The sequence below is a fragment of the Vitis riparia genome, chromosome 18, assembly GCF_004353265.1.
Source record: "Vitis riparia cultivar Riparia Gloire de Montpellier isolate 1030 chromosome 18, EGFV_Vit.rip_1.0, whole genome shotgun sequence".
Taxonomy (NCBI): Eukaryota; Viridiplantae; Streptophyta; class Magnoliopsida; order Vitales; family Vitaceae; genus Vitis; species Vitis riparia.
This window is the reverse complement of record NC_048448.1, coordinates 34,943,369-35,004,316: the sequence shown is the minus strand read 5'-3', so window position 1 is coordinate 35,004,316 and position 60,948 is coordinate 34,943,369. Positions and strand designations below refer to the sequence as shown.

The 60,948-nt window shown below is 35.7% G+C and overlaps 3 protein-coding genes across 5 annotated transcripts; 1 reads left to right on the top strand and 2 right to left on the bottom strand.

Annotated features, from left to right (window-relative positions):
- Positions 1–7,419: 7,419 nt before the first annotated feature.
- Positions 7,420–18,952, top strand: LOC117907539 (far upstream element-binding protein 1). Of its 2 annotated transcripts, none has more exons than XM_034821111.1 (7): positions 7,420–7,748; positions 9,102–9,457; positions 13,184–13,369; positions 13,543–13,644; positions 13,735–13,806; positions 13,927–14,043; positions 17,448–18,952. In XM_034821111.1, the coding sequence occupies exons 1-7, from the start codon at positions 7,541–7,543 to the stop codon at positions 18,729–18,731; spliced, it is 2,325 nt and encodes a 774-aa protein (XP_034677002.1). In that variant the 5' UTR covers positions 7,420–7,540; the 3' UTR covers positions 18,732–18,952. The 2 variants fall into 2 exon arrangements, with proteins under 2 accessions (XP_034677002.1, XP_034677001.1); XM_034821110.1 differs by having other exon boundaries at positions 13,735–13,809.
- A 4,412-nt stretch (positions 18,953–23,364) lies between these two features.
- Positions 23,365–36,789, bottom strand: LOC117907466 (tubulin-folding cofactor E). The gene is made up of 15 exons (XM_034821011.1): positions 36,406–36,789; positions 35,088–35,258; positions 33,618–33,664; positions 29,830–29,976; positions 29,648–29,722; positions 27,900–28,009; positions 27,667–27,809; positions 27,463–27,524; positions 26,949–27,056; positions 26,827–26,861; positions 25,908–25,973; positions 24,426–24,517; positions 24,264–24,340; positions 24,099–24,176; positions 23,365–23,795 (listed from the first exon to the last, which is right to left on the bottom strand). Exons 1-15 carry the CDS (start codon positions 36,719–36,721, stop codon positions 23,697–23,699), a joined length of 1,626 nt encoding a protein of 541 aa, XP_034676902.1. The 5' UTR covers positions 36,722–36,789; the 3' UTR covers positions 23,365–23,696.
- An 8,720-nt stretch (positions 36,790–45,509) lies between these two features.
- On the bottom strand, positions 45,510–58,012 carry LOC117907120 (non-lysosomal glucosylceramidase-like). 2 transcript variants are annotated; one of them, XM_034820510.1, is made up of 20 exons: positions 57,928–58,012; positions 55,817–55,905; positions 54,202–54,306; positions 53,647–53,703; positions 53,459–53,529; positions 52,737–52,836; positions 52,296–52,366; positions 52,044–52,144; positions 51,845–51,948; positions 51,697–51,750; positions 51,446–51,501; positions 51,220–51,258; positions 50,644–50,788; positions 50,039–50,220; positions 49,888–49,955; positions 49,326–49,398; positions 49,180–49,241; positions 48,185–49,112; positions 46,459–46,749; positions 45,510–46,088 (listed from the first exon to the last, which is right to left on the bottom strand). In XM_034820510.1, the coding sequence occupies exons 2-20, from the start codon at positions 55,877–55,879 to the stop codon at positions 45,797–45,799; spliced, it is 2,862 nt and encodes a 953-aa protein (XP_034676401.1). In that variant the 5' UTR covers positions 55,880–55,905; positions 57,928–58,012; the 3' UTR covers positions 45,510–45,796. The 2 variants fall into 2 exon arrangements, with proteins under 2 accessions (XP_034676401.1, XP_034676402.1); XM_034820511.1 differs by having other exon boundaries at positions 55,817–55,884; positions 57,928–58,000.
- Positions 58,013–60,948: the final 2,936 nt, after the last annotated feature.

The following is a 60,948-nucleotide window of genomic DNA, read 5'->3' as shown; positions in this document are numbered from 1 at the left end:
AGGAACAAATAATTAATTTTATGGTAGAGAAAATTATAAGATAAGAAATAGAGAGAAAAGAAGAAACAATGAAGAAAATATGGAAAACCTTAGAGTCTCACTAAGGCCTTCTAAGAGTCTCACATAGAAGAAAATCAATGGAGTCTCACCATTGAGGGTTGCAACCTTGAAATGAAATAAAATATAATATTATTCATCAATTCATCCATTTGATTTATATTGATTAACCTATTTATATGCTTCTCTAAGAAATTCAAAGTCTACTAGGACTCTAATAACCTATTATGATTCTAATTCTAATTATAACACCCAAAGTCTATTAGAACTCTAATAACCTATCATGACTCAAATTCTAATTATAGTATAACTCAACTAGCTAATCCTAATTAGACTCCAACAAATATTAATCCTAATTTAATTCCAAGTAATATTAATCCTACTTTAATTATAACTAATACTAATTCCCTTTCTTGATATATATCTTGGAGATTCATCCTCATCAGAATTCCTTGACATAGTCGCGTATTGAGCCTGTGTGTTTGAGACACCTCATGTTTTTCCTAGCTAGGTAAGCCACGTCCTTAGGGTAGAACTGCCTTTTGATCTCCCTCTTAAAGTCCTCCCACGTCTCTATGGTGCAAATGTCTTTCTCCATATTGACAAACTTTTGACGGCACCATAGAGTAGTTGTGTCAGTAAGGTAGAGTGTTTCAATTCTTACCTTAGCCGCCTCATTAGTCAATGCGATAGCCTCGAAGTATCATTCCATATGCCATAAGAAGTTATCCAACTCCTTGGCATCCTGCTTGCCACTAAACCCTTGTGGCTTTGACACATCCACCCTAAATGTCTCATGTGTGGCCATGACCCGTGCCGACACAACAACCTTGTAGATGGCCAACTCCTGCCTAACCTCTTGGTCTCGAGACTTTATTAAAGTGGTCAAGGCCTCTATCCTTGACTCCATGCTAGTAAGAATGCTCAAGACCTTTTCTTAGAAGGACACAAACTCCTCGTGTGACATTGGCTGAACCTGTGAGACTAGCACTCCCTCACGAAGGTCTTGGATCTACTCCCTTAGATCTTCTAAGTCCTTTTCCATGCCTTGCTCCATCAAGTCTAACCTCTCCCGAGCGTCCATCATGGCTAGCTCCATCTTAGCTAACCTTGTCTCCATGTTGGCAACGACATCACGAGATTTATTCTTCTTGCTCCTACCCTGTGCAGCAGCCTCGGTCTCCCTCCCATGGGTTTGCTCACTAGTCTCATCCACGTTGGAGCCCGACATGCTTCCTTTACTATGTCCGCTTCGCAGTTGCGCTCTGATACCACAGTCACTGACTTAGTCTTTTCCTAAGTTCGTGCAACACTTAGACAAGTCAAGACACTTGATTTTGCTAAGTCAACCTTACTCCCAATGCTTAGCTTGCTAGGCTAAGATGCTCACAACTTTCCACACTTAGAAGGTGTAGTAGGCAACTTTTAAAGAATGGAAGTTTTTATTGCTCAAATGAAGCTTTATAAGTTCTTTGGGAACTTACTTGCTTGGTTGGTTAGGTTATTGGGTGGTCTTTGGGGTGGTGTCTTGGCCAAATGAGGCCCTCACCTATTTATAGGCACCAATGGAACTCTCTGGAACCTTGGAGGGTTCTTTACAAATAAAAAATATTATAGAACACCCTACATAATTCTATGTACAAACCTATGTACAAGAATATACAAGAGTTCTCTAGAATTCTCTAAAAAGCCTTGGACTCCTCTCATGGTTTCCATAGTGTAGAGATGTGTGGATTTATCTAAATTTCTCTAGAACTTTCCACACTCTTCCCATTGATGGCTAAGTGTAGGAGTCTCCAGAAACTTCATGGGCTCTATATAAGCCCATGAAGAGGGTCATTTGAAGCATCCTGTGATAGTAAGCATAATAAAACTAATATCTAGAGGTTCTGTGTGCTTTTCCTTAGATCTAAGTGTTCCTAAATCGTTCCTTATCGATGAAGAATGAATACAGATCTTGTAGGCCAAAATATTTTCCACCTAATTGCTCTATTTCCTTTACTCTTCACACTTGAGGTGGTAGAAACTTCACATAGGTGTAGTGAAAACTTTATAGAAGAGTGGTGATCAAGGTTTTTTTTTTTTTTTTTTTTTTTTTTTTCTCTAGAGTGAATGAGAAGACTAAACTATCAAGATTGAAGTCCTAAACCCTTAAAGGGGTTTATATAGGCTTCTAATAGGCTTAAGTGACTTGAGCTCATCTTATCTTAGATTACTTAATTCAACTCACATAAGTCCAAATTGATTAATTAGTGCTACTAGGCTTCAATTAATGGATTATTTCAATTTAGAAATACTATTTACAAACTCTTACATTGTTAGGATAAAACTCTTAAAAGCATGACATGATGTAACATTTTTATAAATTTACTATTATTTAATAAATATTCCAATTTTTCATTTATTTTATCTGTTTCATTGTACATGACTTGAGTATATTAGGAGTTGTACAAAATATTCAAGTTATGAGTTCCTTACAAAGAGATGATTTGTTAACAACCAATCCATAGACTTAGGCAATCCATTTGAGGTTATAGTACATAACTTCCTAATTAGAAGGATGATTGGTCTTAGTCATCGGAATGAGTTTTCCATGATGAATGCACTAGTGTGTATAACTACTTTTATGCAACAATTGTGTTTTGAAAAATCGTAACATAAAAAATAATTCTAAATTTACGGTACTTTTTAATTTTGAGTAAAACTCGTCATTTCAAAAGACAAGTTTAATGTAAAAATGAACTTGTCTTTGTATAAAATGATTTAAGGTAAAAATAGAACTCATCTTTTTAAAAGACAAATTCAATACAAAAATTGAAATCGTCTTTATAAAAAATGAGTTTAGCATAAAAAATGAATTTGTCTTTTAAAAAGACGAATTCAGTATAAAAATAAGTGTTGAAAAGTATCATATTTTTTTATTTATTTTTTAAATAACTGTATTTTAATAACAATTTTATTAAAAAAAATTTAGAGAAGAATACTTAAATAGAGTGAAAACTTTCCACAACTTCCCATTGAAGCTCCAAAAATAATAAACAATGATGAGAGCAAAGATGAGAGCCCGTTTGCTCTCGCTGCCTAGGGTTTAGTGCTTTTAAATACATCCTCTCAAACCTTCTATTCTTCTACGAATCTCATCCACTATGTGGTCATGATTCATAAATATCCAAAGCTCAGTCAATAAGCAACTCAACCAATGATTAGTACCCAAGCAAAATAAAATAATGTATAGCCCATATAAAATAATAATGACAAAACCAAAAACTAAATAAGCCTAGGAACAAGTATTATCTGTATATAAATTTTTAATTTTGCAAGAAAATTGTGTTTCAAGCATAGTGGTTAATTGCACAAAAACATGGTTAACATCATATTTGTTCTTCATAGGATAAAACCAGCAATATTTTGTGAAATAATCAACAAAGATGACATAATAGCGAAAGTCATCAATAGAGGAAACAAGGAAATGACCCCAAATATCAACATAAACAAATTCTAATGGAGCATGGCATGTAAGGGAAATACACGTAAATGAAAATTTGTGATATTTATTGCATTGACATGAAATACAAGACATGGAAGACTTCGATAAAGAAACCGGTAACAAGTGACTTCGAAGCAATGAGAATAAAAGTTTGGAAGTAGGGTGTCCCAAACGATGATGTCATTGTTCAAAAGGAACTCAAGTTCCAACAAGGTTTATTGCATGGGCTTGATAAGGAGGAGGTTGTTTCGCCATCGAATAGACTCCATCTTCACACCTATCGTGCATGAACACTATTCCCGTCATTCGATCCTTTACAAGGAAAAAATAAGGGTGAAACTCAACAATAACATCATTATCATGAGTAAACTTATGGACAAAAATAATATATTTTTTTTAATGAGAGGAACATGAAAGGTTTCTTTAAGGGAAATAGAGCAAGAGGTAGAGGGAATGGAAGTGGAGCCAATGTGAGCGATTTGTAAACTTGTACCATTACCAAGGACAACTTCATCTTGACCATCATACTCCGAGTAAATCGACAAATTAGCCAAATCTGAGGTAATGTTGTGAAAAACAGCGAAATCTAGTAGCCATTTCCCATTTTTGGAGGTGGAAGTATAACAATTGGTAGCAAGGCGAGAAAGAATTTTGTCGCAAGTCTTCCTTAAGCTGCATAATACGAGCCCAAAATTTGCTTGAAAATAAGCGGGCGAAGTGTTGCCAAACATCATGGCTCGTAGAGGACATAGCAATAAGAGGCATGACCGTCTCCGAAACGAAAGAAAAAATTGTATTGAGGAGCAATTGATCCTGTCGAAGCCAATGAGCATAGTAGGTAATGGTAGGAGAAGAGAAAGTAGCAGCCGATGTAGGAGAACACTTGATAGTTCCATCCAAATACCCCATTAGATCATATCCAATGAGTATGGTAAGGAACGTAGCACGTCAAGAGGGATAATTTGAGTGTGTAAGTTTGTAAGGGAGTTGGTTGGAGGTGTTGATAGCAACCAAAGGAAGATTAGAGGAGTTTGATGAACCCCGAATGCACAGGCGGTGGGGTGGAATTGACACTAATTGACAACATGGTATTGGATGTATGTTGCATTTCTCGTAAGAGAAGAACCGCTCTGATATCAAATAAAGTTTACACGCAGATTGGTAATTTGCTCAACTTTATTATTCCTTAGCAATGTGTTCTAATATAGTACACATTTAACGCTATAATAGGAAATACAATTGTAATCAAACTTTTCCTATACATAGTGTCTGCTCATATACAAAGACTAATTGACAAACACAACGTAATTGACAGTTGGACACATATAACTGAATGTGAATCCTGCTGATTAACCAAATCATGCGGATTCCCTTATATTTCCTATACATAGTGTCTATTCTTATACAAAGACTAATTAACAGACACAACGTAATTGACAATTGGACACATATGGATGGATATAATTGAACATGAATCCTACCAATTGACCAAATCATGCAGATTCCCTATGTCACTTACCTCACCACAATTGATGGAGTATGAGAGTTTTGGTACTGGTTGGTGACTCATCAACGTGCAATTTGAGTGGACTAAGCATTGCTTCATTGTCCGATGATTATGACGACTGCGAACATTGGGGGAGAGTTTCTATTGTGGGTTTGCAGTTGGGTGGTTGTTGTGGCCGTGAAAACCATATTTGGTAAAGTAAAATTGTAATTTTATAATTTATAGGTAACATGAGATTTAATGGTAATAAGATAGATGCTATAAAATGCATTCTTAAGTTTATCAACTTCATAGGACATGTATCTATTTAATATAGAGATTATGTTTACGTTTGAATAAATTTTAATTTATTATATCATGCAATTTTATGTCTTATAATAATCTAAATTATATTAGAAAATTAATAATTATTTAAAACAAATATTTTTGAAAGAATCATAATTATAAAATTAATAATTTGACAACACATTTATATTAGGAACTCAATAATTATTTTTTATGTCATAAAGATTATATATCATATTTGAATTATTTTTAATTTATTATATCATGTAAATTTTTTACCTTATAATATTGTAAAATTAAATTACACTAGGAAATGAACAGATATTTTAATAACTATTTAAATAATGTTAATTGTACGATAATTTTGTTTTATTAATTTTTGAATATTTCTAATTATACTTTTTTTTTATAACTTATATAATATTATTATAATTTTTTGAATTATTTTATTTTGTGTATCGCTCGATAATGAAACGAGATGTCGAGACTGATGTACTTTGGAATGTTTAAGTCAATGATCGATACATGACTTTTAACTACGAGCGAGTGTAATGGCGATTGTGAGAGATAGGAGGAGAGGGACGGAGGCTGCCAAGGGCGAGATGGTGGAGGAAAGGATGTGATGCGGTATGGCGGTGAAGGCTAACTGGGTGGGTATGGTGCAAATGTGTGCTGGATGCAGGACAGGAGCTGCAATGGGCAGTGAAAGAGAGAGAGAGTGTGTGCATATTAGGAGAGGAAAGTGAGAAAGAAAGGCAAAGAAGAGATAGAGTCAAAAAACCAATGGCAATCCAAACCCTAAGAAATAAAATATAGTTTTCAAAAACAATTAATTTGTGTTGGGAAGTAACTCAATTGACCATTAACACATGAATAAGATATTAGATTGAGTCTTTTGTTACTCCACATTTATTTGATGGAAATTTGTAAGCATTTTCATAATTGTTTTTAGTGAATGATTTTCTAATTTTAAAAATAAAAAATTATTTTTTAGAATCGAAAACATAATTGATAATTTTTTTAATATAAATAGTTTTTTGAAAATTGTCATGGAAGTAAGGTTTTTAAAAAATATATATATTTTAATTATTTTTTTGATGTTGTTTTGAAAAATAATTATATAAATATAGATAATAATAAAACATAAATAATATGAAAAATTATTTTTAAGAAATATTTATAAATTATTTTCAAAAAATAATGTTATAAGTTTTTAAATAGACTATTCAATTATCTCCGAGTTTAAAGTAAAATTTTTTTATCTAGGAATTCAAATTTATTTTCGATAATGATACAATACACATATATGACATAATTTTTTTAAAGTATTTTTTGAACCCATCTATAATAATTTTAAAAAATACTTTTATCTTGAAAAGTAAACACTTAAAAAAATATTAAAAATTCACTTCTAATGTTTCGTGAAAAATAAATATTCGGTAGATAATTTTTGTAAAAATATTTTAAGAAAAAACACTTTTTGTTTGATAATTATTTTAAAAAATAGTTATGAAAAATAATTTTTTATATTTTGTAAAACATAAGTATGTTGAAAAATTAAAATATCTTTAATCAATCTAAATGTATTTTAAAAATAATTTTTATATCTAATATTTTATTTATAATTATTCTATATATTTATATAATTATTTTTTAAAATAATTTTTAAAAAACAAATGAAAAACTTATAAAACAATTAAAAGATGTTATAAAAAAACATACTATTTTATATTCTAAAATTAAAAATAGAAATCGATTTTTAATTTTCTAAGGCGTTTTCTTGATTTTTTTATTTTGGAGAACAAAAATGGTCTTAATCTTTTTAATTATTAAAAAAATAGTTTATTTTCAAAACAAATTGTCACAAGAATGTTTTTGTAAAAAATAAATAAAATATATTTTCTAAATAATTTCATATTTGAAAACTATTTCTAAGATAGTAATAATAATAATAATGATAATAATAGAAAAAACATACTCAACCCACGAAGAAAACATAACCCTAATGTGATGAGACCAAAAATATCTCGTCATCTGCTGACTTAAACCCTATATATACCTTCATATATTTTTTTTGTCTCAATATTTCAACCATTCTCTTGCTATCTCACAAAACTAAACCCTAGCTTTCTTCTCTTTGTTACCCTATCTAGGGTTAGGGTTTACTCGTCTCGGCCCAGTAGCACCTGTTTCCTGTGGATCACATGGCGGAAGAAGAGGTCGTCGTCGTCGCCGGAGCCGGCGCCAGCCCCGCGCCGTCCGATCACAAGCGGAAGCTCGAAGATTTGGAGCCCGAAGCCCCGGAGCACGCGGAACCGGACGGTGTCCAGGGCGCTGACGCGGGGGACTATGTGGCGAACGATGAGTCGGAGGCGAAGCGTCCTCGGGTCGAGGACCAGGATGATGATTTAGGTACTTGGATTGTTGAATCCTTTGGACCAATGGGTTTGGTTGGGTTATCTAGGGTTTCGACAATGTTCGCGAAATCTAGGGTTATTTAGTCTGTGTGTTTTTTGTTGTTGCAAAATGGTTGTCTGTGCCGATTTGTTGCTTCGTTTCGTTGCCGAGAAAATGGAAGAAAGAGTAAATATAGGAAACATTGAAACCATCATTCTTCTTTTTTTGTGTGAATTTTTTCTCGTCCAGACGATTTGTTGCTATGTTTTTGGTTTACGAGAAAATGGAGGAAAAGGACAGTAGGAAAATAAGTGTATGTATGATTTTTGTTATTTTTCTATGGGTTCCGTTTTATTTTCTTTGGAGATCTTTATTTTCTATGGAGATCATTGCATTATATTTTCCAGGGTTCGAAAATGCTTGTGAACTCGTTGCTGATTTGTTGTGTTTCTTCAGTTCCTTCTTGCACATTTTTGGGGGAAATTGGTATCCTTATACAGACATTTTGCTCTTTTGTTTGCTGGGAAAAAGTAGGGAAAAAAAAGAAAAAGAAAGGGGAGATATAGGAAAAATCGAAATCATAATTTCCCTTAAGTGATTTTTTCTTGGAAATAACTGTTCATACAGAATTGTTGCTTTGGTTGGCTCCCGAGAAACCAAGGGCGAAGAAAACAAAGGAGAAATATAGGAGTCGCAAAATTTTATATATATTGTCTGTTTTGGTTGATTTTAATTTTTCTCTTTGATGAGCTCATTGCTTTCTATTGCATTCTGGGAAGGCAAAAATATTTATGAAATCATTGGTGATGCATTTTTTCATAAGTACATGCTTGCCTTTTTTCTGTTATTGTGGTAAATGGATGACCTTTTTTTTCCTCAGGAGATGGTTGCTTCTGCTTATTTATTGTACTGTTTGGTTTCCGGGGAAATCGAGGGAGGAGAGACAAGAAAGGAGAAACAAAAACTAAACCTTTTGTGTGTGTACATTTATATTGTACTTTTGGCTGAGTTATGTTGTGATGTGCACCTTTTCTTTTTCATTTTTTTTATAAGGTTAGAAAAAAATATGTGATCATTGTTTGACTATTTTTCCTTGGAAAATAGTTTTCCATGCTGATTTCTGTTTGGATTCCAAGAAACTGGAGCAAAAGAAAACAACTGAAACTTTGTACATAACTTTGTTGGGCTCTTTGTATAGTAGGAGGTGATTTTTAGTTAGTATCTTCTTTTACATGTTCTTGTTTTAGATGCAAAAAATTGATTTGTGTTTGCTCTCAAAAGCAATAAGAGCACTTAAAATTGTAACCGAAGCAAACACTATCTGGGTAATTTTGTTTGCTAATAATTTTATTTTTTTGATGATGGCAGCGACTGAGAATGGATACCAAAGGGAGAAAGAAGATGAGGTTATAAAGGAAAATGTTGAACTGACTGTGGAGAATGCCCAATCACAGGAAGCTCCACATCCAACTGAGGAAGCTCCAGAGGCTGTGAATGATGAGCAACCTTCTACTGATAATGAGCAGAAGGAGGATACCCAAGAACCCTCAATTGAGAATCCTCAGTTGGAAAATCCTCAGCAACCCACTGGAGAGGAATTTGAGAAACCTGCTGAGGAAATTCCTCAACAAGAGGTCGGGGATGTTCCCTCTGCCGAAGTGCAACAGGAACCTACATCAGAGACTCAGACAATGTCACGGAAAATGGAGGTCCCTAATAATAAGGTTGGGTTACTAAGTTGCTAAAGTACTTTTTTTTCCCTAACCTTTAAAGAAGTTTAGATGGATCTGATTATTGTGCCTATCAATAAAAAAAAGATGGGTCTGATTATCGTGTTGAATAACCTTTGGTGTGTCAATATCTTCAATATCCATGAGCATGGATATGGGAAATCTTACTTCAAACTTCCGTCATTTTCGTGCTAATATTTTCCATTTTCCCAAATCAACATTGATATCGGTACTCTTAGAACTTTGCTATTGTCAATATTGATATTTTATTTGTTGGATCTAACTTAGATGCTGTATTTGGTGATCTAATTAATATTCCTTGTCACTACCTAATTCCCTTGTGATTTACTATATTTTAATTCTTTGATTCATAGTCTTGCTTTACAAACATTCTCGCTCTCTCTGGATCTTGGAAGGGATGAGGGGAAGGTACATGCTGGACTTGGTGATGTGATGAATATTCCTCATCACTACCTAAATCCCTTGGGATTTACTATATTTTAATTCTTTGAGTCGTAGTCTTTGCTTCACAAAAATTCTCCCTCTTTTGGGATCTTGGAAGGAATGAGGGAAGGGGGGAAAAATGCTCAGACAGGCTTTCCTTTCAGGGTGTAATTTTGCTTTAGAAAGCTCATCCCTGGGTATATCTTAGAGCCTTGAGTGAAAAGCTTTCATGGTTCTAGTCCTACTTGGTTGATTAGTGCTGATGTTTCATGCAGCAGACAAGTTTTTGTCTCTCTGCAGCTAGGTTGTCTTAGTTTGTAATTTTTCCTTGTGCTTTTTTAATATCATGTATCTTATACCTTGTCTAGTAATTTCAAAAGTTTATTACTCAAAAACTTCACTACCTTCAAAATATATTATGATCATTGTCATATAAACCAAGCATTAAATGATAGATTTTTGTCTTTTTCATGGCATTGGAAATCAGATTATAGATAGAAGATAAATTTCATTAACAACTTACAGTTCATTGATGTTTAGTCATTAACCATGTAGATAAAATTAGCAATACTTAAAATTTGAATTTCTCTATTATCTTAAATATTCTATGGTGTCTATATGGGTATGGTCCTTAATATATGATGCTTGATTCGTGTTGGCATAATGTTTACTCAGGGTAAGTAGTCCAGTTTGATGTTTCTTTGTTTCTGAGTGAAACACTTGTGGATTTGCAAAGGCCTAATGAATGATATCTATCTGATCAGAATAAAATGGACGTCAAATTTGCTTGTTAAATTTAATTAAAATGATTGTTTGATAAAGTAGGACAATCACACTTGTCACATGTGTGGGTGTTATATATTAAACTTTTACTAAAATAATGTAAATATTTATTAGATTGCATGTTTAAGATTTTCTATGCACCTTACATTTTATGGTTACCTTAAATTTACATATTATGTTAAGAGTCATTAAAGTTGCTTAGATCACCAGGAGAAGGCTAGAATGCGTGAGTTTGAGGTGCCATGAGAAACCTGGTGATGCAGTACAGAAAGTAAAATGCAAGGAGAGTATAATTGAAAGGACCTTAGGAATCACTCCTAGAAACCTTAGGCTTCACACCCAAGTACTCTTTGCATCACACAAAGGAAAAAAAGTGGTTGCTGAAAATTTATTCGTTCATTGATTCCTCCCAAAAGACTAATCAACTACTATATAAGACTTTTCTAGGGACTTATAACTCCTTGGAACTAGACATAGTAATGATGCAACTTGAAAATGACAAACCTGGAATGACTACTGACCACATTAAAGACCATTGGAAAATGACAACAATAATGACTGAAAATGGTAACTTATAACCATCGGCTAGACCCATAACTTAATTTCTGAAAGTACTTTCTAGGCTGAACCCATATTGACTTGTATAAGATCCCAACTAAGCCCATTATCATCCAGAGAGTGCCCAATTAAAGCTTGGGCCTTGGAGCCCACTCCTTTGTGCCCCTGATAAACCTTTAAAGGTGGCTGCCACTTGTCTCTATCACCTGGTGGCTTATCATTCAACACAATGTATGGTTCTAGGTAAAGTGGATGGCAGAAAAGAGTTTTGTGTTTGCAAAACACACTGTGAGGTTGCAGGTGGTTTTGTTTAGTTAATATTTGGAGATACAGTGTCTGAACTTTGAGTGTAGTTTTATCATTTGGTTCCTGCATGCATATGCCCTCAGAAAATAGAGAGAAGTTAATGAATAGAAGAAATTGAATAAATTATATATATTCTTAATAAAAAATGAAAATACTAATTTGAGACACATTTTTTTTTTTTTTTGATCAGAAACAAAGAAGAATATATTAATATAAGAACAAATACAGGAGAGAAAAAAAGAGAAAAAAAAACCAAGGGAAGGATGAGAGGTCCTTCCTACACAAATTGAACAAAGGATAAAACTCTCAACAATAGAACTCTAAAAACAAAGAGAAACCCCATCAATTTTCAAACTTTTGAAACGCAAACCCCAATCCAATTGAGTTGTAGAATGTTTAGAGGAACTCCTCTAAAAGCTTCAGTACAAGAAGCCCATAGAGAAGAATAAAACCGGATCAAATCTCATACCATCTCTTCCGTTCTCCCTTTATCCTCAAATATCCTATTGTTTCTCTCTTGACACACCATCCAAATCAAAGTGAGGCAAGCAATTTGCCAAAGTGTCTTGCCTCTTAATGAGTTCCCCAAGCCTTTAAAAGTAATAACCAACATGTCCTCAAGGATCCTTGGAGGGACCTAAACCAACCCTACTAGATTGAACAACCTGTGCCAAAGTCCAATGGTAACGGGACAATGAAGAAAAAGGTGGTCAATCGACTCTCCATTTCCTTTGCAAAGAATGCACCATTGAGGACAGAGGGCTTTGTAGGGTCTTCTCAATTGCAACTTGTCATTAGTGTTTACCTTCCCATGTGCTACTAACCAAGTGAGGGCCTTAACCTCTGAAGGGACTTTTGAGCTCCATTAAAACTTGGCCGGAAGGAACATTAAAGGATTTGAGACTTTTGACAAGGCCAAGAAAAAAGATTTCACTGAAAACAAGTCTGACGAAGACAAAGACCATGCTCTTGAATCTGATGAAGAAGGGGAGAAAAGCACAGAATTAATGGAGGACATTAATCTTTGAAGGAGATCAATTTCTGAATCCGTTAGATTGCGGCAAAAGTTAAAATTCCAGGACAGTGGTAAGGAATTGCCAAGGACATTTGAGACAATGAGGTTTTTCACAGAAATAACTCTGTAAAGATCAGCATATTGAGAGCACAAAGTTTGGTTGCCCCACCAAAGATCTTCCCAGAACCTAATTCTCTCCCCATTGCCCACCACTAGGCGGACAAAAGGGGAGAACTCCTGGAAAACTTGAGCAATAGCCTTCCAAGGACATCTGTGTGACCATCTAACCACTGTGTTGGCGTCCCATCCATTAGGATATGTCCCATATATACTCGCAATAACCTTATGCCATGGCATTTAAGGAAGAAAGTAGGCTTCTTGACCACATTCTTATTTCTGATTTTATGATTAGCAATTTCTGTGTGCTTTTGATTGATAGAAACAGGTTTATTTCTATTTTGCTGTGTGTTTGGGATGTGCTTTTTCTTTCTTTATTCTTCTTCTCTCTCCCTTTCTTTATTTTTTATTTTATTTTATTTATTATTATTATTATTATTTTTTAAGTTTTATCTGAAAGAGTTTGGTGACATGTTGTCATGCAAATGCTGGTCTAGGTTGGGGTTCTTATTGGTAAAGCTGGCGATACTATACGGTTCCTTCAGTACAACTCAGGGGCAAAAATCCAGATCACAAGGGATGCTGATGCAGATCCATATTCTGCCTCAAGGCCTGTAGAACTAATAGGAAGCTTGGAAAACATAAACAAGGCTGAGAAACTTATAAAGGATGTTATTGCGGAGGTTCAATCCTATTTCCGAAATCAATCTTTATTCTTTTAGTATCACTTCTCAATCTGGGCCCAATTGAGCCCAGTATATTTATTTTGGCCAATGCTTGTTCTTCATTTTGTTTGGTTTGAAATAATTAAAATTGTCCATTTCACATTTCCTCAAATTGGTGTATTGTCCTGCAGGCTGATGCAGGGGGTTCTCCTTCCCTTGTAGCTAGAGGTTTTGCTACTGCACAGGCTGTTGGAGCTGCAGAACAAGTTCAGATACAAGTTCCAAATGAGAAGGTTATTTATGTTTGTCTGTTGGGATATTGATGCATCCAAACATTTATATGTTTCAGGCCCTTCTTTATTCGAGCTTTCCTTTTGATGCAGGTTGGTTTAATCATAGGCAAAGGTGGGGAAACCATTAAAAGCCTGCAGACCAGATCAGGGGCTCGCATCCAGGTAGTTGATATCGTATGCCTTGCACTGAGTCACATATTAAAATGTGTAGAAGGAATTTCAATGGAGGTGACGCCCATCTAGGAGCATCATACAAATACTAACTTCTTAATTCTTGTTTAGTTGATACCTCAACATCTCCCTGAAGGAGACCAATCTAAAGAAAGGACTGTGAGAGTTACTGGTGACAAGAAGCAAATTGAGATGGCTAGAGAAATGATAAAGGAAGTTATGAATCAGGTTTGTTCTTGAAGTTATGCCTGTTTGGTTGAATACATTGCAGTTGCTCTTTCTTCTTTAATTTTATTGCAACCATGTTTATTTATAAGATTTATTTAGATCCTCCAATTACAGCTTTCTGGGCACTTGAGCTTGTTAAGTTAGCTTTTGGGTTTTTTGCCAATCTTAAGGATATGCTTTGCTCTTGTCATGCTTCAATACAGGAAATGATGATAAAATCTTAGAAAAAGTTTGAACTTGTTTGAAGGGAGTATGTTTATTAATTCCCAAGGATTACTTTGATTTCTATGAACTATATTACTTCAGAAAATGTTACATTCATTTTATTGGGCATTTCATCTGCATCAAGTTAGAGGAACAATTCAATAGATTCATTCTGATCTGTCTGAAGCTCGATATAACCTTTTATCCATAAATTGTTAATGTATGTTAGATTATACCAGCTACTCTATTCGTTCTGTTGGTTGGTTCAACCTTTTTTCTACAGCATGTTTTCCTTTTTATTGTTTGTGTATCTAGGACCTTGGAGGAAGTCTTAGAAAATAACCTGAAACCATTTCGAGAGACAGTTGTTTATTTTTTCACTTAAGTTATCATGGTTCCAACATTGGGTAACATCATTATGTGGCAGTTTGATTAAAGAGTCCCATGTTGTTGGGAATGCCTGATATATTCTACTTCTCTTAAGTAATACTTGGGGTGATAATGTCCACTTGTATTATGTGTACAGTATCATAGATCTTAAGCCAAAGTTTTTTGTAGTTTGCATATGGTACTTTTGAATGGAGAGAGAGAGTTACTTATTTAAGATGGCATTAGATCCCACTATGACATTATAAGTTAAATCCTTGATGTTCTGACTTTACTTCATTCAAATAAATGTTTTTTCAAAACATGCTCAATTTCCTTCTGAGTTTGTGAAGTAGGCCCTAGCTAGCAACTACCCTTTAGTCACAAATTGCTGGTTTGGCTGGTTTGGCATGATTACCTGTGTGAACACCTGTATATTCATATAGTGGATGCTGCTCTGTGTTGCTTACATGACGCCTTTTCATCCATTTGAGGAAGAATTGTTTAATGATTTTACCTGGGACTGAGAGCTCATAACTTGAATAACACATGAGAGTTTGCGATATTGATGAATAATCCATGCCAAGGTCACTTGAAATGCTGTTAGGAAGATCTTATATTCAATCCGAGATGTCGGTTGCCATGATTTATTTATGTTGAAGGTGCCGATTTCGAATTGGTTGGCTTTAAAAATGCAGATTTGGCTATTGCCTTTCACATGGGCCCAGCATTGCTTTCTTGGTGTAGACATAGACAACCACTATTCACTCCCATCCACTGAAGAGAGGTATCAGGCATTAATCTCGCGATTGCAGGATGTTAATAGTTGGTAAGATTGCTTTGAGACTTAAAAACTAAAAATCATAATTTAGCAAGACTATATTGTATTAACCTTAGTTCTCTTTAGTGTCCCCCATGTTCTATGCATGAGACTTGTGTTGGAAAACAGTGTCATGCCTGGTGAAGTTGTCATGCTTAAAGTGTGTGTGGGATCAGTGCTTCCCAAATTTGTATTTGATGATATGCTGAAACATCTGAAGAATATGGACTTGTCCTCTCATTTGCATTGAGGTGCATCACAAGTTTTGAAAAGCATGGTTCTGAAGCTAGGATCAATGAGAGAACTTATATTGCTTGCGTCAACCACATGCTACAATACCATACCTTATATGACCAAATGTTAAGAAATATAGAATATTTGTGTGACTGAATTCAGATAAGAGTTGTTGCTAGAAAGATGAATGAAAGAGATGGATGCTACCTAATGATATTGTTTCTAGATCGATAACTTTGTTTTTCAAAGTTACCTGAAATGGAAATGCTTAGGGTTTGTGCTTTATTGAACATTCAATCTCATCTCTCAATCTTGATTTGCCTTTTTCCTGAATCTGTGTTTGCCATGTCAAGTTAGATTAGAGATCTTGTCATCTGGGCCAATTTGATGGTAATTTGCTCCTGTTCCGTGTCATTTTTTTTTTCTTCCAAGTATTCCATTTGTAATTTCATATGAAATGACTGTGGAACATATGATGTTCATTGGATGTATATGGTATGTCCGCTAACCATGTAGAATATTTTATATTTATAGGTACTAAAAGCATTTTAGAAATTTTTGTTTCATAATTGGTGAAAGGAATTTGTGAGTTAAGCCATCTAGTAATTTAAAGGCTTTCTTTTGTACATCATTGAAGCAAAGCTTAAAGTTTTCATTTTTATTTGTGACTTGATAGTAATTTTCTGAAAAATAGCTGTTGGGTTATTTCCTGGATATTGACTTCCTAATGAATTGTGATCATGGTATCTTCATATGCCTGTTTTGAGATTCTCATATAAGCATATGCATGCATAAATTGTGACCCGGAGAATTTAAGGTTTCTAAAGTGAACTAGACTTATCCAGTTGAATGGTTATGGAAAGTTATAGCTGCAGGAATCTGGTGTGGAGGCATAGACTGCCAAACTGGGTAAGAGTATTGACCATTTAACTATTTAAAGTACTTTATCTGCTTTTCTGTTTTCAAGAGAATAAGGTATTCTTTTGCATTCAAGAATGAGCAATTGTGCTGGCAAAACCTAAAAGTTCTGTTTCCAAAGTGAGCTAGCATTGTATAAATTGAAAAATAAAAGAGCTTGGTGGCAGGGTATGTGTGAAAAAGCAAATTAATATAATTGATGAAAGGTATGTGCAGGCTTGATTCTGCTACAGACTTGTTGATAAATCTGTTCCAGCATAGAGCTTGTTTCATTTCATCATTGCTTTCTTCTGTGTTTGAGAAGGGACAGATATTGATTACAAGGATCAGTTGGTGTACTTCATGAAATCTTATCTTGAAGTCTAAAATATATCATACATAGAATTTTGAATTTATTGCATTGCTTTGGTGGACTCTCTACTTTTATCTACATTTTCTTTCTTTGGTTGTACTTTCTTGTTTAGTTAAGCATGACCTTGGCAGTTGTTATTTATGTAGGTTGAGTGTGTATGTGAATTACCAGTTTCTGTGTTGCTATTTTACATCAAGTTAGCAGCATTATTGACTTGAATTCTTCCCTTATTTTGCTTATCATCTCTGCTCATATTTCATGTCTTTCGATTAAAGTTAACTGTAGTTTCACATGGTTGATTTGACCAGATTATCTTGTCTTCCACGTTGTAATCTTACTTGCTACTTTATTTTCATCTCTTTGTCAATCAAGAGCACACCCTTCTTTGGATCAGAAGCAGCGAATATGAACTCCAAACAGCAACTTCATGCTCTCTTTATTTTTTGTATTTTATTTAGTAAATTATGTTAGTTTGCTAACTTATTTCTTTCTGTAATTTTCTTGGAGTAGCCTGTGAGATCATCAACCTACCCAGGCAGTTATAACCAACAGGGCTATCGACCTCGTGGTCCCACTGGACCATCTCAATGGGGCCCTCGGGGTCCACATCCTGGGCAGCCAACAGGGTATGATTACCAACGAGGAGCTTATCCATCTCAGAATCAGCAGTATGCGCCGCCTTCATATGGTGGTTATCCTCCACAACAAATGGCCCCAAGAAGCAGCTTTGGTTCAGGGTGGGAGCAAAGGCCCCCTGCTAACATGCAGGGGCCTCCACAGAGTGGTGGCTATGATTTCTATGGTGGACAAGGAGGCCATGGTCCTGATGCCCCTGCTGCTGCTCCACATTCTGCTTCTATGTCCATTCATGCACCTGGTCCTTCCCCCAGCCCTGGGATGGGTCCACCCCCTTCCCAAGGAAATTACAATTATGGACAGCCACAGGGTCCAGATTATGGGCAACAGGCTCAGTATTCCCAAACAGGACCTCCTCAACAGGGCTATGGGCATGGATATGATGAACCAAAATATGAAGGTCAGGCTCCAACACATCCTCCATATGGAGGACATGGTTCTCAGCCTGTTTACCCACAAGGTGGTGCTCAATCAGGGTATCCCCCACAACAGGCATATGGTAAGCCACAATCATATGGCATGGCATCACAGGCACCAGCAGCCCAATCCTATGGCCCACCTAGGGCTAGTCAACCTGGGGATGTTCCTTATCAAGGTCCCATGTCTTCAAACCAATCATATGGTCCAAATGTACCTCCACAACAATACCCATATGCATCAAGTGGGCCCATGCAGCAATCTTATCCTGCTTATGGGTCTCAACCAGCTGCTGATGGGTATAATCAGCCACAACCAGCATCCGGCCCAGGATATCCACAGCAAGGTGGCCAGCCTATGTCAGGTTACAGTCAACCTGGTGGACAGCAGGCACCAGGCTATGCGCAAGTGGGTCCTCAAGGGGGTTATGGGCCATACCCTTCACAACCAGGATATGCCGAACAACAGACTGCAAACAATGCAGCTTATGGATACCAAGGGCCTGCAGATCCCACTTACAACAGTGGGCCTGCCTCAGCCTATGGTGCACAACCAAGTGGCCAGCCAGGTTATGTCCAACCAACGCCTACTCAGCCAAGCTATGATCAGTCAATCCCCGCACAGTCAGGTGGCTATGGAGCTGTACCAGCAACTGCACCAGTTGGTTATGGAAAAAGTTTGTCACCCCAGCCAGGTTATCCTCAGTATGATGCAACTCAGATGTATGGTGCGCATCGCTGAACTGTTTTTTGATATAGTTCTTAGTTGAGTTTGACTGGAGATAGATGTTCTCAGTATCTAAAACGCTTAAGACCTAGAGTTAGTGAATTCGTGTAGGGTTATTTCTGACTGATATTGAGACTTCTAGGCCATGCTCTATTAATCCTGTTTCCAGATGATGTCATATGAACTAATCTACTAAGTTTATTATCAATCTTATTGTTCTCCTAGTTTGCTGCTTATTTTCCAATACCCTACTCTGGGTAGCTTCCAATTGCTGCTTTCTGGATTGCTTGACTGTGGAAACTTCATGGTGACAATGTCCTTCAGACTTTTAAAGGTGAATCTTGTGGATTTGTTTGTGGTAATAGGGTGAATTATGGGGTTATTGTTATAGTTATCAATAAATCTGAACTGTAAATTGCATTAGAAACTGAAATGTATCATGTCAATGGGACAATGATGTTGTAGTAAAGTTGAGGTTCAATAGTTATTTGTTTTAAAGTAATTCATCGTTCTTCTCATGGGGCTCCTCAGAAGTCTTATGGTGTGTGAGATTCAATCGAGGAGAGGTTTAAAAGGAAATTGACTGCTTGGAAAAAGCAGGACCCCTGTCCAAAGGAGGAATACTCGTTTAGAGCAATCTATCAAATCTCCCTATCTATTTTATTCTCCTTTTTTGCAATTCCCAAAAAGATGAGGATCGGGTTAAAGAAAATTCAATGAGACTTTGTAGGGAGACACAAGGGAACAAGAAAGATCTATTTGGTAAATTGATCAAATGCTTGCAAGGATAAGTAGTATGGAGGGTTGGGTCGAAGAAGATTGCAGAGCCTTGATCAAGCCTTGTTAGGCAAATGGTTGTAGAGATTTCCTTTTGAGCGGGAGAGCTTCTGGAGGAAGATTGTACATGAAAATTTTGGGGAGATGGGCTAGGTGAGGGATCCTTTTGGAATGGGTCTATGGAAAGACATTATTAAAGGTGGGAAAGATTTCAGTCTTAAATTAGCTGTCCGACTTAGTAATGATAAACTTGAAAGATTTTGGTGGGATAGATTCACGAGGGAGTTCCAAGTTAAAAGAGGCATCACTTACACTTCTCATAATAGCCTTCTTAAAAAATGCTATAGTTTATGGGATGGAGGAGGTCAAGGTGGCTGTTAAGAGGCTTGATTAGAAGACTCTTCCAAGATTTCGAGAAAGATGTATTGACCCTATTTCTACAATATACCCTATGAAAGTGTAAGAAGGAGAGGACACTTCACCGTGGAAAGACAATAGAAGGGAAAATTTGGTGTGGAGTTTTACTACAAATCGTTAAGTGCTATGAGTAATTTAATATTTTCAGCCAAAGAGATTTGGGTGTCTCGAGCTCTCCCTAGAATGTGTTTTTTTTTCTTTTGCGTGAGAAGTTTGTTAGGAGAAGATCTTAATTGCATATCGTTAATGAAGAAGGGATGACCCATGGTCAATAGATGTAGCCTTTGTAAAGACAATAAAAAATTAGTTGATTAATTTTGATTCATTGTGATAAGACAAAAGTGCTATGGACTTTTCTATTAGCACTATTTGACTTGAAATGGGTGCTTCCGACTTCAGTGTAAAACCTCCCGGTATGGAAATTTAAGGGGGTTTAGATAAGAAGAGAGGAATTGCTTGATGTATAGCTTTGATTGGCTTGTTATGATGAAAAGGGTGTAATCAAAGAACTTTCAATGATGAAGAGCTCTTAGATCAAAGATTGACAGAGTTCTTCATTAAATCATTATTAGAGTGGTCCCATGCTTCGTTGCAAATGGAAAACCACCTCCATTTTGGATTTCTTAGATGATCTCACTTATAAATAGTTTGGTTTGTTTTTATAGGCTAACCTTTTATACGTTTAGTGTTGGAACTGCCATGTTTTGTGTATACTCCTCAATGCATAGGATACATCCCTTCTTTTTGGTGCTTAATACATGCTTTCTTCGTCTATCAAAAAAAAGTTTTTTTTTTATAAAAAAAACAATGATTTCAACATGGATGAGGTCTCTCGGTGGTCCTTCCATAGAACAGGGGAATTCTATCTAACAGGATTCCAATTTGAAAGTAAAAGTGTCAAATGTTAAAGGACTATGATGCCCTCGTGTGTGAGTGAGTAATTTTATCTTATTTAGACTGAGAATAGTCTTAGAGGGGTTGACAAGTTAAGAGTCGGAAGGCTGAAAAAAGTTATAGACTAGTTGAAAAGTCTCAACATGAGAAAGAAATTTGCATATCTTTTGAGACTGAAGTTAGTCTGTGTTGCGAAATCATAAATTTAATTTGTGTATGTTAATTTGTGTAGTGAAATTTAGGTTGTTAGATTAGTGTACAAACAAATGGAGTTAAGGTATAAGCAAGGAGGAAAATGTCGGGATACATCGGCGATATATCGTGTATGTCGACACGATATTTCATGGAGAAAAATCGAATGAGAGATATTTCCGCAAAAATTACCAAAATATCGGCGATATATCAGCTCGGGGAGATAAATCGACGATTTTGTGAAAAAAATCGCTTCTGGTGGCAATAAATCGTCGATATATCAACGATTAATCGGTGGTAAATTGCCAAAAAATCGGCGGTATTCCCCCTTCTTCATGTAGCGTGATCTGACGGCCCAGATCACGCCCGTGTTGATTCGACGGCCCAGATGTGATTCAAATGGTAATATAATGATCCAACGGCCAGATTGCTCCAAGTTTTTTATCCAACGGCCAAAATTGATTTTCAACCGTAAATTAATATTCCAACGGCTATTTTGGCTCAAATTTCTTCTATAAATAACCCAAATTTCATCAATTTTTGCTTTCATTCTTCATTTGCTCTCATTACTCCAATTTTTATTAAGATTGCTCAATTATTCAATCATTTTAAGGTATGTTTGTTTTAAATTGTAATTAATTTTGTTTGCAATTGTAATTAATTCATGTATTTTCAATTAATTAGTACGTTTGCAATATGAATGATTTAATGTTATTTTTACATTCAATTGTAATTAATTTGTATATTTTTATTGGATTAACTTAGGTTAATTTGATTATTTAATTATAAATTGATATGTTTATTTTAGATGATTATTTATGATTTATTTTCACATTTAGAATTAAATTAAACTAATTAACTTAGCTAAATTATTTAATTAATTTAATTAACATGAACTAATATATATTGAATATGAAATATGTTTATTTTTATGATTATTGAGACTTATTTTGGTACTAAAGGGACATTGCAATGTAATGTGTTCAAATTATTAATATTTAATGAAATGAAATATTTTATGTGACTTTATAATGAGAACAATTACAAAATTAACATTTCTTATAAATCGATATGATATAATTACATCTAATATTGCAAATTATATCATATGTATATCAAATTTTTCAATAAAACAACTTTAAAATGTTTATTATATTTCTAATTATATTATTATGAGGTTTTTCTTATATTTTCATGAGTTTTTAACAATTTTAAATCTATCGATATTTTTTTCCAAAATATCCGTCGATATATCCGTAAAATCAAAGTACCGATATATCCATGATTACCGATATTTTTATCCTTGGGTATAAAGATACACAAAGCTTGAGACCTACTAGTATACACATGACACCAATTGATTGATGGTACTTGTCAATGCCTACCGAAAAATACCCTTTCCTATTGTTTTAGAGGGTTGATAATATTTAGTTTTATACATTCTTCATTTACCAAAATAAAAAAAAGGGCTTCGATTGGAAGGATGGAACTAATACTCAAGGAATCATGGACCATCCATTCCTACACCAATGGCAGTCTTGGTCTTGGTCTTTCCTCACCTACCAAAGCCTCAACCTCACCTTCAACCTCTTCACCCACTCTATTTCATTTCCTCTACCCCTCCTCCTCTCACCTCTGAAGGTTAGTTTTCACCAGCAAGACTTTGAACCACATGGCTTCTATCTCCTTCTTCAGTATCTAAAGCGCCTCTCTTCTATCCTTCTTTGATAGCTCTATATCTCTCTTCTTCAAGCCTTGTGTTCACCTTATGTTCACCTACCAAGCCTTGCGTTACTCAACTCAGGGGATCATGATCCCAGTGATTACTTTCCAAAGCTCAATTAGAGCTTCTTGGATCTCTCTCCCAGAAACCCTGGTTGTAGAACTTCCTGCTTCAACTGACAATCTAAACACTGTATACTGTTAAGATCTCGTGTTTGAAGAGTTTAGATTGCCAATTGAAGCTGGAAGTTCTCCACCTGAGTTTGTGGGGGGGTCTTCTTATTGAACTTTGAAAAGTTACCACTAAGATGGATGTCTTCTAAGTTAAGAGTACCTCAAGGTTTGGAAGGTGAAGAGGTATTGGATAGGGAAGATTCTGCAACTTCATTAGATTTTCATGAACAAATAGAGAAATGTTTGAAGGCGGCCTTAGATTGCTCATTGAACCATCAAACTTTCTCCATTGAGATTATTCTTAAATGGAAAAAACCCGACAAAAATTTAGGCAAGGATGATTTGAAGGAGGAGAGGAGAAGAAGAGGCTGTTCTTCCATGTCAGTTTGGAGTTGATGCAAATGGTTTTAGCGGTATGCATAAAGCTTGTTTATAGTGTTCCTTTCTTGGCTGAAGGCAAGGTTTTCAGCAGTAACAAATATTTCTTCTCACTCTCTGCTAATCGTCTCATTAAATGTTACACAGCATATTTAAATTGACAATTGAATAAAGATCAAAATAAAAGGTAAGATAAAACAAGAAAACCCAAATCTCAAAGCATCAACCTGTTACACACAAATTTGAGGAATGTGAAAGTCTGTAAATCCAAAAACAAGTACCATCCAAACACTTGGAACTAGACAAAATGTTGCAACAAGAATCATGGAAGTTTCTGGGGTTGATTCACGTTCATCAACTCTTCTCGTCTTCGATGGTTGTTTCCAGTTCCAAAGTCCATCAAAGAGCTTCATGGATTTACCTTCATCAACTCTCTTCATCTATGAGAATGGTTGATTCACTACCGATTCCAAGGTCCATCAGTGATGCCATTTCATCGTCAAGCAGTATTGGCAACGGGGAACCCTGAAAATCAAGGAAAGGTTACCCAGCTTAGACAGAGCACTTGCTCAGCTAAAATGCCACCTGAGAAATTTTTCTGGGAAAGTTCCTAGAAAATTTTCTTGGTATCCATTTGGCAATGTCTGAACTTCAGGAATTCATGAAAAATACAGTTTCCAAGTCCCACCAACTCGAGGATCGATATTTTTGAGTTTCCATGATCATATTATCAAAATGTATCAGAATGTCCAAATGAAGGCACAGTACTTCATCACATACCAGACATAAATAACCAGAAGTCACAACAAAAGGATGTCAAATACAAACCTCTTCTTGAAGAAACAATCTCGGCTTGATAGATTTCAATTTGAAGAAACTCTCACAAAGATTCTTTAGCTTGCCAATCTGAAAGAAATGCAATATTTAAGCCACTTGTTAAAACTACCTCTGGGCTAAACCCATGCTTCAAGAAAAAGATGGAAGTGCTGTTACCGTGGTGGTTGCTGGCAGTTTCTTTGTCAGCGGGGGCTTTTCGCCTATGGATGCTCCAATGCATTTCAGATTGATAGCTACAAAAAGGGCAGATAAGAATCATTAGGATATCGACATTTTAAGTCCATGTTAAATGCTGATCAGGAAATTTTTGTATCGTACAAAGAAGTCCAGAAGCCATTTTTTGAGGACCAGCTGCTCCAGTCAAGGGTCTTTCATCCTCGATTCCATGAAATTCTTTAAGCTCGGCAAACCTGGAATTGAGTTCAGGTCCAGAATCAGAGGCTGGAAGGTTGATATAATGATTAGAAAAACGAACACATGGGAAAACAGTAGCAAATATTTTGATCATTGGTGGGTAGGGCATACCCAATTTTGCCTAAAAAACAATATGGTACATATTATACACTATGTATGATACATGTGGACTTTGAATGTTCTCGTCGTCAGTTTCTAAGAAATAATTATTCCAAACTCTGTCTCTCATCTGATTAGGGATCTTACATCAGTTGAAAATCTCACAGCATCACAGCATAAGGAATTCCGATGCTTGGACCGAAACACAAGAACCATCATCACAATTGCAGTTGTTCAAGCTGATTGTTTTCTGTCCATGTATCTTTCCTTATTGTTTGATACAAAGAAAGCAAGGAACAGAATGCCATTACTGTGTCCCAATAAAATTAAGGCTTTGTGTGTAGTTATCAACCAATCATTGACCTCTTCTCTAACATATGCAAATTCAAGTGCAGCTCAAGACAACATTGATGTGGCACTGAGCATCAATGACAATTATTTTCAGGTAAATAATTTTCTGGGATGGCTTACTTTTTTATCAACATAATCTCTGTAGTATTGTCAGAAAGAATATTCAGGATGTGAGCAGAAATACAACTTTGCAATATAGAATTTGACGTCAGTAGAACTCTAGGGAAATGTCTGTTTGGGAACTGCTTTTAAAACAAAAAACTGTTTTCCAAACTCAAAAACATGTTTGGTAATTTTTTGAGGACTTATTCTGAAAGCAAGGTGTTTTCTGAAAATATATTTTAACCGTTTTCAATTGTTCCCACATAATTTCTGAGGTTTGTTTTAAAAAATAATTATGCAAGTATGAAGAACAATTGAAAATAAAACACTACACATAAAAGTTGTTTTTTAGAAATATTTGGAAACACAGAAAATAGGTTGAAAAAAATTCTGAGTTCCCAAATAAACTTTTGTCATAAAAAACATTAAAGAACTGTTTTTAAAAAATTATTCTCAAAAGCTATTTTTGAGATTTGTTTTCGAAAACATTCCCAAACAGGCCCTAGTATTTTATTTCCACAAATTACAGAAAATCTTTCTTTCATTCTCTCTGATGCAAAACATGCTAACAAGAAAATGGAAACTTGGTTTAATTGAGTTCCCTGAATTGGAAATATCATAATACACATTGCAGTCTACTTTAGCTTAAGTAGTAATTGATTAGGAGCTTACATTGGCAGATCCTTAACAAGTTTTATAGGCTATAGCAAGTTACTCAAGCAGTTCATAAACAGCATTCAGCCAATGGTTTCAATTGTGTACAGCAAAGGGCGGTGAATGTAACTGTAGCAAAAAAAAAAGGACAAAAAAAGAAAAAGAAAAAGAAGAGAAGACCTGGGGTGAAGCCGCTTGATTTCTTCTGGGTTGCCATGCATCTTTGATATGACTAAGCGAACATACCTGTAAAATTCTGAGTCAGAAACAGAATTCTAATTCTCAGACAATCCACATGTTTAGTACAACCAACTCCAGTTACAGCTGATCTCTAAGGGCCTCTTAAAGGAAAATAAATCACAATGAACACAAATGTGGACTCCAGTGTCTATGAGTTTTTCAACCAACAATAAATGAACATTTCAAAACTTGAGAAGTGCCTGAGGGGCACCATAGGATAGAGGTATGGGCATTGGGATATGTCCAAGAAAAAGAAGAGGACCACATTAGTAACTGGTTAGGACTTCTCTTGCACACTTCATTTCCTATATTACACGGTCCACTCAAGTTAAGCATTTTATGTTAAAAGGTACCCCATCTCAACATTGGTTATAAACGAAGAAAATAATGGATACATCAAGAATTTAGATATTCCCATGGTCCTAAGATTCAGAGGTTAGAAGGATCTGCAACCTAGACATGAACCAACACCCAATGCCAGATCCTGAGCCTTGGTTTCCAGCTCGATAAAATTGTAGAAATGATACACGCCAAAATACCAAAAAAACAAACATTTAAAAAATGGTAAAAATTATTAATTCAACACAAACATGGTCGGTCAGTATTTTCCTTTTCCTTCTTTCTTTTATTTTGATTCTTCTGAAAATAAAGTAAGAAATGATTTGCGGGACTAAAATGAGCTCTAGAGAGCCTAGGATAAACACATGAAAACAAAGAAACATATAGTTATTAGCGTATTGGAAACGAATAAAATAAATGTCTAACTTAAATACATGGTTTAAAATTTGTGCAGGCCCACAGAAACCTAAGGTAAGGAAAAGATAACATAATGGACTGGCCTGGGAAAGGAAAAACTTACCGGATCTCAGATTCCTTCCGCTCACGAGGACTGACCTGAAAGGTTTTTACAGACAGATACATCAGATTTATCACAACCTTGTAAAGCAGCAATTGGGTTCATACACAACATCTAGAGTTTACCTCACTCCCATTCAGTATTTCAACTTTCGATAACCTTGCAATTAAAACAAATCTTGGGATACCACCTCTTCCAGGATCAGCTACTGGATTCTCAGAAAGCCTAATATCCTTTCCACATGAAGAAAGAAAACAATCAGAACACAGACCCTTCAACTTGTAAAGTTGATGATTGATGACTAAGTGTATGTTGAAGTTCATTATCACAATAGACAATTCAGTTTCCATTCCCACTGTGCAATCAGATTAAGTCCTAGTTAGCAGTGACAAATTCTCCAAATAGGAGATTGAGCTTTGCTATTCACATCATTATTCTGGACAGTCAAATTGCTATCTGACCAGAAAAAATAACCTGAGAAACCAAATTTTATACATGACCTATGATTTACAACCAATAATGGTATTACAAACCCTAGAAATTCAGCTTATTTTTGCATCACTACAGTATGCATATAAAACTAATCTGGTGACTCAGAAGAAGTATGAAAGAAGGGTCAGTCACAACACAAAACCTTACCTTCAACATAGGGAAAGAATTTAGCGAGTCAACAGAGGCCAGATCCTCGATGTTGTTACCACCTGAAGCATGAACGAATAAAAAACTAAATAAACATTCATAAGAATCCATGGATGAATAAAAACTAAATAAGCATTCATAAGAATCCAAGATAGCCAAAAATAAGGATGTGAGAATGCTTAAAGAGGAGTCTTGATATATTACCTAGAAGAAGACAATGCAAATTCTGGAAGGGCCTACAACCTTTTTCAAGAAAGTCAATACCGTTGAGCAGTTGATGTATTGCATCAGAATCAGGGTAAAATATGTGCTTCAAATGGTTCTTGTTCAAATGAAGCTGCTCCAAGCTGAACACTATGCATAAGAAAATTTGGCAACATATACAGTAAACTTTATCTTAAGATTTTCAACAAAAAAAGGACAGTTCTTTCTAATACCTTCTGAGCTGGGAAAGCTTTAAGATTTCATCCCATTCAGCTATACAGTTATCTTCCAAATTCAGAAGCCGCAGATAATCAAATCCTTGGACAATAGAGGAAGAGGCAGGCTGGATAACAAGAAATAAAAAGAAAGGAAGGGATGTGCTGTTAAACAGCTGTATAGATGTTTGAGAATTTAGAACTGCTTAAGCAGAAATATAAAAATAAAAATAGAAATAGAAATCCAAAGAAAACCAGTGGCACCCATCAAATAGAAATGGAACAACGAAAATTAACAACAATCAAGAACAATGTATTCTTAGTCAGAAAACCATTCCATCCTAAGCTTTAAGGTCTCCCAATTCTTAAAGCATTCCTATAGGGGAGTGTTGAGTGTAAGTGTTCAAGAAAACATTGCCCTTGAGGCCTGGCTCAAGTGCCAAGGGGTTGGGGTGAGGATGTGGGAAGTTCCAAGTTCAAATCCCAGTTAGTACAAAAAAAGAAGAAAGAAACGGTTACCAATCAAAAACAATAATAATAAAATCTTCAAGACAATATAACTTGCTTAGTACATTCTTCTGTCATGCAACCTTCCAAAGGCAAAGGTTCCTTCCATCATGCTTATTTCTTTCATTTTTAGTTTTAGTAACAGGGAAACCTATTAGCCCCACTTCTCAGATATGGGGGAAAACAATGGATGCACAATCTTCCCCTCAAGGATTGTATCTCAAATAAGCTCAGAAAGGACACCTCCTGTCATGCTCATTAGCACAACTCTGTTAATAATTCTTACTCTTGATGAGCAACCAAACACAAATTGGATCTATCTTTCCAAATTTAATTAGACCTCCATAAGATGTTGAAACTTGATATATTCTCCTAGTATTGAGTTGTTAGGATTTGATAAATGGTAAAGGGGGATGGCATAAAGGCAGCCATACCATAAAATTTTTTAAATTTGCAGTTTCACCACTGGGGAGAAGGGTAATTCTCAATCAATGGACTTGCCCTCATATTGAATGTCTCAAGCTTAACCTCAAAGAATGTGCATTGGACAATCCAGTGCCACATAGGCATTGGGCACATCTTCAGATATCATTTTTTTTGTGTTGATTTAGATCTTCTCTATTTCCTAAAAAGAGGATTTCAATACATTTGAGCAGCGATAGAGTCATTGTGAGTAAATTTTTTCTGGAGCTATCATGGCTTACATTTTCAACATGCTTGGAGGAGCATACAGTGATTTGTATAATGGTGCAATAGCTTATTTTGCAATTAATGTTTTTCTATATTAAGAAATTTTATTATTATACTGAAAAAAATGTGATTGTTTGTCAAAAAAGATATTTATAGTTAGTTTCTTTCTCTTTTCTTCAACCTCCATGCCATGATTACTACATGTCTTTGGGCTCTTCATTATTTTTTTCTTTCACTTTCATGTACCATTCTATACTTTCTGTTTAGCAAGCCTGATGGAGAATCTAAAAGACTGCATGAGATGAGACAAGTCAGCTTTTTGCATCTTTGGCAACCTAATCAAAGAACAACCAGGATCGGTCGCGGGGTTCCTGTGTTGAGGGGGCTCTTTCAGAGCATGGTGAGCAAAAGAAGTGCAGCCCTTTGCTCACTCTACTTTAACAGAACAAAGGAATGGCATAATAGTACACCTCAAAGAATGTATAATTTAAAATAATTCCCCAACCAAATTAAAATTGATCACAGACTAAGGAAACTTAGCAAACACCATTGGAGGGGAAATAACACACCGTTATTGCCCTTAAATTGTTTCCCATCAGATGTAGTTCTTCTATTGCTGGAAGTGAATGCCTAATTATTTCAACCTGCCAACATAAAAGATGATATTTTTAGTGACTCGAATAAATTCTAGGGAAGTATAGGAGGTGAAGAAGAAGAAGAGGAAGAATAAAAATAATAAAAAATGGGACACCTCCTTCCATTTAATGCCAGTATTGTTTAAAACCAGAACCCGGAGGTTCATTAGAAGTGGTAGCCCAGTAATATCATGTGCCATAAGGTTGTTAGATAGGTTTAGAGCTGCAAGGCCTGGTAACTGTTCACAGATAGTTCCAACATCCTGCAAGGGAAGAGACCAATTTAAACAAGAAAAACAGTTGTTCAGCATAAGTAATTATTCCTCTAAAAGCTGTCTGCCAATGACAAATATGCACATGAATAGGTTTTTCATTTTAACATTTACACTTGCAAGCTTTTGAAGTGGGAAAAGAAATCTTTGGATCATCATGATATTGACCACCCAAATTCACACAATAAAATTTATTACAAGTTTATAATATCCTGATTTCCTAAATTAATTATTGTACAAGAGATACAATAAATATAGATTCATATGACATTGGCACCCATAGTTGTCAACACATAGACCAAATTTTGTATTTATTTTTCTATATTTATGTGTTCTGCATCACATTATAAGGTGTGCTTTAATTTGTTGACATACATTGGGAATTGGTTAGACGAAATATTGGGACATCTATAAAATGCATATATTTTTGGAATAAAGTATAGAGCATATAATGAATTTCATGAAGGATATTAAAGCCTTGCTTGCTTCACTAGATAAGTGTTCTGTACAAGATATACATATTCCAAGATATTATATCATTTTGGATAAACCAAATAAATATGAGATTCAACAAACCCAACAATCATGGATGATCAGAGCTGAAAATGCAGTAAATTGTAAGGGATACTTTTGTCACAAGTTCACAATAACCATTTAAGATCCCAAAACAAAGCAAGGATAGTGAAAGAAAATATAAGAGGAAGGAGGTACTTGTACATGTGGATCTTAATTGGAAAATGGGTTCAGGCCACGCCACACCAAGCAATTGAGAAGTTGCAATAGGGCTTGAAAATGCGTTCTTGTATATAATATATTTGGCCTTTTTGTGCACTTCTCTGACTTGATCCAAATCCAACTGAAAAACTTGTGCCATTACTTGTTTAAGTAACCCAGACTCAGTATACTTACCTGAAAACTTGGTGATCATAATCAAAATCCATGTGAACTCTAACCTATGCTTAGTCCCTTGGAAGTATGTAACTCATACTCACCCAAATTTGTACTGGAATTGCCAACCTAGCTATGTAATGACAAAATTTTCTGAAAAGAAGAGTGGAAGTGACTCTGCAATGCATAATAACTATGGTCCTTTAGGAATACAATTCTACATTCTATCTTGAGCACCTATCCCATGAACCAAATGTTGCCTTTAGGTAAAAGTACCAAATAATATAATACATTAACAAAATGAGATACTAGAGCTTTGATGGAATCAATTTAACAAAATAAGACATTTCAAGACATTGATTCATCATAAAATCCATGAGAGGCACATTCCTACAAGAGCCTGACTAAACTACCAACAAATGCACTGTGAGAACGTATATGGTATGTTTAAGGTAAGTTCCAACAATTATTATGACTCATTCCAAAAGGAGGGAAAAAGAACTGCAGAAAAGAAACGAGTAGAAAAGAAAAGAAAAATTACAAAAGCATATTCCACTCTTGAGAACCCCCAAAAGAAGAAAAATGAAATAAATTCAAAGCAGAAGGCAGGGAAAAAAGGAGTTTCGAATAGTTCGATTTTAAATTTCAAGTACCCTTTAGAGACAGTAAAATAATCTTTCTAAGAATAAAACTTTGATTTTTCTTGAAAACTATAAGATAATAGTCAAACATTCATGTGTCTACGTATCATATATCTGCCAATTGTGTACCTGAAGAAAGACTTAAGAAGCAAGACATCTTACACATTATTTTGCATGAAAGAATATCTTAATAAGGGCTAATAATGCACATGATTTTATTATGGTAATGGGTTGCCCAGGACTCAAACCTGAAACTAGTCAAATAGAGTAGATAATTTCCTTCTTTATGTATCATTTTGTACATACATTATATTTTGTAGTGCATATTTTTTAAAATTGGTGTCAATACAAACTAACTGCTCCTCAAGTAGGCTGAGTTTTCCCATCTGAGCCCAGCTCAACCATTTATCTTGGCTTTAAGTTTTTTACAATCAGGATTGGGCTTGGTTGGGAAAGCTTAACCCAAACTTCTAGACCATATCTAAGATTCGATTGGGCATAGATATGAAGCCTTGAAAAACTTGAGCAGACCAAATTCAATGTAAATAGGTAAACATTACATATGACCCTTAAGAAAAAATTTTCCCACTTGGCCTAGCCAGCCTGGAAACCCAATTACAAAAGCCTAGATGCCTTTTGTTTTCCAAGAGTAGGATTCTAGATTGAACTACATCATTCCTAAACTGATCCCTATTTAATTTCTGAACATTGCCACCTTTTGGTGGATCCAATTGATTAAGTGAGCGCCTCCTTTTCCTTTTTGGAGAACATGGCTCCAGCATCCCAAATTTTGGGATACTGTGGTGGAATTAGCATCAAATTACTGGGTGAAAAAGCCATGAATTTATGCAAGAGCTTAGGGTAATCAAACTCAATAAAGTATGCATTGGGTAATATGAGAGAGGAAATCATTGGTGCTTAAGGATGTTGATGATGTTGACCCTCTTAAGGGATTTGGGGAAAATGATGGATAGTCTAAGGTCTGTTAGAATCTCTAAGAAAGCAAAGTTGTGAGTAATCATGTTCAGAGAGAAGGTGAGATGAAAGCAAAAACTAGAGTTAATTGCGTTAAGAATTGGATTGCAGCTCTAAATTTTCCCATAGGGAGGCTGGTGGTAAGAGAAAAAGGAAGTTGATTAAGGCCTTGTGTGGATTGACTTCTAAGAAGCCAAAAGCTCTTTTTTAAGCTTAATAAGAGTTTCTACACCTGTTTGACTAATTTTGTTCATAAATTTATGGCTTAAAAAAAAGAGCTTAATGTGGAAGTCAAGAAAATATTGCTTCTCATAGAAGCTCTATTTTGGCTTATGCAAGAAGTTCTTTCATGTTTAATAAAACTTTTACAATTTGAATATGACTCTTTAAAATTTGTGACTTGGGCCTTGCCTTCAACTTCCAGATAAAGCCAGATACAAGAAGTTATCCTAAACAGGCTCCGAGTCAATTTGTATGCTGATAATCTAGCCAAAAAACATTTTTCACAACAAAATTGCAAAAAGAATGATATAGAATCTACCTTGTGCACAAGGCAAGGAGAGTTAATAAATTATATTTTTTGATTGGCACAAAAAATATATATATATATATATTAACACCACCTAGCAAAAGCACTCCAATACATAGGAAGTATACAAAGTTTATAAATTATATAATTATGAAATCAACTACTTGAACTAATAAACCCACAACTTAAACAAAATCTCTATGCTCCAGCATGCTAGGAAGTTACAAGGTCAAAATCAAGATAATAATCATATCAAAAACCTTCTAGGCAGAGGTGGTGCAACTGAGGTAAACAATGTTGTAGATGCAACAGCTTAGGAATCGTACCACTGTTAAGACTAAGCAACAGATTCCATCATTTTGAAGTTCCAAACGGATCATCAAGAATCAATGACAGTACAGAGGCAAATAGTCATTACTGGCCACCCACTAGGACAATATAGATTAGATGAGTAAAAACTGTAGTATTCATGGTAAACAAAAATATAGTAGAAATCAAGAAAATGATACAAAAAGTTGTTTAAGTCTAGCACACTCAAAATGCAGCCTTAGCTAGGATGAAGATATAGATTTATATAACCTACTTAAAAAGAAACATACTTTCCATTCTGAAAGCAGATTGCCAGTCAAATCTAGCTCCTTTAGATCTGCAATATGAGCATTAAAGATTTAGTGGAAATTGCAGATTAACCATGCGCAACAGAAGTCTAGTAACATGAAATAGAGGTCACATCCTGCAGGTATAGTCTCATTAATGCGAGGACTTTATAGGTAATTCAAGGGGAAAGATGAGAGACAATCCATCCTGCCTATTGAATTAAACAGGGGGAATTGAAGAACTATTACAAACAAATGCATGTCTATTATACAGGCTTAAAAATATAACCAGCACATAGACATAGAATCTGTTGTTCTGTACAAGGTCTTTAATGCAACCAAAAAATTTATTATTATTAGAAAAATATAACCATCTTGTTATCCTATAACAAACATAAAAAATTTAGATGGAAAAAGAGAGAATAGAGGGTTCATTGATGAGTCTACCCATCTCTGAGGTATCCATTTTTCTTTTATTATATTTACAATACCTTGTTTTGACTGTATCACACTATATATCATTTGTTGGGTCCCTCAAAACCACCCCAATCTAAATATATGACAAGTTTACCAGATATTGTAATTATTGTTGATCAACAAGAAGAATGAAGGACTCTTCATGAATGTATCATTTTTGTTTAATCAATACAAATTGTGGCCCAGTTCTCGCAGATATTTCATTCTATCAAATGATGGCATTATAGCTTCAATCCAAAATAATTCTGAATAAATTTGTATTCCCTATTTGTGAGGGTCATTCTAGTTGCATAAGAAATCCTTGATTAATAATAAGATAAATAACAACTTTTATCAAAGTAATTAAAACGAATACTAATTAAAGAGACCCTTGAATTACTCAATATAGATACCTCAATATCTCTTAGTAATGACCAATGACCGCTAATGTGATTTGGAATAAAATAATAGTAATATCCGTCTATGTAAAACATGACATAGCTCTATCTAAGAACTTCTAAAAATGGAAAAAAGAAAAAAAAAAAAAAAGTTCTGCCCACTTTATTAGGAGGTTAGATTATATACTTTATCTCAACTCAGCCATAAACAAGTTTGAATGAGCTTCTTGCAAGCTAAGCTCAAGTAGTACTTTGCACAATTCTACTTACTAGCTTTTCCTAACTTGTATGTGGTTCACTCGTCTGGGAAGTGTTTTTCCTATCCTAGGCCAAGATCCAAAAGGACTGTTCCATTCCAAACCAGTGCTATGGCATCCTTACTTGACCACCCTTTGCCAAACTACAGAATACATGATGGAGAAGTGATATTCGGTACTTTTTTTTATTAATGCTTGACCCTCAAAGAAATTTTCACAATAAAGCATTATTGGATTCATCCTTGTAATAAGAGAAAAACAATTAGGACATTACAAATAGAAAATACTGAATAAAATACAAAGCATCACAGGTTAGAATACAATAAAAAAAAACTAAATTGAGAGAAAAATGGACAACCTACTTGGCACAACACTACAGATCTCAAATGGGGCTCCAATAGAGCTAACGCCTAAATAAGATAGTGAAGCAGCTGTCAACTCTTCAAATCGACTTAGCTTGTCTTCAATTTGTTCTTTCCCCACAAGTTGAACAGATACTCGTCTGTTGCTTGCTGAAAGGACATACATTTCCTCTGCAACATAATAAGAAACACCAAATAAAATAAACTCTCCAAGGTTTTTTTCATGTTACCCATATCAAAAAAAACATATACTGAGATTACGAGGGTGAAAGCTACAGGAAGACACAAAAAGTTAAAAGCAATGCCTATAAGAAGAAAATAATGCAAGACCTGAACGATGAATAGATCCAAGCCAAATATATAAAGAAAAATGGCCTAATGCAAATGAAACCTATAAATGTATTAAAATATACAGGTTTTGGCAACAAACTCATTCCTAACGGTAGATAGTAGAAGCAGATTGGCATTCGAACTTAGAGTAGTGATAAAAACAACTTTATTGATTGGCACATAACTGTAAGTACTCAAATCCTGTAATGTGATACAAGAAAGCATTGTTTATAAAGTGATTGCATTAGCAAATTCCCAACAGTGATGAAAATTCCAAATAAGAGTGTTGCAGAAAGTAACATAAAGTCTCCACCCCTTCTTCACAAAAGAGTTAACAGATTCCTACTCCCCTCTATTTTTCCTCACTTTCTTTCAAAAAACAACAAAGACATCAGAGAAGCTGCTGCCATCACTTTGGCAATGTCTCACCATTTGCAAGTATACTGGAGAGTCCAGAGTCTAAAACCCCATTCTCATTCTCATTCTCATGCATGCAAGCATGGGAAAATATACTTCACCATGACTTTTAACAAGGCTATTTTACTCTAGGAAGAAAATTTCCAGACTTATACTGCAGTTCTCTTCTAGTTCCCACTTCCCACATAGCCTAGAATCAAGATTATTTGCTCTTAATCTGTAATTACTCAATCCTCAATACTTGTTTCAGCAGAATCAATAAAATTACTGGAAATTCTCGACTATTTCACTTATCCAAATCCTTCTATTAAACTTCAGGCCAAAAATGTATATCAAACAACCATATAATGCAAGGTTAAACTACACTGTATATGCTAAACACTTGAACCTAATGTCTGCATTTCCATCCAAAACATTCCAAAAGCCCTTCAAAAAAGCAACTTTTTCTGAACAAACACAATAAACCCCAAGAAATTACAATATACCCAGACCCCACTAAACAAACACAAACAAAAAACCAAAAAACTAAACAAAAACAATTAAACAAGCAAAAATCACTATTGGGTCATGCCTTCCTCTTCCTTGGAGGTAGTGGATCGGTACCGGAGAAGTAGCGCTTGGAGCAGCGAAATGCCAGCCGATAGATTGTGGGGGCGAACGAACGACCCAGATTTGGCGGCGTGCGCCTGGAAATAGCGGCGTCCGTCTAGGGCGCCGTCGTGTTTGGCGTCGCCATTGTCCCAGTCGACGCCGACCCACGTGCCCGAATAGCCCTGTACGGGTCCGACGTACTTCACTGTGCCCATTCGGCGGGGGTCACCGAGTGAGTGGACTCGCTGGCCAAGTCGAAACTCGGCGGGAGAATCGGCCGAGTCCGGATTCTGCATCTTCACCTTCTTCCTCAGATCACATCATTTCAATGTACAGCTTTGTAGAGAGATATAGGGGCTTGTCATGCATTGCTCTCGTCTCTGAAATTTATCAATTTTATTTTAATAATGATTAAAATAAAAAATAAAACAAAATAAAAAGATTATAAATTCACATTGATTATATTAGGAAATAAATTTATTAGAAAAATGTAGAAAGTTTGAGTTTTTTATTATCCTTTTTATATTTTTTTATATTTTAAATAAAATAATTAATAAATAAATAATATATTTTTTAGTTCAAGCCCAATCCTAACCCTTTACACTTTATCCATGTCAATCTGTCAATCCGAATCTTGGGTTGGGTAGGGATTAAATGGATTGGACCATCCAAAGTTGCAGCCTGATTGAAACCCTATTCTTGATTTTCCAAAATTTATAGGTTGTTTAATAACTTTTTCGAAAATAGGAATGAAAAACAGTTTTTTAAAATTGTTTTATAATGCTTTGGAAAACAAAATTCTATTTGAAAATTTAAAAAAACGCCGCAAAAAGTCTCCAAAAACTAGAGAGCGATGGAAGAGAGAGAGAGCGAGAGCGATGGAGGAGAGTGAGTGAATCTGCGTGCGAATGAGAGTGTAGAGAGCGATGTCCACTCAGGGTCTCGGAAAAGCTTGAGGAAGAGTAGCTTCAGAGGGAAGTCGAAGACTTTCGAGGTTGAGGTAAATGAGAAGAAAGGCAAACTGCAAGCCACTATTGTGGAGAGGAAAAGAGGGATTTCTTCGTGGATCAAGCTGGGAACGGAGAGCCTAAGGCTCTTTATAGAATGTCTGGTTCTTTGCATTAAGGACACGAGAACTGGAAAATGGGAAAGAAAATGGAAGGAAAACGGGAGGTCCTATTTGCTGGTGCGCAATGAAAACAAGAGAGGGTGTTTTCTCCAGCTAGGCGTTGTAGATCTGGATAAGAAAAGGTTCAACATCTTTATCCCCAAAGGAAGATGAGTAAAGGGTGGTTGGGCTTCAATGGCGGAGACGTTACGACGCTTGAGTGTTGCTATTGGAAGGAAGGAAAGCCGGAAGGACAAGACGATGTTGCTGAAGCCCAATTTGGTGAAAACCTTTGCAGAGGTGGTTAAGCTGCCGAGGAGCAAAGGTAGAGTAGCGGTTAGGGTGGAGGTCAAAGAAAATGATCTAAGCCAAAATTTAAACAAGTTGGTTCACTGTCTTGTTGGGTTTTGGAAACCCAGCTCAGTGAGGGGGGACGACTTGAAAAGTTGGAGGACCCAAATGGCAAAAAGTTGGGGGCTGAAGGGCAAATTAGGGTTGGCAAAATTGGAAAGGGGTAAGGTATTGCTGGAATTTGAGTTATTGGCAAAAGCTGAGAAAACTCTAAACCTTGGAAGAATTTCGGTTGGGGAACTTCTTCTGCGCCTAGAGAAATGGAGCCCTGAGACGGGGTGCTTGATGGAAGGGGAGCATATGAGCGAGGCATGGGTGAGAATCGTGGGCTTACCCGTCTCATTATGGGGTCGATCCATCCTAAGAAGGGTAGGGGAGGAGTACGGGGGTTTCTTAGCAATCGATTCCCAAACGGAGAAGCTGGAGGAACTGCAGTGGGCTCGAATTCTGGTGAAGCTAAACGGTGAGGAGCTTCCTAACGTGGTGGAAATTTAGGTTGAAGAGGTTTGCTACTCGTTAACCCTTTGGTGGGAAGAAATTCGGAGCAGAAGAAGAGGTTAAGGGTGAGGTCTATGCACGTGCGGGCAAGTGCATGTTGGAGGAGGATGATGACTCAAGGCTCGAGGCCCAGTTGCAGTCTGCCGATGGGACGCAGGGGCAGACAAGCGGGTCGGTGCGCCCTTTGGATCGTCTTCGGAGCCTTGACGGGTCGTCGGATAGGCCTCATGGAGGACTGCAGCTTTTGGGTGGGCCTTCTAAGCCAGGCCCAGTAGAAGACCCATAGAGTACTAATTTGGTTTATGGGCCCGTTGGGCCAGATCCAGTTTTGTCTACCTCAAATGAGGTTGGGTCACTTCTTATTGGGCTGACAACTGTGAAGGACCCTGGGTGGGCCAAGGCAAAAGAGACATTCGTGGTGCCTGGGCCGGACATTTGTCGAGGCCCGCCCCAGCCTTTGGTTGAGGACATAGCCCAAGTTGGTGTGGCCCACCCCTTGGTTTTGTCTGGCCCAAGCTTATTGAGGGGTCCAGACCCTGGAATCTCTATTTTCTAGGTGAAGGATGGCTTGCGAAAGCAAATTGAGGAAGAGCTCCATTCTAAGGAGAGATCAAAGACTGACCTTGCATTAATTGAGGAAGCATTGAGGTATGGGAACACTTTTAATGGAATGTTGGCTTCTGGGTTCTCTTCTTCTCCTTTTTTTTTTTTCCGGTTGGGAGACAGTCTAGGGGGAAACCCCGCTTCGCTTGTTCAATGCTCCGGGATCTACAGAGGATGAGACCGTCACTCACTGGGAGTTGATGGAGGTAAACAATGGTAGCAATGAAGAAAGTAGAGAGGAGTTGTGCTTAGTTCAAACTATGCCACAAGAAGTAAAAGGCTGGGAGGAGGTCAGTTGGAGGAAAGCGATCTGGCTAGGTTTAGTAAGTTCCTGGGGTTTCCGACAAAGGGATTGGAGAAAGACATTTTGGATTTTTTTGGTTAAAATCATAAATAGAAGGGAGAGAGTTCATAGAAAAACTCTTCTAGAGAAATCTAAATTTGAAAAGGAATTAAAAAGACTAGAGTGCTCCATTAACTACGAGGGATGGGGGGAAACATAAATGTGGTATGCAAGAAAGAGGGTGTCAAATCATGGAAGTCCAATGAAGTTAAGGCTTTTGAGTTGGAATGTGCGTGAAGCTAACGATAGCTCTAAAAAAAGGTGATTAAGGCCCTGATTAGAAGTCAGATGGTGGACTTGTTCTGTCTTCAGGAGACGAAAATTCAGGCAATGTCAGAAGGTGTGGTGAGGAGTTTGGGCACTGGTAGGTTTCTAGACTAGGGTACCCTGGATGCTTATGGCTCTGCGGGAGGGATATTGATTTGTTGGGATAAAAGGACCCTGGATGTGCTTGAGATGGAAGTGGGACACTTCTCAATTTCCTGTAGGCTCAGGAATGTGAAAGATGGGCTCGTTTGGATTTTCACAGGTGTGTACGAGCCGTTCTCTAGACAGGAAAGGGATTGTTTGTGGGAGAAGCTAGGGGCGATCAAAGGCATTTGGGATGATCCCTGGTGTTTAGGGTGACTTCAATGTCATTCTCTCCCAAAGGGAAAGGAGTAGCCAGGGAAGGTGATTGGAGCCAAAATATGTGCTCTAATGGCACATATTCGATATGATTTGTGCACCAAAGGACATTCAAATCACCCAACTTGACCTAAATCAATGCTAAGGCCCTAGCCATGAGTTTAATCTATACTTTGGAGATTTATCTCAGGTTCAAGGGAAGAAAATTGTGCAAATTGAATGACTTTAGATTTTGAAAGATCAAGAAGGGCTAAATGAGGAAATAAGTGAGTCAAGACTCATTGAACGTAAGGAAAGGCAAAACAATGATATCATGAGGTTGGAGGATGATAGATGAGCATTATGGAGTAAGAAAGAAGGCAAGAAAGCATGGGAAGTGAGGCATAAAGCAAGATTGAGCTGCATGGAAATTTAGAACTCAAAAATCTGATGGCATTATATACTCTGACTTTGAGGACAAATTTGGAGCACTTTCTGGAGTCCATTATATACATACTATATATCGTTTCGAAGCTCGGGAAGTCAGGAGTCCAACGCTTCAAACGGTTTGCAAATCGGAGCTGAAATGAAGAAGTTATGGCCATTTGAAGACAACTACACCAAGCTGGAGGGTCATTTCGAAATGATTTCGAAATTCAACTTATGATTTCGAAATTCAACTTGTGAATTCGAAATCCACTTCGAAATGACACCAATTTCGAATTCACCCACTGCCACTTTGATGTTCCGCCTCCTCTACCTCGGGAATTGCATCTAAAGCACTCCATCCGCCCTAGGTGGACCCCACACGACTAGGAATCACCATTTTATTATTTTTTAATCATTTTTAGGAATTTATTTTGTAATAAGTGGCCAATGAGAGTGTGCCACATGTTAGGTAATTGAGGATACTATATAAACTCTCTCAATTCTAGGTTTTAAGGATCTTGGATTTTTTTTGAGAGTTTGACATTGAAGGTGGAAGAAGACGAGAACTTTGGTTTGTTTTCTTGTTTCTTCTTTATTGAATATATTGTTTTTAGTTTCTTTTGATTCAAATTATGGATTTTTACCCTATTATGGATTGTGAATGTGACATCACCCCATGAGAGGCTAAGAGCCAACTTGGGGCTTGAAGCATGAAAACCTAAGGGCTAGGAAATCTATAGGGACAATGGGTAAATTACTATAACAATGAGATTAATTATTGGTTGGATGACAATTTATTATTATTTTTATCCTATCCTTGTGAGTTCGTTTAGGGAATAATACGGTAGGTTATTACTCGATACTAGTGATTCTTGGTAATTCTTGATCATTTGTTTTCCTCGTCTTACCAGCCGTTATTTGCCCCTAAACAAAGCTATAAGGAGTAGGAAGGGTTAAAAAGCCAAATCTTAAATTGATAATCAATCTCATTATTTGATGGTTTTAGGAATCTGTTTTAAAAAGGAAAAATTAGGTTTCGGATGCAATTTTGAGTTATAGAACCCAACTTGATCGCGAGTGGCCAAGGATCCCAAAAACCTAAGATCATATTACTTAAAATACCCTTGTTTTCTATAATTTCTATACCCTAGGTTGGATTGTGGAAAACCCCAAACTTGAATCAATTGAATTTAAAATCAATATTCATTTTCTTTTATTAATTGAATTTCTTTTACTTGGTTTCACATTATTCACATATTGTTTTTCACTTAAGGATTTAAACAAAAACAATTCATTTATTCTAGTATTGACAATTTTCATAAGCCAGTCCTTGAGAACGATACCCGGAATACTACAAAAGCCGTAGTGACTCTTTCTCTAGTTTTTCTTGACCAGAGTTACTACGTAAAAAGGCAAAGTATTTTGGTACAATAGAGAAATTTCGGTCAAGAAAATGGCGCCGTTGCCGGGGATTGGCAATCGTCATAACTAGGATATAGTGAATTACTTTGTTTTAGTTCTTTTATTTTTTTTTTTATCTTTATACATATTTTTCTTCTATTTTATGCTTGGTTGGGAAAGAGATCTTTCAGGTGACTTCAATGTCATTCTCTCCCAAAGGGAAAGGAGTAGCCAGGGAAGGCTAACTAGTGCAATGAGAAGGTTTGCTCAGATTATTGACGAGCTAGAGCTACTTGATCTTCCTTTGCAAGGGGGTGTGCTTACCTGGAGTGGGGGTAGGAATAATCAGTCTTGGGTTAGACTGGATAGATTCCTAGTGACCTAAAATTGGCTTGATCAATTCAGTGGGGTTGTCCAAAGCAGGCTGCCTAGACCCATTTCATACCACTTTCCCATCTTGCTAAAGAGTGGTGGGTTAAGGCAGGGCCGCTCCCCGTTTAGGTTTGAAAACATGTGGTTTAAAGTTGATGGTTTTAAGGACCTTCTTCGGGGATGGTGGCAGGGGTCTGGGGTGAGAGGGAGGACCAGTTTTAGACTGGCCACTAAGTTGAAGGAGATGAAGCAAAAAATCAAACTTTAGAATAGGGACGTGTTTGGAAGGCTGGAAGTTAATAAAAACTCAGCTCTTCAACAAGTTGAGTACTAGAATGGGGTGGAAAGTGAAATGAACCTTTCAGAATGAGAAATAGAGCTAAAAAAAGAAGTTAAGGAAACCTATAAAAAGTGGGTTTTACTGGAAGAAACCCATTGGAGACAATTGTCAAGGGAGTTGTGGCTAAAGGAAGGGGATAGGAATACAGGCTTCTTTCAACGGATGACAAATGCCCACCGAAGAAATAATTCCCTGGATAGAATTAAGATTAACAGGGTGTGGATGACTGAGAAATAGGAGGTGAGAGAGGGGATTGTGAATGTTTTTCAGCAATTGCTCTCAAAAGAGCCAAGCTGGAGAGCTGACATTGAGGGGTTGCACCTTCAACTTCTAAATTTCTGTGAAGCTGAAGTTTTGGAGCGGTCTTTCACTGAGGAAAAAATCCACTTTGCCCTGATGGAAATGAATGGTGATAAAGCTCCAGGCTCGGATGGGTTCACAATGGCTTTTTGGCAAGCCTACTGGGACTTTGTGAAGGAAGAGATTGTGGATTTGTTTAAGAAGTTTTATGATTAAAGATCCTTTGCCAAAAGTCTTAATACCATTTTCCTGGTCCTCATTCCAAAGAAATGTGGTGCTGAGGACCTTGGGGATTTCCGGTCCATTAGCCTATTAGGGGGACTGTACAAGCTTTTGGCCAATGTGCTGGCAAATAGGCTAAAGAAGGTTTTAGGAAAGGTGGTTTTTGTGGATCAAAATGCCTTTGTGAGGGGCATACAGATTTTGGATGCTTCGCTTATCGCTAATGAGGTGATTGACTTCTGGTATAAATGTAAAGAGAAATGACTGATTTGTAAATTGGACATTGAAAAAGCCTATGACAGCATCAATTGGAATTTTCTCATGAAGGTTTTGCATAAGATAGGCTTTGGGTCTCGGTGGATAAAGTGGATTTGGTGGTGCATTTCAACTGCCAAATTTTCTGTCCTGGTCAATGGGGTGCCAGCAGGCTTCTTCTCGAACACCAAGGGGTTGAGTCAAGGAGATCCTCTTTCTCCTTACCTTTTTGTCTTGGGTATAGAAGTGCTAAGTGCACTAATAAGAAGGGCTGCTAATGGGGGCTTCATTTCAGGCTGCAGACTTTGGGGAAGAGGGAGGATGGAGATGAATGTCTCTCATTTACTTTTTGCTGACAATACAATCATTTTCTGCGAAGTAAGAAAAAAACATCTTACCTCTTTAAGCTGGATTTTAGCTTGGTTTGAGGCTGCATCCGGCTTAAGAATAAACCTAGCTAAAAGCGAATTAATTCATGTTGGGGAGGTAAAAGAGATTGAGGAAATGACAATGGAGCTAGGGTGTAGAGTGGGGTCTCTGCCCACTGTTTACTTGGGGCTGCCCCTTAGAGCCCATCACAAGGCTATGTCTATGTGGGATGGGGTGGAAGAGAGAATGAGGAGAAGATTAGCCCTGTGGAAAAGACTATATTTCTAAGGGTGAGAGAATCACCCTCATTAAGAGCACACTAGTCAGCATGCCTATTTACCAATTGTCCCTCTTTCGAATGCCCAAGATTGTCGCAAAAAAAAGCTTGAAAAATTACAAAGAGACTTTCTTTGGGGAATGGGAAGTTTGGAAAGGAAAGTCCACTTAATCAATTGGGAGGTGGTATGTACTCAAAAGAAGAAGGGTGGTCTAAGCATACGAAAGATTGATCTTTTGAACAAGGCCTTACTGGGTAAATGAATCTGGAGATTTGCCTTTGAAAATGACAATCTTTGGAAGAAGGTGATCGAGGTGAAGTATGGCCAAGAGGGCTTTGGGTGGGGGACTAATGAAGCTCGTGGGACGTTTTGAGTGGGGGTTTGGAATGAGATTTTGAAGGGGGCAAATTGGTGTTGGGATAACATAGAGCTTAAGGTGGGTAAGGGGACTAGAGTCAAGTTCTAGACTAATCATTGGTGTGGCAATGCAGTGCTATCCCAAAATTTCCCCCAGTTATTCGCCTTGGTGGTCCATAGGAATGCAACGGTCAATGAAGTGTGGGACTCAAGCCTTGGTCAAGGAGGTTGGAATCTCATATTTTCTAGAGATTTTAATGATTGGGAACTGGATTTGATAGGAGATTTGCTTAATATGCTGAGGGGCTTTAGGATATCTTCAGAGGAGGACTCAGTGTTCTGGAAAGGAGGGGGTCATGGCACTTTTGGGGTTAGGGATGCTTATTTTCTGCTAGTTGCTCCCAACGCCTTCGCCCTCCCGAATAAGTGCATTTGGGTGGATAAGGTCCCAACCAAAGTTGCTTTTTTTTTTACTTGGGAGGCCACGTGGGGGAAGATTCTCACCTTGGATAGGCTTAAAAAACGGGGGTGGCAGCTCCTTAATCGCTGTTTTTTGTGTGGTTGTGAAGAGGAAAATGTAAATCACATTCTTTTACACTGTATAGTGATCAGGGTCCTCTGGGAGATCGTCCTTGCCTTGTTCGAGGTTCAGTGGGTGTTCCCAGAGACAGGCAAATAGGTGTTATTTAGTTGGAGGAGCCCTTTTATGGGGAAAAAAAAAAAAAAAAAGATCTGGAATTCCATTCCGTCATGTATTTTTTAGACGGTATGGAAAGAAAGAATAGATTAGCTTCTAGGGGGGGTTCTTTAGCTATACAGAAACTCAAAAATTCTTTTGTATGTAATTTGTGGAGTTGGGGTAGGGTGTATATTGGAAATGAGTCATTTTCGCTCTTAGGCTTTTTGGAGTGGCTAGCGGCCACTTAAGGGCTAGTAAGGTTTTATTATTGTGTTTATTTGGTTCAAGCTGCTATGTATACTCCTTGTATGCTTTGTGGTTTTTTGCCCCTTAATATATTCTGTGCTTATTTATATAAAAAAAAAGTATTTTAAAAATAAATTTTATATCTATTATTTTATTTTTAAATATTTGTGTAATTATATTTTTAAACAAATAGATTTTTATTTTACAAAACATTACAAAACTATTTTTAAAAATAAGTATCAAATAATACCTAAAAATTCAATCTTATTGCTCTCAATCTCTATTCTAATTTATATTCCTATTCTCAATTACCCAACTTACGATATATAAATTTGAGAAAACAATTCATTCTCAAGAATTTTCATATTTCTGCATTTGAACTGAAAACTTTTCATCTTTCCACCATCTTCCACAATGAATGCATTCTCAAGAATGGATTAGTTCTGCAGCATTTACAATGGAATCTCAAAGAGTTCAACACTATATTTTGAGAATCCAGTGATCTTCATCCAAGGGAATGACCAAGTAAACATGGTGTTTATTGTTTTTCTAATACTCATTTATTCATCCATTCCATGAATATCAATCCACCAAATGTAGACACAATCATCGGTTCAATTGAGTCGTAAGGTATACAGTCTTCTGCAAGTCAAATCAAAAAACAGCTGCAGGAAGCTTTTAGAAGCTTCCTCTTCCGGCAACTTTAGAAGGTGGGCAACCTTTTCGAATCCCACATGGTGCTCAAAATTCAAAGTTCCTTTGCCCTCTTCATGTTTCATATCATGGTTATGGAGCTCTGGCTTTGACAGTGCCCACTGCATTGCCCATATAGCCAAGGGCCTCATGTAACACAGAGATCTATACTCTTCATCAGTGTTCCAAGCCTCAGGAGTTTGAAATGAATAGCTGTAACAAGAACGCGTAATAGACGTATAAGTGAACTGAAAAACCAAATGTTTCAAGGAAGTGAACTAGAAAAGAGCTGGCATCCTCAAAAAAACCAGGATTTAAAGTTTATAAGGCCTTGGCTTCAGTCTACTTGATATATACTATCAGCCCATTATCTAATACCTTAAACTTTTTTATTAAATTAGTAGCTTAACGTGATACTGTAGTCTCATTTTTTCAGGTCACGAGTTAGAACGCCGCTACATGCTACTGAGTCCGTATGACTAGGGTTTAATTCAAGTTGTTTTGAGTATATTGTTGGTCATTTACCTAATGTTTTTTCACCCAGAACCAATGGAAGAAGTGAAACAAAGAGGAGCTGACTTACCCAAGACCTTCTTGGGACCATGCAGCGTCATAGATGCCAGAAGCAGTATTAAAAGCCGTTTCTACCATCCCCTCATGAATCATATTTGCAGCAACTGAATACGTAACTCCAGCCCATATTTCCCTCGACTGCATAGCTGACATATCAACTCTTCCATCTGGCAGCATCCCATTCACAGCCCCGCACTTACCTTCCTTGACCTTCAGGACGTTGAAATTATAAACCTTCTCAAGGGCACTCCTCGCTTTTTCGTCATCAACAATTGGCTGAAGGCCACATGCTCTAGCATACCTACAAAGGCAGTGCCCATAATGTTGGAAAGAGGAAAACAGAAATACACATGGTAAAGCCAAGGTAGAGAGCTATAATAAGAACTGGTGATTCTTAGCCCAATTTTCTTTGGGCAGGCATTGTGGATTGAAGTATGGTACATTCCCTATATACAAGTTATCCATTTGACTACAGACACATCAGGAATTATAATTATTGGGCAATTTGTGTAATGTGACGTTCTTTTATGAGAAAATATATTATGTGTTATGTACAAGATAAGATAAATACAAGGAAGGATGACAGTCCTTCAAATTAGAAGTAGAAGATTAGAGAGATGATAAAGAAGTAAAAGGAGATGATCCTTGGACTCTCAAGGGGGTAAAAAGTTACAAACAAACTCAATGAAAACCTCTTTGGGCTGTAGCCTATTGGACCTCCCAATTTTCTGGTCTAAACCCTAAGCAAAAGAACTTGCGTCTCTAGCAAGGTCTAGAGTCCTCCACATCTGATTATCATACCTTCATGGCCCTCTTCTAACCTGGGACACCCATGGTAGAAGTGTTGCTGAATCCCCCTCCACGAGAATGTCGGGAAACATTAAAAAAAATTTGCCTCTCAAGCTAGAGTCTCAACCTCAATAGCTAACCCAAACCTAATTGGCCTTGAGAAATACCTGGTGGTCCAATCTCTATGGTCCTGAAAGAGGCCATCGATACCAGTATGGCTAGGGTTACCCAAGAACCTAAAAAGATATAGCAATCTCCCCTCTCCTATGACAGCAGCAAGTTGATCTCTGGTCCAATAAGATGACACTGAAGGGAATCAGAGAGAATTCCTTAAACATCCAAAGAGTTGTGAGATAGGGTATACACTCCCACAACTTAAAAACTGGTCTCAATCTATCCTCAAAATCCTAGCATTGTTCTCAAGCCATATAACTCATAGGTGGCCCAGATGGCCCCTCCATAATACTCTTCCTCTAGGGGTCCTCTCCAACTCCTGAAAGGGGATTGCCAACAAGCCTATAGTGCCTCTCAAAATAAACAAGACAATCCTGCCAAATAAAATAGTCTCGTTACTCCATTTCGAAGGGGAAGTGGAAGAGGCAAATTGAGTGGATTGAGAGAAGGAAATGGATGGATATAAAGTGCAAATAAAAAGTATTTAGATGAAAACAGTCCACTGAAAACACAATACTGAGCCACCCATCCAAGATAGAAGAGACAAAGGTGCTCTAGAGAGAGTAACAGGGAAGGCAGCTCATCAATTTCATGATCCTTTAGGTTTCTCCCGAAGTCCAAATTCCAAGGGGAGCTGAGAGAAAGAATAAGAACTAGCCAACACCATAGCCAAGATGTATACAATGATCACCAACATGACTTTCTTTTTTGATTTTTTAACATATGCCAAGATTAAAACACAAAAGTAAAGAAAAAAGAGAGAACATTCTCACCATTGTCCAGCCAATTGATCAGCTTGAATTGATGAACTCGAACTACCACCACTATTATCATAATTAAAGTAGGAACCATTCCATAACTTGTCATATACAGCCTTCGCCTTCTGGAACTTGAACCAAAAGTAATCAGCAGTCATACTATCACCAACTTCCCGAGCCATGGCTGAAGCGGCCTGGAGGGCAGCTACCCAGAGTCCACCACAATATGCACTCACACCAGTAACAGACCATGCATCATAAGTCTGATCAGGAAACCCATCGTTCTCAATCATCCCATCTCCATCCTTGTCAAACTGATCCAAAAATGCGATTGCAATATATACAGCGGGCCAAACAGCTCTTGCAAAATTTTTATCACCAGTAGCAACCATATCTCTATAAACTTGGAGAACAAATTTAGAATTCAAGTCTTTCCACCTATCTGTATCATAAAGATTATAAGCATTGAGTTCAAACCATGGATCACTGATTCCAATATCATGGGGAACAGCACCAAGCACCTTCCGGGGAACCCACTTTCCATCACTCATAATTTTCATCCTGCTTGGATCATGCACCATTACTGCTGCGGCAAAGTCTCGTTGGATGCTGAGTTCAAGTTGAGGGAAGAGCATGATTATTGCAAAAGACGAGTAGAAATGGACATCATAGGTGTTCCACATGTGATATTCAATTCCTTCAAGATATAGGAACTGACCAACATTTTCTTCTCCACTTTGAAGCAAATAGGTACCAAAAGCAGAATTCGATGTTGTCGGATTATGTATTTGCTCAAGCATGGATGTCATCCTCCCAAGAATTTCAACAGTAGAGTCATTTTGATGAACAATATCTGTTGTATTCTTAGGATCTGAGATTGACCTATCAAGGGAAAATTTTATCTGTTCAATGGTTGCCAAACTCTGCATTGGAGGTAACCCATCTGTAGAAGGAAAGTGACCTCCAGTTAGCTAGAATAAATCAGAAGAGATTTTGAGCTCCATGAATACCTGTCCAAATTGTTCCCCCAGCATTAAGAAAATAAAGCTCATTGAAGAGAGTGATCCGGTACCTGCCAAAACTAAAGACTTCAGAATTCATAGGTAAGTTGGAAAAACTTTTAGATTTTTTCAGCCTAGGGCTCATCTAATCTCACCATTCAGGGAGCCTTCTGTCTTCAAGAATTGGTCTTTGCCATGCTTCTATCTCAGACACCCAATTAGCATGCTCTATTATCAAAAAGTATGGGAAAACAAATTCTAATATTAGAATGATTCATCAACACCCGTATGTCTAAGTGCATTCCCCCCCAAGGCCCTCAAAGAGGAAGGCTTCAGCCACAAAACAAATGGGTAGACAATTCATTATCTTTGCATGTCATACCATGCAAAAAAAAGGTGGACCGAATATAGAATAGATAATAATCATCCATTTCTCTGGCAACCATTCCCAAAGGAAGAGGAATCTCAATTTTCTTAGTGGTGTGGTATAAGATTTTTGGTTAGAGAAATGTTCTAACTGAAAAAAATCATAATATGTGAATATTTCAAGGTTATTTTCATAATAAAAGGTTAAGGAAATTATTAACAACTACATTGATAACTTGTGAACAATCCCAGGTCATCTCAGGGGAAACAGGGTGGACATACCCTAGACAGAACTTATATATCCATGTTGTTCATACTCTAGAGTAATAAAAAAGCTATGGTGAAAATTACCAAGAATAGCATCATGTGCAATCTCCTCTGCTGCATCCACATGAGTACCATAAAATCTTGTGTAACGCCTGTTAGTAAATTGTGTTTATAAAAATGTGATTTCATTATAAATAGGGATTTTGGAAGAAGGGTAGGAACTAAGTTTTCATACCTGTGGTAAGTTTTTCCACTAGTAAATCTCACTTCTGGGCAGGCCCAGGCCAGTGAAAAGGTAACAGTGCGGACTGTGTCAGGAGGAAGTGTCAAAGAAGCTGCTACAGCTGCTCCAATAGATGATCCTGGTTCTGAACGCATCGAACTTCCATCAAAGTCAAGGCGGTCAAATGATCCATGCTATAAGAATAAAAATGTCGAAGGATCAAGGTGTGCAGAGAATGATCATAGAATGGGCATCCAGAAAAAATGAATTAGTCTATACTGAAGTCCATGTTCATAGAAGTCACACACAAATCAAGGCCCCTCGTCTATAGTCTGCATTGGTTCATCAAGATACAAATCAACACAGGTGGCATGAAGGTACAAGAGTGTCTCGCACATTTTATCAAACCGAAAAAAGTAGTTTACTAAGTGCCCTTACTGTTTTAGGCGTGTTTGTTACGTGGTATATTACCTATCCTTTTTTATTTGCAAATACCGATATTATCAATGAAACCTTGATAGAAAAACCCCAAAACATGACATAAATAAGAAAATTTCAACAGAGAATGAACTTTTTATATCATGAACATGGAAAAATGGATAAGAAGATCAGCTAACCTGCTTAATTTCTTGCCACATTTCTTTTGCTGTTACACCCAAGGAATTTCCAGATATCAAAAAACAAGGACACTCCGAGATATGGACGTCTCCCGTCTCCTCTGCTGCAATGGCAAAAGTCACTGGAGGGTGTCCATTTGCAGTTCTGAATGCATATATACTGTTAGAGTGCATGACATACATTGTGGGCCTAAATCCTACAAGTTTAAACTTTCAGGAAAATTGGTTATTCAATTGGTATCATACCCTTATTTGATGGGAGGTCATATGTTCAAACCTTACCGCATCAATATTTCCTCCATTGATTAAGCCCAAAAGAGGCTATTTATTTCCCCAATTTATTAAACTCGTGTAAGCCCAAAGGAGGCTACATATGAGGAAGGGTGTTAGAGTGCATGATATTCATTGTGGGTCCAAATCCTACAAGCTTAAGCTTTTAGGAAAATTGGCAGTTCAATATATATTTTGTATTAGAATAACAGGTGCAGCATCAGATCAAATGTCTATACTTGACTGTTATAACATATCAAATCAAGGAACCCGAAAAAAAATTTCTGAATTGAGGATGGGACTTACTTGTGATGTAGAAGTACTCCGTGCACACCATCTTTTGTCCTGGTAGGAATGAAGAAATTGACCATTAGATCACATACTAAAGTGATATAAGAATACAAGTGGATTAAAATAAATAGTATGAATGAAAAAGGTAAAATATTCTATCTACCAGAAAAATGAAAACCCACAATGATATGTAAAAGTACACTAATCAAACAGCAGAAAAGTTATAATAAAAAAGTCTTACTTCATCTTTGAATTGTAGTGATGGCCAGAAAATTCAGAGGTCCCACCCACGGAATTCTGAACAGTCAAAAAGATAAAATTTAGAGTAAGTTGTGCTAGAAAATATCATGAAATATGCTAATGTCCTAAATGGAGTTTAGGGGACTAGCACTTCGGTTGGACTTTTCAACTGAAGGCAAAGATGACAAGAGATTCGGGAATTATACAACAGCTGTGCAACAAATAAATATGCAATTAAAAGATTTAACTTACAGCCCACGTAAAAAGCAAGGTGATATCTGCAGAAGTCTTTCCAGAATTTGATAGCTGAAGAAAATAGGAAATAACTGCTGAGGACCAAGGCTCTCTTGAGGTAAATTGATTTTTTTATAAATGAAGTTTCTCAGAAGCCCTCTCTTACCGTGAATTTAAATACTGATACAGGGAAGCTGCTCTCCTTGTAATTATGGGGAATAAATGGGGAAATTTGACTAGAAATGATACTAATTTCTGGATCGGGTTCACCTGCATACAAAATCAGATGAGTAATTGACATGAAATATAGAGAGCTATCCCATGTTGACAGGTTCTAAACGGCCAGAGTAGTGTTAAGTGGATACCCTCATATACTGTCCAGGCCCTTGGATATAAAGCATGGTATGTGCAACTCTCACCGTCCAGGTTCCAATCCCAAGATCCAATGCCTGAAGATGCACTTCCTCTGCATGTATAAACATGAAAAATAATTCCCTCCACTGTCTCATAAATTCACTAATAAACACAAATCAATGTTTCTTGAGAATTTGCATGAGATACTGATTTGTAAAGGATAAAGAAAATCAATTTTAGACTAGAGAATAACAATGACTTACTTGAGCACCTCCAGATTCCTTGGGCATAATACTGTAGAAGATTTTTTACCATTTGGGCGTGACACAAAAACCTAGAAAAGGTAAAAGCATACAGAGATCTTCAATTTTTCAACTAAGAAATATTTAAGATACTCTAAAATTTCTTATTTGTTTTTCTCAAGAGAGAAACTTTAAGCACAATTTAAAGCATTTTCGCAGACAAATCTAGCCAACCATCTGAATTGGAAGTTGAGCCTTATAATCAAAGCCTTGAGACTGTCTTTTGTATGCTATCGTGACCTTATCAAGTGGTTTACAGAAAGGGATAACTTAATTTGGTGCCTATAACAATTCCTTTTTTTTATTAAAAAAAAAAAAAAAAAAACATGCAGATATCAAAAGAGAGCTTTTCTGAGACAATACTAATAGAATATATCAATTGTAGTTATAGACAAAACTTACAGAAAATTGATTTGCTAGGACTGGGCTATCTTCACATATTCTGGGGAATAATTGATACCGTTGAAACTCACCTCTGTAACTTCTTCCAATGCTTCCTCCACTACAAATCAGAATGTGTCAACCATAAGAAAATATACTCCAAACTCAACTACTTTTGACAAAGCTTTATTTGAAACTATTTGGGTGAGTGCATATCTTGTTTTATAATTCCACTCTATTTGGGTCAATTTCTTGTTTAATAATAGAAGATAACAAAGAAATCCGTTTTGATAGGAAATTGTGCAATTCATTAACATATGAAATAGATAGTCATGGGGAAGGATAAGATCCTCCTAAAACAATATAAGAAGAAAAAAATAACTTCTTCTATCAGCAATAAAGAAAAAATATCATCATCTAATTATGATTTATCTTTGCAAGTTTTTTAAAGATAAACAAATCGATGCATTCAAATATCAGATGTGACTGGAAGACCCTTAAGAATAACACAATCCTCCAAATTGAATCAAATCATTTCTTTCTCCTTTTGATGAATATATACTGCTTAGTCCTTTTGTCTATGACACTTCTTTCAATTTAATTTGTTCTTTTTTAGCAAACTTCTTGAACTACTAGATAATGAAGCCACCCCATGATTCACAACCTCAATGATTGAAGAAAATGCAGGACTAGGGATTCATTCATGTAAATAAATTTATCAGAGATAAAGCATAAACACCTACCCAATACCACCTAAAGGAACACCATGATAAGATGTGACGAGACGCTTGCTAAAAGGATCAATAATGGAAATCTGAAAATTGAAATGTGAAATATGGTTACAGAAAGCACATGAAACTTTTAGTTGAATGAGATATCATCCTAAATACCAAAAAAGTGGATGTAAATGTTTTGAAGTGAAAGACATTACTCTGCCTTTTGCTGCTTCTGCATTGACATGATGCCACAGTCTTACACCTAATGGAGCCTTCACAAGACCAAATAACCAAATAATATATAATTAGAGAAGACAAAGGATAAAATAAATAGCAAAAACTGGATATCTATTGGCAAAAATGTTGCATATGCATAGGTTAAAGACCTTGGTGTTCATTCTTACTGGTCCATTTCTTCTGTCCATAATTACACCAATTTTAAGAATTTTCCTCTAGCACTGAAGCACTGATAGGTTGTTTTAGGCTTCGACTTGGATGAACAAGAATATAATTTTAACTTTAAAAGATGTCATTTTGCCTAAGAATATTATTCAATCAGAAAAGAATCATGTGACGCATAGCAAATGCAATTGCATAATTTTATTTTCTAACTATGTAATTCATGCTGAAAGAACTTTATAACTCATTCTAACATTCCATATTTTTTCCAATATCAGCTACAGTTTTCGTCTCACTTCTAAAGATGTCTCAAATGTAAATAGTTCATTTTTGTAGGAAAACCATAAAGCAATACAATGATGTGAACATACCAGATGCTTTATCTCTCGAAGTTTTAGATTGAACCTTGTAAGTGTATTCGCTTTAGTATTTAATTTTCGTTGCCAAGTCAGTGAAGCAGGCTTCCCTGGGTCAACCTTAAAAGAGAAAGAGAGAAAGGAGCTAAAAACAAAAGAAAGTTTTAAAGCTAACTGAAGCACAAATTCTGGTGGACAAAAGGATTTTCTAGAAGTAACAGCACATTATATCAGCAAATAGTTATGGATCTCATGATTCTAATCTCAAAAGCACTTTGAGCTTGAATTTTGCTATCACATGTACACCCTACTTGACTGGAATATGACAAAACTATGCAAGCAATACAAGTGTGATTTTTCAAGCAATGACAATAGTTGTATCCAATTGAAGATCTTTTTTAACTCATGTAACTGCATATTATTTACATAAAGTGTAATAAAATGAAAAAAAAAAAAAAAAGCATCATCATTCATCAGACAACAGCCACAACAGCTGTGCACCGGAGTTATGAAATGGTAAAATATAACAGAAAATTTCCAAACCATTTCATCCATATGAGTGATGACATTACATATTATCATATGACTGTAATCACAGCTAACTTAGTTACTGAATTGGGAAAATAAGACCCTACAAATAAGGCACCTAAGAATCCTATAAGCTTACATGCCCGAGTGAAACCATCCTAATCTAAAAGAATATCCATTAGATTATGAGCATTAATGAAATTAAAAAGGCCCTGATTGAAGAAATCCTCACATAATCATTCCTCTTACAAGGGTACCAGACTCTTTTCCAAGTTACAAGACCAAAAGGCACCCAGCATCAACACGCTTCTTCAACAAAGACATGATATTATACGAGATTTCAAGGTAATGGAAAAGAATTAAGCCTGTATGCAAAGGCTGGCTATACTTGAATCATTTGACAATATAAACTTGATATTAAACAAATTACCAATTCTAAATTACTTAACACAACTATGTTATCCCTTACACCCAAGAAAAACTTGAGATACCAAGGGCATCTACATGCATTGATATACATACTTTCCAGCAAAACATATGAAACAGAACCTCTCTACATGCCTGCTTCGAAACAGGCATCCAAGTGAAAGTCAAGTCAAACAAACACGAAGTCTTTCAATTAAAGTTTTAACAATTTTACTTAAGCAAGGCACATGATGATATGTATCGGGATTAGTGACAAGGCAACTCAACCACAATGTGCTTGGAACCTATTTATATTTTTGGCAGATCTGCAAATAATTGGAATTATCCATGCCTGACTACAAATTCTAGCAAAAATATATATTTGGGTATCATTTATAACACCAGTAATAACAGAAAAACCTTCAGTATTCCATTTTGCCTCTGTATATCACCTTAAATCATGGTAAAAGAAAAGCCGCTAGCTCTAAAATATAGATAAGAAAGTCCTACAAAGAATCTAGATAAAGATATAATAATGTAAGTGCAGTTTAGGCAAAGGATACAAGACCTCACCCAATTGGTAAAAGATAGATAGAAGACACAAATAACAATATTAATTGACCTGTATGGATCTCTACAGATGAAAAACCATAGAGAATTTCCACTTTGCTGATTGAAAATCAAATGAACACCCCACCTTATGTGCAGAAGACTTAACAGGATGTTCCATATCTCCATCTTCTTTGTGACCATTTTCCATCTTACCTAAGAACAAAAATGAAGAACCTGAAAATAAATTAGCTGAATTGTTAATAGAAACTCATATAAAAAGGTAAATAAACATGCAAGCCCCAACCGCCATGAGTCCTTGGCTTGACCAGCCATAATAGTCAGCACTAAAAACAAAAAACAATATATTACATACTTCCTAGATGCAAATTCTAATGAAGACATATGACATACAAAAGCATTCACACACTTCATGGCTCAAATGGGTAAACCTTATATTGATATGCTTCAAACATATTAGCATATAGGAAACATCAGAGTTTTCTAATAACTTCAAAAGAAGAAAATAACCAGAAGTAGCATACAGTATAGGAAGGTTCGCTTTCAGGTTCATTGGTTTATTCATCTAGTTCCAAGAGAAAAGGGTCCACCTCAATTGAATGTTTTTTCTTGATCAAAATTTTCACTTTTCTCACCTTTCTGGCCAAAATTGCAGCAATATCAATGGGCTTTACGCAACAAGATTACAGCAACATCAAGTGAGAAAAACAAATATTTTCAACCAATTTGCATGCTAACACCAATCACATAATATACAAAAGCATTTACAGTAATTCATTTCTTAATCGATAAGCCACGGATTGAAATGCTTCCAACACATTAGCCTATAACTAACTTACCTCAGAATTTTCTACTAAGCTCAAGAAAAGAAAATATAAAAGTAGCATCAAAGCAAAGTTTATCCTGGATTATTAGGTTTGTTCATCTAATTTCCAAAACATAAGGGTCACTGCCAAATCAATGTTTCAAATTAAATCAAAATTCTCTTCAAATTTCTTGCTTTTTGGCCAAAAGAGATCCATAATCAGTCATCAGTGGGTTTTAGGTGGTAAAGTTTCAGCAACATCAAGTGAGAAATACAAATGGGTCAGATCAATTTTCATTCATGGTAAGACATCAGCATAAATGATATATAGAACATTCACATGATGCACATTTTTATTGGGTAAGCCTCATACTATAATGCTGCTTCTTACACAATAAAGTATAAAAGATATCAAAATTGTCTACTGAGCCCAAAAATAGAAACCCATAAAAATAGCATCAGAGCAAAGTTTCTCTTGGGTTATTGAGTTCATTCATCTAGTTCCCCAAAACAAAAAGGTCACCTCCAAATCAATGTCTCAATTTCATTCAAAATTATCTAATTTTTTTTTTCTTTTTTGGCCAAAAAGTGGTCCACAAGAGTGGGCTTTAGGCAGTAAAGTTTCAGCAACATCAAGTGAGGAAAAACAAATGGGTCCAATCAATTTCCATGCTAATACTAGTCAAAACTTACGACAGAAGCACTCATATAATTCAAATGTCAAATGGAAAAACCCTCAGATTATAAATCTTCCAGCACATTGACATATCTCCAGAAAAGAAACCCACAGAGTAACATACAACAGAACAAAGTTTCTCTCAGGTTATTGGGTTCATTCATCTAGTGCCCAAAACAAAAGGGTCTCCCCCAATTCAATGCTTCGATCTTATCCATAATTCTTCCCAATTTCTAGCTTTTTTTTTTGCCCCAAAAATGGTCCACAACAATGGGTTTTAGGCAATAACGTTTCAGCAAGATCAAATGAGGAAAAAATTTTAGTCCAATCTAACATTAATGTTAATACTGATCAGCACACATGATACCCACAAACATTCACACAATTCCTATGTAAATTGGGTAAGTCTCACATAACATGCTTCCAACACATTAAAACATAAAAATACATGTCTACTAAACTCAAGAAGAGAACCCCACAAAAGTAGCATACAAAAGAAGTTTCTCTCAGGCTATTGGATTCATTCGTCTAGTACCCAAAACAAAAGGGTCTCCTCCGATTCAATGCTTAAATCTCAATCCCAAATTCTCCCCAATTTACCCTTTTTGGCAAAAAAAAAAAATGGCTCCACAGCAATGGGTTTAAGGTAGTGAAGTTTCAGCAACAGAAAATGAGAAAAACAAATGGGTGAGATCAATTTGCAACGAGGGAAATGGATGCAAAAGAATGATAATATCAAAGTCTTCAGATTCCATACCTGCAAAAAGCCAACCCCTTTAGAGAGAGAGAGAGAGAGAGAGAGAGAGATAGAGAGAGAGAGAGCTGGCTTAGTCTTTAAGAGGATCTATAATAAGCTTTTCATTGGTGAAAGATATAACCAACATATTTCCACACTACAAAAAGCTTTGCCTTGTGTGCAAACCAAGAACGAGGAAAAAGGGAAAAAAGGAGTATGAGGTAAGTCAGCCTAGTGGGCACATCACATATAGTAAAAATAAATTAGGAAATTTTTTCTAAAATTAATTAATTTTTTTAGGCTAAATTTTTAATAATGTAATTAATTTTTATTTTAAATAAAACTAATATTTATGAAAATTTAAAATTTATGGAAAATGGGTATGGATCATGTCAATTAAATTACCATTTATTTTTGTATCATTAAATTAAATTGATGATGATAATAATAAAGAGCATGGGAAAAGAGAAGTTTTATATTGGCTAAAAAATAAATATATAAATAAAAATGGATATTTTATTAAAAGGAAATAAAGTAATTTTTGAATAATAAAAAAAAATTATCAAATCCAATAAGAGTTTTATATTTGTTAACTACCGTTGGATAGTGATTATAAAAAACGTTAATAATATATCTAACACTTAAAAAATTTTGTCATTCAAGTGTTAAAAAAATTAAAAACGTTTCATGTAATCGTTATCAAACACACTCTAATTTTTGTTCAAAAAAATATAGGATTACAATTTGGGCAAACCGACCCAAATTGTATTTATTTTGAAATTTTAATTCATTTTAATAAATTTATTTTGAAAAGCTTCACTATAGTGATGGAAATTCCACAATAGACTTTGAAATTTTATTTTATAACTTTGTGATTGGCAAAACCCATGTGACATAATAATCTAACTAACCTTATCAAATCTTATCGTATATGCTTGATTCTTTAGAACATTTTTATGGCACATGAAGAAACGTCTTAGGCAAAATTAAACAGTCTTCCTTTGAAATACTTCCAAATTATTCAAAATTAACTTTAGTTGTTGATCCATTAACATTGGGTTGTTAGTGGGTCCAACAAAGGGAAAAAAAAAAACCCTAAAGTGATGTGATTGCTTGGGAAATGTTCCTTACACCACTCATATATCTTGCATGTGACCACATTTTTCATATTGTGAATAAACTTGGAATATTACTATATATTAAAAAAAAAAATACATGTGTCCTCTTGATGTGAAACTTCAAATAAAATATGTCATATTTAAAAAAAAGGACCATGTTGTAGTATGTATTATTCATTTTTGGGTTGAGTTTTTATAAGATCGTATTTAATAAAATATTTATGATTTTGATGGTATCATTTGAAAGTTATTATATTGGATTTTACTATTTCACACTTAAAAAATTTAAGTTCAAAATTCATTAATCTTTTTGTAGTATTACCTCCCAATGTTACCACATAAATAAGTGAATCATAAATTGAAATTTGAGATTTTTAAAGTAAAATAATGAAAGTTGGAAAAATAAAAGACCGTTTGATAGGGATTGTAGGAAGCGTTTTTAGTGTAAAAAGTATTTTTATAAAATAAAAAAAGCATGTGTTTGACAAATTTTGGGAAAAACTTTTTAAAATATGAAAAATCACTTATAGTATTAGAAAATCACTTATAATGTTTTATGAAGAAGTGCTCTTATAATAAAATTACGGAGGATTTTTTATCGAAAAGAATCAATACTGATTAGTTATGTATCAATTTGGATTCCCTTATGTCATTAGGGAAACGCACACCGATAGGTTATTTCTAAAAACACTTGCAAAGAAAATATTTTTAGTAAAAACACAATCAAACTCACTTTAAGATTGTGTTTGGTAGTGATTCTAAAAAATATTTATAGTATTTATAACACTTAAATGATAAAAAATTTTACGTGTTAAAAACATTGGAAACACTTCCTAAAATTACTGTCAAACCAATTTTAAGAGTATGTTTGACAATGTTTATACTCAAAGTGTTTGTAAGATAATTACCTATAAAATATTTCTCTAGAAAATACTTAAAGCAATTTTTTAGATTTTTAAAAGTGTTTCATAAAATTTGTCAAACGCTTATTTTAAAAAAAAAAACATTTTTTTTGACTAAAAACGCTTCCTAAAATCTCTATCAAATAGTCTCTAAAAGTATATTTGATAGTGATTATAAAAGGTGTTTTTAGTTTTTTAAATACTTTAAAAATAAAAAATTTAAGTATTAAAAAAAATTAAAAACATCTCATAAAATTATTATCAAACACACTCTAGATTTATTACCAAAATCTTTTTATGGAAGGTTACTATTACCAATCAAATTAAAGATGATAATTTTATAATTGGCACACTAGAATAATCTCTAGTGCTTAATAAAGCAATTGTTGTAAAAGTTCACTTTCATTTGATTAATCTAATCATTTGACATGAAAATAAATTTTTGACAAATGGGTCATTATAATACTTAAATTAAGGTTTGAAATTTTGGCTATTTGAATGAATTTAGTGTCAATTTCATATAAAACTCATAGGAGATTGGATCCAAGTAATGTCTCAATAATTTTGGTCTACAAAATATCCTTATTGAATTGGGTCCTACTAATTAATTAGGTTGATAAATCACATATCAATGGTGAAAAGATTGGAGACAGTGAAATGATACACTAATGATGTTTTTATTATAAGATTGGAACTAATGATTATGGATTGAATTATAATAGAGTATATCATTAAATACCAAAATAGAATATTGAATTAGAAAGTTGAACATTTTTAGAAATTTTAGAAAAAAAAAATTAAATTAAAGAAATTGTTAAAGACATATGTCCTTAATTAGTTTGATAATAAATGAAGATATAAAAAAATTTCAAAAAAAATTTAAATTTTCAAAATTTATTATATTTTATGATATGCAAAATCATTTAAGGTATGTTTGGTTAAAAAATGTTAGGAAAAGAAAAATTTTTTAAGAAAAATGTTATTTTTTTTTTACTTTTGATTTTACTCTTAATATATATATA

Excerpts from the sequence above, each read along its gene's own strand:
- LOC117907120 (XM_034820510.1), bottom strand. The coding sequence starts at position 55,879 with ATGGAAAATGGTCACAAAGAAGATGGAGATATGGAACATCCTGTTAAG. Across the intron at positions 52,367-52,736 it reads TCCTAGCAAATCAATTTTCT|GTTTTTGTGTCACGCCCAAA; the intron begins GTAAGTTTTGTC and ends TACCTTTTCTAG. Across the intron at positions 51,502-51,696 it reads CCTTGCTTTTTACGTGGGCT|AATTCCGTGGGTGGGACCTC; the intron begins GTAAGTTAAATC and ends TTGACTGTTCAG.
- LOC117907539 (XM_034821110.1), top strand. The coding sequence starts at position 7,541 with ATGGCGGAAGAAGAGGTCGTCGTCGTCGCCGGAGCCGGCGCCAGCCCC. Across the intron at positions 13,370-13,542 it reads TAAAGGATGTTATTGCGGAG|GCTGATGCAGGGGGTTCTCC; the intron begins GTTCAATCCTAT and ends ATTGTCCTGCAG. Across the intron at positions 13,645-13,734 it reads TACAAGTTCCAAATGAGAAG|GTTGGTTTAATCATAGGCAA; the intron begins GTTATTTATGTT and ends CTTTTGATGCAG.
- LOC117907466 (XM_034821011.1), bottom strand. The coding sequence starts at position 36,721 with ATGCAGAATCCGGACTCGGCCGATTCTCCCGCCGAGTTTCGACTTGGC. Across the intron at positions 29,723-29,829 it reads CTGGCATTAAATGGAAGGAG|GTTGAAATAATTAGGCATTC; the intron begins GTGTCCCATTTT and ends TTATGTTGGCAG. Across the intron at positions 23,796-24,098 it reads GATTGTTTCTTCAAGAAGAG|GGTTCCCCGTTGCCAATACT; the intron begins GTTTGTATTTGA and ends CTTGATTTTCAG.